This window comes from Hydra vulgaris, chromosome 15 (assembly GCF_038396675.1).
Source record: "Hydra vulgaris chromosome 15, alternate assembly HydraT2T_AEP".
In the NCBI taxonomy this organism is placed as follows: Eukaryota; Metazoa; Cnidaria; class Hydrozoa; order Anthoathecata; family Hydridae; genus Hydra; species Hydra vulgaris.
The window spans coordinates 39,261,376-39,333,464 of NC_088934.1; the positions used below are offsets into that span (position 1 = coordinate 39,261,376).

At 28.2% G+C, this 72,089-nt stretch overlaps 1 protein-coding gene across 1 annotated transcript; it reads right to left on the minus strand.

Annotated features, from left to right (window-relative positions):
• Window positions 1-4,544: 4,544 nt before the first annotated feature.
• Window positions 4,545-31,548, minus strand: LOC100212732 (NFX1-type zinc finger-containing protein 1). Its single transcript, XM_065819314.1, has 5 exons — window positions 31,466-31,548; window positions 30,615-30,723; window positions 15,650-18,696; window positions 9,622-11,886; window positions 4,545-4,994 (listed from the first exon to the last, which is right to left on the minus strand). Exons 2-5 carry the CDS (start codon window positions 30,671-30,673, stop codon window positions 4,801-4,803), a joined length of 5,565 nt encoding a protein of 1,854 aa, XP_065675386.1. The 5' UTR covers window positions 30,674-30,723; window positions 31,466-31,548; the 3' UTR covers window positions 4,545-4,800.
• Window positions 31,549-72,089: the final 40,541 nt, after the last annotated feature.

Consider the following 72,089-nt stretch of genomic DNA (forward strand, 5'->3'; position numbering starts at 1 on the left):
TGTAACAGCATTCTTCGAATATCCTGTTTTGGATGTAGTTGTTATCACACATCATTTTAATAAATAAACAAACAAATCCCTGATGTTTCTCATCAATTTTGTTTATTTATTAAAAATAATATATTCTTTCAACTTTTCTTATATATTATTAAACTTAAGTACGCTTTAAAAAAATTACATAGGAAAAAAATTGTAAATACGTCTAATTATACAAGTGGCCTAATACTTATTCACAGTACTGTATATACATATATATACATATATATATATATATATATATATATATATATATATATATATATATATATATATATATATATATATATATATATATATATATTCTGATGTCAAATCCAGTTAATTTGGTCAAAGATACTTTCTCAATGTGTTCCTGCGCCAAAAAAAACGCTGTACTCAATAATTTAAAAAATATGTTGTGCCTTTCTTTTACTGATTACGATAGATAAATTAACACTTTGACTATTGTAAAGTGATTTTTTGTTGACCTTTGAGCTTTTTCTCAGTTATACGACAAATTATATGAATTTCACCTCATTTCGGTATGTAAATGATGTTTTTTTTAAAAGTACTATTACTGGAGCCTTAAATCCAACAAATCCAAATCCAAAATAGTTTCCTTAAAAGATTGGGTAAAGAATTTTTGATTTTTATTGTAAAAAAACTAAACCAAAACGAATCAATGTGATTCAAAAATATATATACACACTTTTTCTGTGGTTTATTTAGGTGCTCCAAGAAGACCTAATGGTTGCATCACAGAGAACCACAGAAGAGCATTTAACTTAAAAGTTTACGCTTGTTTCATGTCAAAAAAAAGCATAGAGTAGGCATCGATCAGTGAAGGATTCAGCATTTTTTGGTGTTTGAGATAGCTAACACACATGGCGCAAACTCCAAACATTTGTATGTTTATACTTATGTCAAATAACGTGGCTTTGCAAAATATTTCAATGATTGGAGGCTGGGAACAAAAAAGCCCTAAAATTTTATTCCCTTTGCTCTAAACGTGAGAGCAACATGTTGGTAAAATAATTTTTATTCATCAATAAATTTGAAGTTTCATAGTATTATCTCTCAGCGCTCATAAATTATGACCATATAAAGTTTAAACCCCCTCAATTTGAGGAGGTTACAAATTTTATATGGTCATAATTTTTGAACGCTTAAGGGTTGTAAAATAATACTTAATTTATCAATATATACAAATTTAGTTAAGAATAGCAAAAAAATTTCATCAACTTGCTGCTCCCACGGCAGGGGAATAATATTTTAGGGCTTTTTTGTTCACAGCCTCTAATCATTGCACCTTTTTAAGAAGCGTAATTATTTGACGTAAGTATAAACATACAAATGTTTGGATTTTGCTCCATGTTAGATATCTCAAACACCAAATAATGCTGGATCCGTTACTGCCACAGATCTCTTGTTTCTGAAGCAAATTTGCTTCAGAATCGTACAATATATTTATATACATATAAATTTTTAGCTTAAGACAAATATCTCAAGAAAAAGTGTAAAAAAAATAATTTTTAAATATACTTTTAAGGTTTGTGGTTAGGTATCGGATCAAAATTCAAATTATTAGAACCATTCAATCATGAGAAAGCGAGAAAGCAATCGTCGTAGGAAGCTTCTTGAATTCACTCTTCTTTAATATTTCTTTACAAGAACTTTTTATTTGAAGCTTCTCCATGCTCATCACACGCTCAACATTATCTTGAAAAATTTTTACTGTAAGCACAGCAAAATGAATTTTTTATTACGAAATATTTTTTTAAAACAAGAAATACGTTTCTTGTTTTAAGAAATAAACATCCTACCTGCAATTTAATTTTAAAAACAAGAAATATATTTCATGTTTTATGAAATAAATTTCTTAAACTATGATGAATAGATTTACGATTTCGCTGTGAGTTCTGATGAGTAGTAAGCGACTTTGAAAGATTTTAAAAGTTTTGGAATTCGATGTATCCGAAAATTCTGAGGGATCTCATCCGTAGGCATTTTTTCAAACTATGACCTAGAATATCAAAATTAACCAGTAGTCAGGTGAAATATACAACTCAAAACCTAGTGGCTGGTCTTTATTAATAAAAGCTGTTTTTAGATGGATTTTAGTTTTGATTCTATCCTTTTTTACATCTTTTTTGACCCCTGTTTGTTTTTGAATACAGAACTTTTTACCATTTTTATATTGTGATCTCGGTCAAAAGATCCTAACGCCAGCACCAAACACATCTATGGTTTTACCATTATTTGAATTTCACCTCTGCAGCAGGCTCATTATACATCTGCCAATAATCTTATTGATCTTAAAGGTTTAAATTAAAAATAATGCAATGTAGATAAAATAAGATTTAAAATGACACTACTCAAAACTTATTACATTTAATTTTGACAAGATAAAATCAAAGGGCTATTTTTATCGATATCATTTTTAGTATATTTCTACTGATAAACATTTTTTGCTTATTAGGTTTTGTTTCATGCAAAAGGCCTATTGTTTTAGAATTATGTTAAGTTATTAGAGAATAAAGAATCCCGCTGATTTACCCAGTGTTGTAAGAATGAGCTCATTGTATTGCCTTAACAATGCACAACAAATGTAAAAACAAAGACAACATTCATGCATAACATGGAACTGCTAATACTCGGATATTTTACAGCTGTTGAATTATTGTCTCTAAGAACTACCACAAACTGCATAGTAACTACCTTAAACTAACTGTTAACTACCTAAAACTAATTAGTAACTACTTAAATCTAGTTACTACCATAAATCTAAACAGCCGTTGTGCAGTGGTTAGAGCACTCGCTTGATAAGCAAGAGATCCGAGGTTAGGGGCAACTTTTGGGCATATTTCGCACCATCGGTAAGAAAAGAGGCCAAACTTCTTAGTTAAATGCTCTTCCGCGGTCCTATTTGACAAGACTATTGGGTTTTGTTTTGTTTTAGGGGCACCTAAAACAATTATATAAAAAAAACTGAGTTTTCAAGCAGTACTTTTAATATGTTGAGTTGTAGAGCCACTATCAAAGAGGCACAAGCAAAAACTCAAAAGTAGAATCAAGAAGATTCACTGTTCATCATCCTAGACAGAAAATAATGTAAAAAAGATTTACACTTACGCCAGGTTAATAGATGTAGAAACAATGTGAGGTTTGTCAACAGTACTTTTCTACTTAACCCTAAAGTTGTTGCCTAGGAGACCTTTACAAGGCAGTAGCCGGATGCAGCTAACATCTGCCCAAAATAAGTTTTTTTATTAATATAATAATCTCTTTTTTTTTTACTCAACCAATTACCCAAAGGCAGGGGTATTTTAAGTTACAGTTAAATTCGCCAGCCTTTTTCTTAAAAAAAAACAAATCGTAAAAGACGATTATGCGCTAACGATGAGATGAGTTTTTTAAAATCAAATGCTAGATTAAAATAGATATATCGGGATAAGCGGACAACCCTAAAAACAGTTTTATTTATTAACATGTTAATTTTCAAGTTTTCAATTGTTATACTTAATTTTTTTCTTTTTATAATCAGTAAATAAAGAAACTTTTAGTAAATTGAGTTTATAGAACCCTTAAAACAAGAAATTTCTTAGTATTAATTATAAACAAAAGCCGGTTTACTTGGTTTTTCAAAAAATAAGTCTAAAAAAGCCAAAAAACTTAAATAAATGAATTTCTTGTCAAAGAAAAAATTGATCGCTTAATTTGTCCTTTAACATATATTAACTGAAACTAAATCTTATTGAGGTACAAAAACAATATATATTCACTGACATTAAATTGAGGTACACCAAAATTTCTTAATTTATTTTACATAGTAAACCTCAAAGAAAAGATTTCAACAACTTGGGAAGCTTAAGTTTAATAAAGCCTTTTCGTGCAAAATTCTCATTGAAACTAAATCGTTTTTATTCAGATGTTTTTTTTTTTCCGATCTCACAAAAATGATTTTACAATCATTTTACAATTGCTTAAGTCATTCTTTCATGTTTTGAGAAATTAAAAAAAAAAATCGCTGGTTTTTATCTTACATAGCAATAAAAAAAAACAAATGAAAAAAACAAAAACAAATTCCTGATTGGTTGATAAGTGGTTGATAAAGATAAAGGAGATGTCATATAAGATTGTCTAAACTATACATTTCAACCATTAACTCAACCCCCCCCCCAAAAAAAAAAAAAAAAAAAAAAAATGACTGAGACGATTATGAAATGATCGTGACTAGTTTTGTTTTTAAAATTGATTTTTTTTTCATCAAGTAAAACTAGGATTAAAGAAACTGAAAAAAAAACATTTTAATTCAATTAAAAAATTTAATTAAAAAAAATTAAAATTGATTAAAATTAATTAAAAAATATATATCAAGTCATATATAGGAAAGAACATCCATTAAATAAACTCTATTAGGTAATAGTAGCTGAGTACAACACCTACAGTGATTAGAACATGCAACAGAATAATCACCTACAGTGATTAGAACATGCAAATGTAGCAAGCAAAAGAAGAAAAAAACATCAAAAAACTAACATTTTTCCATTTTTAAAAAAATCAAAAAATATAATTACACTAAAAAAAGTAAAATACTTAACCCAGTAAATAAGAGAACAAAGTATAACCTAGTAAATATAGGTAACAAAGTTCCTTATATTTACTGAGTTATATTTAATAATATTATTATTAAGTAGATCTATATTTAGATCCAGTAAATTAATTGGTTTTAATACCCGTACAATTACAATTATTGTTAACAACATTAATGTTAAAAATAATTCAATCATCAAAACGAAAGTTTGCCATCATATTGGCTTCTTCGGACCAAGCCGAAAACCGCGCGCCATCCATTTCTCCAGCTAACAAATTATCGTCTCTTAAATGATGACTAGTACCGCCAATGCCAGCCCCACATTCTGGACATTTAGCTTCTTCCATTGCTCCTCCACATTCTCCAATGCAATAAATATGTCCTTAAATAAACGAGTCACAATTAGATCACACTTACACCCGAATTTCAAAAAAACGACAATAACTTTGATTTTCTTAAAAAAAAACCTTGCTTTTCTTTCATGAAGTTTTAAATTCAAGGCACTTTTAAAACAGCATGAAAAGTTTTCACATGCTTGTTTGTTAACTTTTGAAAGCATATTTTAAAATCTTATTTGTACATAAAGATTGCAGTTAAATCTGTGCACAATTTTTTAAATAATTGCTTCGTGATAAAACAATTAAAAAGTCAAAAGTTTTAATTAAAATACAAAATTTATAAATGCAAAGGAGTGTTTCAAAAATAAAAATAAAAACTGCAGGGGCGGATGCAGAATTTTTTAATACAACCTGCCTCTAGTCATCAGCTAAGGGGAGAAAAAAGGCGATAGGGTGGGCGGGGGGACGGGGAATTAGGGAGTGGGGGAGGGGGTTAATGCAATTTCTTTCAGATAATGAGGCGAAAGAATCTACTTATCACTTATTCATTTTAGTTACGTACCTAAAATAAATTTATTTAAAATGATGCCTTAGCTTTTCTGTTCCTAAGTTAGACATTTAATACTCGTTTAACTCACTTAATGAAGTGCATCGATGAGAAGGTAAGCCATAGGACATAGCACTCCATGCTTTGATATTTGTCATGTTGCCTAAGATAAGATCTCCATTTCTGGATTCTTACCTTTGCTTGATAAGCAGTTTATGCACAGTATGTATTTAAATATATATATATATATATATATATATATATATATATATATATATATATATATATATATATATATATATATATAAATGTATATATAAAATTTATTCAAAGGGTCTATTTGTTCACTCTGCATACCATAAACTTTATTTAGTTGTTGGTAAATTATGCAACGTTTAAAGTGTTAGAAATGTGCAAGCTATCTCAAGTTCATTTTTTCTGATCAAACAAAATTAATTAATACATGTCAAACTAGATGGGTTCAAAAACATAGAGGTCTAGATGTTTTTCACTCATTGGAAGAAATCACATACAATTGAGGTAAGAATTTAAATTCATCAAAGGTTTACCCTCATTTTTTTATCACAGACTTTGTGCAAGACTATATTGATTTATATTCAATAAACTGCAAAAATTATGTATATATACTTCTCTCTCTCTCTCTCTCTCTCTCTCTCAATATATATATATATATATATATATATATATATATATATATATATATATATATATATATATATATATATATATATATATATATATATATATATATATATATATATATATATATATTGTAAATACAGGGCTCGTCCTAAACAAACGCAGTTTATTTAGTCTTAAATATATTTCTCCCTTATTCATTGTAATTTAAATTACGCAAATATTAATTGAGATTTGGCCAATAAATATTTTTATACACAGAATATTTTTGATCGTTTTATCAATTTTAAAGACTCATGCTAAACTTCTATTATTAGCTCAATATTTATGTGTTTTCTTGTTTTATGTACAAGTGTGAAATTAATAATTCATATACCTTTAAAGATAGAAATAAAATCATTTTAAGAAATGACAAATTAATTTAGCAACCATTTTTTCAAACAAATTTTGGAATATTAGGCATTTCATTTCATCGAACTATTTGTCGGAATAAAACAGTTTTAAAACAATTTGATTTTTATTGAATGGAGTTACCGAAAAAAAGCCTAACAATTTATTGGCTGTATTATTTTATTTATTGTTGAATACATATACGAATGTGCATTTTAATTCTATTTTCTACTTATACACTCAACCATGTATGACTGTGTACACTAGGACTAGATATTGCAATATTGAAACAAAAAACAGTCCATGGTTTTCTTCGAGTTTTTGGATTCTTTATCATTATTTTTTTCAACAAAACCTTAATTTGTAATGATTTATTTTTATTCATTTATATAAAGATTGTAATAAAAAACATAATAAAAGCAATGCATCGCTTTTAATGTATTAAAATGCATCGCTTTTAATGTATTAAAAACCAACGCTTTTAATGTATTAACTGGCCTGCTATAGTTAGCCAAAATCGTTGTAGAACTTCAATTTTCCCGCTTTTGGAGACTAGAAACATTTATCGTAACTTATTGTATACAAATTTTTAAGACTTTAAAGTAATTTTTCCTCAAGTAATTTCTTCAACTATCATTTTTACAATTTTGAATAACCTTACAAATTTGAGTAACGATAGCAACAGTAATCTAATAAGTTAATTCAACTTTCTTTTGTTCGCTAATTAACAATTGCTTAACATTGTTAATATTTTAAATAAGAAACTAATAAAATTCAATACATTTAACTGTATATTAGACATAAACATATCTCATCTAACCACAAACTTTTTTTGCAAAATAATATCAGCATTTTTTCGTATTCTTTTGCAATTTCCAACCGACGTTTTATTTGTTTAAAAGTTACAAAAGGTTTTTTTCAACTACTCTACCTCTATATGCTTGTTTTCTAATACGATTTCTGATTGTTTGAGGAGTCACTGTGATGTTATAATCTTCTTGAATTTTTAAAACTAATTACCAAAACAGATCTATTTTTCTTCATATTAATGATGATATTTTGATCAATTGCACAGGTGGTCTTGCGTATTTGTCCTCTACCAGCCACATTAGCAAAGATTCCAATCAGATTATGCTTCTTAACAATTGAGAAAAAGAAGTTATACTTTGATGCAAATAACATCAATGTTTTGGAATGGCCGTCTCAAAGTCCAGACTTGAGTCCAATAGAAAATTTGTGGTATATTTTGGACAGAAAAATTGGCGACCGAGCATTAGGACGCAAAGATGACTTCAAAGAAGGTATAATGAGCGCATGGGATAATATAAAAACAGAAGAGACATTGAGTTGACTAAAATTTGATCAACGCAATTCCAAAATGTCTAGCTGAGGCCATCAAGGCCAAAGGAGGCCCAATTCGATATTAATTTCCATGGAATTTGATCAATTTGACATTTTTTTGAACTGTACGATTATTTTTTTTGCAGTCAATTTTATACACCATTAGATCAATTGTGTAAAATTCAATAGGTTTGAAAAGCAAGAAGCTTTTAAGAAGATTTTAAGATCTGAAAAGCTTTTACCACACTTATTAGATTCTTACAGACTTATCTATTTTAAATAAAGTAAATGTTTTATATTTAATTACAGTTAGTTATTTCACTCTATTAATGTGTTGTGATGGCTCAATGGCTTCTTTAATAAACTTAATAAAAAAAAAAGCTCATCAATAAATTATCATTTTATTCTGAAAAAACTGAACTTTTATATTTAAATCTATTTAAACAAAAATAAATAACCAATAAAATTTCAGATTAAGTAGGCAAAAAATAAGTCTAGTTAACTCTATTAAATATCTTGGAATCAAAATAGACTCTAATTTATATTTTGCATTGCATCTTCAAAATTAATATTGAAATTTATCAGATCAAACAGCATGTTAGCTAAAATTTGTCATTATGTTAATCATGAAACTTTGCCTAATATATACAATGATATTTTTCACTTCCATCTCAGATATACTTGTCAAATTGGGGGACAATCTAGGCAGCTTGCTTAGATTTTTCCCCAGACTAACTCATCTTCGTAATAAAGCTCTAAATGAATTCATTTCCAACATACTAGTTCAGACTCTATTTTTTAGCATACTCTGTTTTTTATCTAAAGTCTTTAAATTATGACTTTATTTAAATATCAAGTTGCCTATTTGTTTGAAACCAAAATCATTAAAGTCTACCGCTTACATTCACTAACTTAATTAGAGAAAATTATAATTTTATTCTACGATCTGCTTGCAACTTGAAGTTATCTTTATTTAAATATCAAACTGCTAATTATGGCTATGAGTCCATACAACATAAAAGCATACAAACATGGAACAATCTCCCTTCTAAAATCTAAATTCCAACTAAATTCTCTTAACTCAAAACTTAAAACACTGCGATATTGTTTTCGTTCTTATTATTATTATGGTATATATTTTATAATTGCTACTATTGTATTATACTAATTGTATTATAATTACGAATATTATTAATATCACTTTTATTATTAGTGAATTTGACAGGGGTTTACTTCATATTAGTACTTAGTAATGTTTGTTAATATCCTTGTATTTTCATATATGTAACAACTTTATTCATATATTAGTATTTTCATATATGTAACAACAATTCAATATTTTGAATTGATTTTAATTGGATTTTAATAGCTTTTTTTTAATCTTTTGCATTCTATTTAGATTAAGTTTAAAAAAAGCATTAGCCTTCTGGTCATTATAGTATTTCAAATATCATAACAATAATTTTTACAAAACATTAAAAATTCTTTTGTTAAAAAATAATTTTTTTTAAATAAATGCTAATAAAGATTGGAATTGCTAATAAAAATCTTAATTGTGTTTCAGAATACCATTTATTCAATAAAAAATATAGCCATATAAGTACAACACAATAACACACAAACACAAGAACAAGAAGCCACACACAAGCGCGCGTTGTTGCTATATCTATTATAGTCATTTGTGATTAATATATTAAAGATACACATGATAATTAAAAGTATAAACGACTTACCATTTGGACATTTAAACCAGTGTCCTTGTTTCAAATCCATTGCACGAATAATCATACTTTTTTCTTCCTCAGAAACACCAAGACTTGACTTTGGAAACAATCTTTCGATTTCTTTCATAAGCTTTTTAACTTCTGCATATAAAACTTCAGCGTTTCTTAATGGTTTTTTTGAAAAAATATAATTTTCAACTTTTTGTATACATTGCAACAAGTTATTAGAAAGATTGTTTTTAATACTTTTCAATTTTTCATTTGTCTGAAGATACCTCTGCGTTAAAAAAATTTTTTTAATCTCTCTATCTGTCTCCACAATTTGTTGATGTGTAAGCTTTGGAAGATTTAACAGCCACTGACAAACTCTTTTTATTTTATCTTTCAACTCCATACAATCTTTCAAATCTTGTAAACTTTTATCCTTAGATAAACCTTTCCATATTTTGCATAGACGGCTTAAAAATGAAACTAAATAATTGTATCCATTAACTTCTGTTATAACTTTACATTCTTTTAAAATTAATTTAATTCTATCAACATTGGCTTCATTGACTCCTAGCAAACTGCATTCTGCCATGTCAGCATATAAATTTTCAATGTTTTCTAGTACAATATCTAAATTTTCTTTTATAGCTTTGGGTTCACCTACAAACCGTTTTTTAACAGTTTCAATGTCATTAAGTATTTTTTTAATGACTTTTCCATATCTTAAATTTCGCCGAATGACTACATTACATTTAGGACATTTTTTCATTGTTATTTCACTATCTTCTTGATCCATCCACTGATCTAAACCAGTAACTTCAAAAATGTGCCTGCAATCTTCCAATTGAACAAAACAAGCATCTGGATTATCTTCTGTTCCAAAAAATATTTCTTGCACATACTCTCTATCACAGTAGCGACACTTATCAGGACAAGACTCACCGCAAAGGCCAATACATGGATGACCACACTTTAATTGTTGCCTACATTTCCTATTGCAGCGAGGGCGGTCGCAAGGTTCATAACATAACCTAGAACATTTGTAATGAGGGCAGCTCCACCCACAAGGTTCTCTACATGGATTGCATGGTAATCCACACCTTAATTGGCAACGACTATGAACACATTGGTTTTGACACTTACGTTCACAGGGAGGACAATTCTTAGCACATGGACTTAAACATTCATGTCCACATACCAAAATTCGGCTGCATTTATTAGAACACGCTTCATGAATAAAACCATGAAAACAAGTGGAACAATTACCATTGCACTTATGTTCACAATCAAGTATATCAAGACACTTTGTTTTACAAGATGGATTGATTAATTTCTCATAACACTCCACCTTTCCAGTATGGTTACATTCTTTGAAATAATAAAAAACACTAGCTTTGCATTGTTTTGTGTGATTTTCACCACAAGCATTTAAGCAATCATGTCCACAATTCAGTTTATAATTACATGGGCGAGCCAAACATATGAAAGAACTGGGAGTTTGTGAACATGGAACATCTTGTGTATGTCCACATTTTGGTAGTTTTTTTGGCAGCAACACTGTACAATTGCCACATTCAAGATAACATGCTTTTTTACAAAAATGTCCAAGATCACATATTATTCTGTTGCATGTTTTTTGGCATTTGTATTTTTTGTGCTCCTTGTCATAGGCATGACAAGCAAGTGTGCAAACATGGCCACACACTAATCTGGCTTCACACGGTTTTTGACAACCACCCTCAGGAGCATTCAAAAAATCTTCAGATTTAGAAGCTTGTATACCTGGATCAGAACTATGATTTTGGCAGCAAAGCTGCAGAGCAGGACCAATACAGTTAACTTTCTCTAAACTTATTTTAATTTTTTTCCACAATGCACTGTATTTAGCAAGAAAATCTATGTTCCCAATTACGTAAAACCCCTTTTTAGCCCGTGATAAAGCAACACAAACTCTATTATCTTCACCAAGAAATCCGATTTTGCCTTCATTATTACTGCGCACAAGAGATAAAAGAATAATTTCATTTTCTTCACCCTGAAAGTTATCAACAGCTGTTACTCGAACACCGTCATATTTTTCTTTGGGCATGTATTTTTTTAGCTTTATCAGCTGGCCAGTATATGGAGTCAATATTGTAATCTGATCAGGTTTATAGCCTTGCAACATTAGATATTTACATAATGCAGCAACATATTTAGCTTCATGATCATTACTTTTGCTCTTTATTTCAATGTCGCTTTCTTCCGGAAAATTGTGTGTTATAAAAAAAATGTTAGATTGTACACCTAAAAAAGTGAAATAAAATAAACTAAAAATAAATATATAAAAAAACACTCCTACTGTGACACTCATCCATCCAATACAACCACAATATAACACCAATAAAACTATTCTAACAATCAAAACATTATATCTACAACTTATGCAGAGTTGTTCACAATAACTCTAACAAAATAACATTTTTAGTTTCTCATGATTTTAGAAGTTTAATGTAGATATATGTATATGTATATATATATGTATGTATGTATGTATGCATGTATGTATGTATGTATGTATGTATGTATGTATGTATGTATGTATGTATGTATGTATGTATGTATGTATGTATGTATGTATGTATGTATATACATATATACATATATATACATATATATATATATATATATATATATATATATATATACACACATATATATATATATATATATATATATATATATATATATATATATATATATATATATATATATATATATATATATATATATATGTAGTGATGCTACTTTAAAGTGCATATACTATCAAGAAAGTGAATGATTGCAGTTTTTTAAAAAACGATAAAACTTAATATACTTACTCATTTTTTTAATTGACTTAATGTCCAATCACCATTAAAATGTCGCGTAATTGTTGATGTTGCTTAAATGTTTAAAAATAAGCATTGAAAGAGACTTTTTTACCATTAAATTCTCTTTTGACTACTATACAAAGATATATATATATATATCAAGCCTTCTCAGGAAGCATGTGCAGTTTCATGCCTTGTTTGTCCACACTTAAAGAAATTTGTTAGACACACTGACCACTGCAGTTTGCATCTTTTAACTTTTAAAGTGTTTCAACAATTGGCGGCAAGAAGCTAAACTTATCTACTAAGTAAAAATAAAATCCTTTAAAAAGGAAACAAAATTGTAACGAAATATCAAGCTTTAATTAAATAAATTAGAAAAATTTAATAATTAAAAAAAAATTTTTTTTATAAAATTTTTATAAAACTTTTGTTTTCTTTTTTTTAGAATGGTTGTTGTTTTTAGCTACCAAATTTGATACAACTGGAGGAAAAAAACACATTATCTTTTATAACAATTTAATATTTTTGATATGCAATTTAATCACAATTTTTATCAGTCCATATAATCAAGAACACTAGAACTATGAGAACTGGTTTGTTAATTATTTTTCTTACATTTGTTTTAACGTCTTTTTCTTTTCCTAAATATACTGAATGAAAATAGTCACGAAAAAGTTTGATATCAAAAAATGTTTTTATTTTCGTTATATTTTTATCTTCTTTTTTTCTTGACTTGTATCAATTTTGATATTAGAAAATAAGAATTGCCTAAAACCAAACAAACAAAAACAAAAAAAACACTTAAGTATTTACTAATACAAATAGGTATATATTTTTGACAAAAATTTTTTTTCACTTTAATATTCAATTTTTTATAGTTTATTTTATTAAGATTTTCTATTTCGTATAGTCTTTGAATTATTTCTTCAAGTATTGCTGTTTTATTCTCTCTAGTTTCTTATAAATTTATTTTGCTGCAAAATCTAAAAATGCTTACTAAATAAAAATGTGGTAAAGTGGTCTAAAAAAATTACTTTAAGAATGGACAAACAAGACAGGCAACTGCACGCACTTTCCAAGAAAGGCAACTATATATATATATATATATATATATATATATATATATATATATATATATATATATATATATATATATATATATATATATATATATATATATATATATATATATATATATATATATATATATATATATATATATATATATATATATATATAGTTATTCATGTGTGTAGATAAACATAACTCAGTTAGAAACTCTGCTACATGCAGACTCTCCATTCAATTACAAACTCGTGGTAGACTTAGTAAAATTACTTTATAAAATATGGTGGCAGACTGAAGTTGCAACAAAATAAAATCTAAAGTGCTACCATTCAAATTCGGCAAAAAGGTTAAATATTTTATTTATTAAAAAATTGAAATACCAGTGTTACCACAGTAAGCTACTATTTTAAGTTGCACAATCTGATTAAAAGAATTTGATACTAAGACATATTTGCATCATACCAAATTTCCACAATAAGATTTGATACAAAGATACTTAGGTTAAACTAAACTATTTTGTTATCTCTTTGAACCTAATCTGTATATAAAATAAAGCTAAATATGAACTTCACAATTACAATTATGAAAAGATTTTACCTCACTGAGTGAAATGTAAAACAAAAATTAGTTTATTTTTTTGTTGTTCATTGCATTAAAAAGTTTAAAACATACCAGTAAAGCGTTTTTAAAAAATACAACAAAATAATTTTTAAAAACAAAAACAAAATTTGTAATGTTTTAAGATAAAAATTGCATTAAGTCTTTCTTTTCAATAATTTATAGGTTAAAAAAAAATTTAGCTTATAAATTAAGGTTTAAACTTAAAAAATAAAGCTATTTTTACTTCCTTTAAATTTTAATTTAACAAGCCTGCAAGCAACCGTATTTAAGTTAACAGAAAACAAAGAAGAGTGTTGAAGACAAAGTAAGCAGTTTCTTCTAAAAGAACGACAAATTGTAAAGAAAACATAAAGGCAATAGAAAATTCCAAAACTCTGATACTCAAGGGAAAAAAGCTAAATGAATAATAAGGTTGTTAAGCATGTTTAATAAGGTTGGTTTATATCTTAAACAATAGCAATTCACTCAATACGTATTGTGTGTTCAAAAACAAGAGCATTTAACAGCTTGTTTTTCAAAGTTGATTCATTCAGTATAAAGTATGGTAGGTGAAAAACAAACTAATAAATAGGTTTTTTAATTTTATCTTAAAATTTATAGTTTGTAGCAACCACATGTTGTACATTATGATTGTAGCTTGTGTATAGTATTGCAACCACATTTTGCATGTTATGTTTATAGTTTGGGTCAAGTATTGCAACCACATGAAAATATGTTTAGCTTGTTTAAATATTTAACATAAAAATTTAGCATTAAAAAAAAGTTACATTTTATGATAGTAGTTTGTGTATAGTATTGCAAATACAAGTTGCGTGTTATGATTGCAGTTTGTGTTTAGTAAACATGTTTATGCAACATGTTGCATGTTTTTTATTGTATGTTACTTTTTTATTGTCATTGTTTTAGTACCATGTTTTATAAGTGTTGTTACTTAGGAACATGTAGAGCTAGGTTTTAATCTTAGTCAGCTAAACAGTGTTAGAATGTAGTGGCTTAGAAGTATGATTAGATTTCCTTTTTCACTATCTGGAAATATAGAAATTTCTTTATAACTTTATTGATAAATTTTTAGGTTAGACAGACTATAATTGGTTAATCTTTTTAAGGTGTCTGCTGTTATAACTGATATTTGAAAATAAATTTCTTATTTGTGAGATTCTTTTTGACTGTAACTATATAGTCTTTAAATAAAAGAGAGTACAAGTAAAAATATTATATATTATAAGTTTATATTGTATTATGTAATCCTATTGCATTTTATACTATTATATATATTTAAATTTTAGTTATTGTAAAGTATTATAAACTGTATACCCTAACCCTTAATTATTCTAAATCTCACTGTCATGGCAGTGAAAAAACACCTTACAGATGTTAATTTTGCTGTTCTTTCATTTAATCAATATACATGTACTTTACATCAAATAACACAGCTATACCCACCATAAACTTAAATGTTTATACCCAAAACTTCACAGTAAAACACTTTAAAAACTCAAAATTACCTTTAATGCTTTCGTACATCAAAACAGAACTGTGATCTTTCAGTTCAGGATATATATTAAGCATAAGATTTGATATTTGAGGGCGCATGCGATGTTGTTCTTGCAGTGTTTCACAAGGTACATTGTTATTAACCATTCTCTCAAACAATGAAATTTCAAGATTATACTTCTTTGCAAGCTTGTATACATTTGGACTTGGTCGCAACTGTTTGTGATCACCTATTAGTATAATATGATCACAAGAGTTCGGTATTGTAGTAACAATGTGTGATTCTAGTACTTCAGCAGCTTCTTCAACAACCAGGATTTTTGATCTTAATTCTCGCAAAACACTCCTATATTTTGCAGCAGCAGTAGTTGTCATGCCAATAACTTTTGCTTTACGCATAATATTAAGATCCTCTAATTGCAGCATTTCTTCAACAATATTGGATGTTTTTTGATACTGAACTTCTAAATTACTGACATTAAGCTTAAGATAATTTTGATACAAATTTACCCAATAACGATATAACTTCCAACGGTCTTCAGTTGCTAAAGCCCAAACATCATTTACAGCATTAGCTTCATTTGAAGTCATTGCAGCACCACCATGCAGTAAAAGTTTCAACCTTTGCTTAAGTTTTCTTTTAGAACTTTTAACTGGTATAAAACTGTTTATTGTATCAACATCTTTATCAAGATTTTCAATATTCATTGCCAAATATTTGTTTATATTCAACTCTTTTTTGAAATTTTTAGCTCTTTCCTTTAAGTCATTAAAATCTTCTAAATCTAATTGTCGATTTTCAATCTCATTCTGCACTTCATCATCAATTGTTAAACCATCTTCATCTTCCAATTTAAGTTGACCAATTCCACGTTCAATTTTGTTATGGTCTTCTTCCATCATATTTTCTAAGCCAAGCCATTCAATAATCATAGAATGCTTTGAGTTGACAGTTGACCACCCATTAACATCTTTCTGAGCCTGATAAATAAAGTACCCAAATTGAAGACTTTCAATATGATTGTTATCAATGAAAACTGATAAAGTGTCTTCATGTATGACCCCTCTTTGAGTAGCTTCCAACTGTTCTCTTATGTCATTAATTTTAGTCTCTAAACCATCTAATTCAGATCTAGCTTGTATTCGACTTCGAAAAATTTCAATAGGAACTTTTCTTGAGCTTCGACTGTTATTTCGTAAATTTTTAAGTAAAAATGGTTCCAGTGCTTTACATTGACTTCTCCCTCCAACACGCACAATCCCATTATTTAAAAATTTTGACACACCCTCTAAAAATTGATCCAAAGCATGATTTGTATAACAAACTAACAAAATAGGTCGTGGTTCAACATCTGTAGTCACAGGATCTCTGCACCAAGAATTAGAATTGTGTAATAAAGCTTTTACTACTTTTAGACCAATATATGTTTTACCAGTACCAGGAGGACCTTGGATAATTGAAAACTCCCTAGAAAGAGCTGCTTTTAGTGCTCTATACTGAGATGGATCCAGATTTAATGTAGCAGCATCAGGCCAAGATGGGCTATTCAAAATTTGAACAGCTTTAGCTACATTTTCAGCTGTATCACTGTATTTAGATTTATCTTTTGTTATATATGCACCCAGCAAAATATTGTCATCGCTACTTCCTAGATCTTCATCACTATCACTTGAATCTTGATTTGTTAACACTGATTTTACATCAACAACAGGTCTTAAATCAAAAATACCATTTTCAACTACATTTCGCAGTAAGTATCTTGGAGGTAAGATGTTGTTATTTGCAAGCACAATATAACGTTCAAATGGAAAGTTTTCATTTTGCATCTCTTGTAAACCTACTAAAACATGGCGATAAGCCTCAAAATATGCACTTGTTTCAGCCATCAAAAAAATCTGGTCAGCAGATATTTCTGACACTTTATTTTGGTCAACACCCTGCTCAAATTTAAGTTCCAATTCTCCTTTTTTAATAAACTTTGTATTTCTGTCGGAAACTGTAGCAAAAAGGATTGTCTTAAAGTTATCTTGTGATAGACATACTAGAGATCCAAAAATTAATCGACGCGACACCTCCCAGCGAACATGTTTTAGTTTTTTATTATCAAATCTGATTCTGTATGTTAATCCTTTATTAGCAGTACAAACGGGAAAAAGAATATTTACATTAGTGTAAACTTGTAAATTATTTAAATGGCCAGGTTTTCTTAAATAAAGTTGCTCATGGAACTTTTTAATTCCTTCTCGAAGCGGGGCAACAAAATCCTCTCGCATAAGGCGAAATTGAACATCTAAATAATGATCAACATTCTCATATCCACCTTTTATCTTATTTTGTCGCAAATAAATATCATTTTCAGGATTAATGTCTAGAGCTGTTGGAAATATTGAAATCGTCCGAAAGTCATTAGGGGCTGGACCCATATCATAAATATTATCACTACTACTTTTATCATATTCTTGTTTCAAGTTGACATGAAGCTCATCTTTAATTTCGTTTAACTCCATTAACAAGCATCTTGATTCATCACACATCAGTAACTCTCCTTTTCTTTCTTTGGAAAGATAGTCTATGTTTATAATGATTGGCAAAATATTGTCACATGCATTAGGCACTGTTTTTAACATAGTTCTAAAAATGACTAGCAAATTTGTGATGCACAGTTTACTATCTGCAATGCTGATAAAATTACTGCTGGTTAATAACTTTACTATGAATGAACCAACAATAGCTCGAAAAAATAAGGACTGGCTAAGGGTTTTCAGAAAATTTTGTAATAGTTGACGCGATAATTTACTATCAACAGCAATGGATAAAATTTTTATAACAGTTGGTATCCATTCTTCTTTTACTTCCTTGCTATCTAACATAGCTTGAAAAGCCCTTTCTGCATTTAATGTATGGAGTAATTTTTCTGCATCAAATGTTAACCATTCCTGAAAAATTTTTAAACCAAGCCTATATTTATTTAATTCTTGTTGACCAGGTTCTGACAATTTTTGATGTTCATTATTTTGTAAATTGCCATGCTGGGGACCAATATTTTGCGCACCATTTCTGGAAACAAATTAAAAAAGTATTATTAATTGACTTTTTAAAGTAAAAATAATCTACCTTAGTAGTATACTTGAATATTATATTAGTATTTTACTTATATACTAGAATAAAATGAATAACCTTATTAATTATTTTTTGGTTATTTATTAACTTTAATTAACTTTATTTTCTACTACTAATATTTTCTACTACTAATATTGTTACTGTTCAGTGAAATTTCGTTATGTAGTAATAAGTGAAAAAAAATTGTAATTTTGTGTTTACCTGTTTAAGTTGTGGTAACTGTTGCGTTTACCTGTTTAAGTTGTGGTAACTTGAAAATTATTTATTAATTGTATATATTTAAAATCATTTTGAAAAAAACAACTCAGATTACATGAAAAATTGAATTTTAATGTGAGTTTCTTTTTTACATTTTTTAACTTAAAAATGTTTTGGTTTGCATAACTAATGGTTTAATTTTAAAATAAAATATGTTGGACTTAAAAAAAAAAAATTCGGAATTGATTTAGTAAGTTTTATAAGTACTAGCTATAATGAAATCCAAAAATTTTTGCATATTTGCTTATATGCTTACATGCTTTTAAGAACATTAAAAAGCATATCAAAATTTTTTCTTCTCTAAACTTACAATAGCTGTATTAGTCTCCAGTTAGTATACATAGTGTGATATTCTTCACATTGTTAAGGAGTGTTTTAAGAGCTTTAAGGTATTTGATAGAAACTTAAGTTTAAAACACATTATGATAGAAAACTAAAGGATTTTAAACAAAATTGTTTAAAGTTTTGATTAAAATCCAACATATTTCTAAAAAAGAGCAATTGTTTTCTCTAAACATAATTACATTTGACTCTTTTTTCAAATCATGCCTGATAATAAATTTCAAACAAGTGTAAAACAGCAGACTTTAATCGACAGAATATATACTTTTTTTTAATCACTTTTTTAATATTTTTTATTTTTTTATATTTTTATTTATACATATTTAAATTTAATATTTTGTTATAAAAATGTACTTTTTATAATTATTTTCCTTTTTTTTAAAATAATTATTATACATCATATTTCATATTTATATTAATTATTTATATGCCAAGGCAACCAAACTTGTTATAATCTGCGCTTATGAAACATTCTTCAATAACAAACTTTCTGACGCTAGTTTGTGTTCAAAAGATTACTCAATTTATTGCAAGGATCGTATTAAAATTGGCAGAAGAGTAGCAATTTACTGTAGAAACAACATTAATGCAGAACAAGTACAGATTACACAAACAGATATTGATATTGATATAATCTGTGTTTATCTAATTTTTGGATCTCAAAAACTCCATCTAATAACTTGCTATTATCCACCTTTTTATGCAATAAAAGATGTTGCATATCTTGAATCTATGATTTCAACTATTTATAATTTGTGCTACTCTGTGTCTAAGATTTTTATTGGTGACTTCAACTTACCTAAAATGGCAAAACTATGTTTCACCAAACAAAAAGTGTCATAGTATTTTCTTAAATTTGGTAAACAAACTTGGTTTACATCAATTTGCTAAAATCAATTTTGTTGGCTTTGTATTTCCTAATAACATTTCTCTTCTAAGTGATGCATCTGTAGAGTGTCCTTTTAGCACTTGCAACCATAACACAGTTCAATTTTGTATAAATATAAATGAGTCTAACTAGTGTAAACATAAATCAGAACATTATTACGAATTTCTTAATGCTGATGTTAAGAGACTTGAAATATATTTATCAAATATAAATTGGTATTTTAAGTTTTCTTGTGTCTGAACAATTGAGAACTACTGGAGCATTTTTCTAAGGCATTTTTGAACTGATATTTATGAATTTGTACCTATCAGGAAAAAGCAAAGAAATCATAAGAAATTTGAAATACATTAACAAAATTTTAAGCGGCAAAGTATTCTTATGGAGATTAAATTTTATTTTTTATGGAGATTAAATTTTATTGATTAAAAAAGCCATTAAGAACAAATCAGCTCACAAACATTGCACCAAACAAGTCTAATAATCTAACCATCTAATAAACAAAAGTAACAATAACAAGCTTATTATTATTTTGTTTATTACTTTTGTTTATCTTACAGTAATAAAGAAATTGCTAACGTTTTTAATAATCATTTCGGAAGTGTTTTTACAGAAGATGATAGTTACTCTCCTAATATGACCAGTTATGTTAATGTTTCAATAGGTATTGACACTGATTATTTTCCCATAGGGTCAGTTTATAAAACCTTAGTGGGAATTTCGTACCTGATGGTATACCTAATGCAATTCTTAAAAAGTTAGCTTGTGTTTTATGTTTTCCTCTTTCATATATTTTTGAGGCTAGTTTTACATTAAACACTTTACCTAATCAACAGCACCAAGCTTTCCACTCTCCAATTTTTAAAAAGAAATTACATCAGATCCTAACAACTATAGACCAATCACTTTAACTTGTACTTGTTGTCGAATCATGGAAAGAATTATCAACTCACATATTGTTGAGTATCTAAATCATTATAACATAATATCTTCTAATCAGCATGGTTTTCTCTATAAATATTCCATCTGCACAAATCTTTTAGAATCCACTAACGATTGAAATATTGCACTTGACAATCACCTGATAACAGATGTTATATTTATTGACTTCCAAAAAGAAATTTGATTTCGTATCTCATTCATAACTATTATTTAAACTTTCATTATACAATATAAGTGGTAACCTTTTAAAGTTGATCTCTGCATTTCTCACAAAGAAATGCAGAGATCAACTTTGAAAGGTTGATTATACTTTTGATTATATTTTAGATTGGTCATCTAACCCAAATGATCTTGGAGTCCTATAGACTATAGACTCCTACCTAAACTACAAAAACTACATAGATAGAATCATTTATGTAGCAAACACTAGAGCATACTAAATCTTAAAATGCTTTAAAACTTGTAATCCAAGAATCTTAATACATGCATTTACCACTTATGTAAGACCAATGATCGAATTTTGCTCTCCAGTATGGTTGGCTCACCAAACTATGTTAATAAAGTCTATTAAAAATATTCAAAAAAGATTCACTAAAAAAAATAGCTAATCTTAGTTGTTTGAGCTATTACAACTGTTTACAGACGCTTGGTTCAGATTTTCTTGAGCTCAGACGTGTAAAACATGATTTTGTTATATTTTAAAATTGGGTTTGCATATATAAAATTCATAAATGGCTTTGTTTAGATAACATTTATAGTTGGGTTTGTATAGATAAAAGAATGTTTTTTGAGGTTAACAATAATAAATATACCTGCAGTCATACTTATAAGATTCGCAAGCAACAATGTCAACTCAATATTCGCAAATATTGTTTTTTTCAATGAGTTATTAATACCTGGAATAATCTGACATCAGATGCTGTAAACACAGAAAACATATGTATGTTTAAAAACAAAATAAAATCCTCCGATTTCAAAAAACACTGCTTCTATAAAGTAAATGAATGAATAAAATCTTGAATGTGTATTTCATTAACTTCTATTTGTTTATTATGTACATTGTTTTTATACTTTATAGGATAGTTGATGTATGAATTTTTCACTTTTCTAAAACTTGCTTACGGTTATCATTTTTTACAAAAAAAACATGGAAACAAAAAGTGAACATTTTATACTTGAAATTTAGAAAAAAAAAACTTTTTATGGTATACCATAAAAAGTCGTTTTTTCTAAACTTTAAGTGTGTGAATATATATATATATATATATATATATATATATATATATATATATATATATATATATATATATATATATACATATATATATTTACACACACTGTACTCAATCCATAGGTTAAGTCCCAATTTGCTAATATCATTTTTGTGCTCTAAACGTAAAAAAGTGCGCTTTAATCTTTCAGCCAAAAAAAAAAGAGAAAAACTATGAATAATGAAAGAAAAGATTGCTGCCTCATTCCCAAACCCTCAGTCGATGTAGCAGTATTCTACTGCGAGTCAGGCTATTTGTCAGTCGATATATATTCACTGAAGCCCTCGCAACTTCCTGTTCTTTTATAACATCATTCACATGCATCTATTGCTGAATTTATATATGTACATGTATACAAATATATATATATATATATATATATATATATATATATATATATATATATATATATATATATATATATATATATATATATATATATATATATATATATATATAATATCAAGTTAATTAAATAAACTAGAAAATTTAATAATTAAACAAAAGTAAATAAAATTTTTATACAACTTTTGTATTCTTTTTTTTAGAGTCGTTGTTGAACATTTTCTTTTATAACGATTTAACCACAATTGAAAGTTTTGATATGCAATTTATTCACAATTTTTATCAGTCCATATAACTAAGAAACTAAAATGTTATGTACACTAGAACTATAAAAAATTTTGTTAATTTTTTTTCTTATGTTTATTCATTTATTACATTTATTTGCTTTTATGTCTTTTCGCTTTTAAAAATGTTTTTGCTATATTTGACGTTTTTTCTCAATACTTATATAATAGGAAAATAAGAATATAAATTGTTTTTTATTTGTAAAAAATATTAGTTGATTAACAAATTTTGTAATGATGGAATAAGTTAAATAAAAGAATAACATAGTTTCTTTAATAATTGTAATTACCACAAAAGATGCATTTCTGAAAATGTTTCTTTTATATTGCCCTATTTCTTATATTAAAACAAATCACTAGAGATAATGAACATAACAATTGCTCTGTTTAAAATGTCTTTAAAAACTTAAAAAAAAGTTTTAAATAGGCTCCTAGAAAGTTCGTTAAAAAAGTTCAGTAAATTACCAATACACTAGCTCACAAGATTTTGGAGCATCGTTTCATTTTTTTGCATAAAAAACTAGTTAAAAACATTTTTTTTTTTTACAAATAAATAGCAATTAGTTTACTCGCTTTCCTGTGCATTAATAAAAACAGTAAAATTTAGTAAAGACATTTGAAAACAAATTTAAAAATTGTCTGTGTTTCTAGCACTAATTATAAAGTATTTCCTTAATATACTGACTGAAAAAAATTGCAAAAAAATTAAATATATAAAAAAAAAATCTTTTTTTCATTATATTCTTATCTACTTTTTTCCTATATCAATTTTGTTAGTGAAAGAAAAAATAACAAACGCTCAAAAAATAAAAAAGCAAAAAGAGTAAAATATTTAGGTATTTTTTTGACAACAATTTTCTTTTTTTAATATTAAATTTTTTAAGCTTGTTTTATTTAGATTTTCTATTTTGTATAGTCTTTGGTTCTTTTCTTTGAGTATTGCTATTTTTTTCTCTAGTTTCTTATAGCTTTAATTTGCTGCGAATTCTTAAAACGCTTACGGTATAAAAACGTGGTCAAGTTGACTAAAAAAATTACTTTAGACATGGACAAACAAGGCGTGCAGCCATACATGCTTCCCAGGAAGGTTTGATATATATATGTATGTATATATATATATATATATATATATATATATATATATATATATATATATATATATATATATATATATTATAGGAATATATATATATATATATATATATATATATATATATATATATATATATATATATATATATATATATATATATATATATATATATATATATATATATATATATATATATATATATATATATATATATATATATAGGAAAATACTAATTTAATGTTTAGATCATTTGTATACAATTACATTTATTTAAATACAATTACATGCATGTTTGTAGCAGGTCCTTAAATTTTAAGACCTACACTATGTATTAATTCAAACTTTTTTTAGTGATTTAGAAATCTGTTTCAAATAAATATTGAAAAATAATTTAAATGATTACTAACTCAAATTTAATTTTTTTTATGGTTTAGAAAAGATGATCTACAATTTTTTAAAAGATTTAAATATTCATAACCTTTATAATTTGTTTTGTGAAAAAATTTTTATCAACAAATCATAACTTATGTCTTTCAATTTGTTTAAAATGAAGTTAAATTTTCTTTGACTTAATATAAATTTATTTTATATATACGTATATATATATATATATATATATATATATATATATATATATATATATATATATATATATATATATATATATATATATATATATATATATTCTTTATACTTTATTAACTTCTTATATTTTTCTAATTATATTTTTAACGTTTACATGCACAGAATAACCGCAGCTGATTTGAATTTAATTTTCTTGTTACAACTTTTTCAAAAACTATTTTTGGATAACCATTAAATATTAGTTAAACCTAATTAATTAATTAAAATTAACTAATTAAATTTAAACATTAGTTTACATTTAAACAAACAGAATATTCTCAGTTACAGAGTTTATCATTTTTCATCTTTCCATTACTTTAACAGACAATATTTTGTTCTGGTCACTTAACAGACAATATTTTGCTTTTGTTACCATCAATTGATGTTGTATTTCATAGTAATAATGGTGATTAGTTTTTATTTAACCATCTTTATTAAGTAGATAATTTTGGTCATCTTTCCACAATTCTAAGTTGTTTCTTCATTTATTAGGGAATTTTATTTAAAGAATAACCATCCCAATCACATTTTACAATTAATTTTTATACTTTTTTATATTGTATTTTCAATGTTTACATACATAGAATAACTGTAGCTGATTTGAATTTAATTTTCTTATTACAACTTTTTCAAAAACTGTTTCTTTGTTAAAATCTGTTGAAGTAAAACAAACAATTTTAGAATACTGCTTTATTTTAAGTATAAAGAATAGTAAGGGGTTATCAATATTTACATTATACTTTATTTTATAAACAGATGCAGTCCTCTCTGTAAATTTTTTAAGAAGTTTTTTTGTATGAGTTTTATTTTAAATTTATGCAAATTTTGAAACAACTCTATTTCTGTAACTTAGCTGGATTAATAGAAGTATATCTTTTAAATTTTGAATTTATTTTACTTTTAAAAATTTGCAGAATATTTTTTTATACACACAAAATAAAGTTATTATGTATTTGTAAAAATATTGATTTTAAAATAAAACAATTCTAATAAAAAGAAACTTACTATGTAATTTCTTATAAATTTTTGAACTTTAAATTTCTTTTAAATTTATATAACATGGAGAAGAACAAACAGATGTTATTGTATTTAATTTTGCTTATTTTTATCTGTTTTAGCGTAAATATTTTGCCTACCATTTTGCAACCCATCTATATCTTTTGTTAGCCATAAGATATGAGGGACATTTATGATTTGCAAGTTTAGAAGTTTCAAATAATAAAATTACAGTTTACAGCTAAGACATGTACATACTTAATTTTTAACAAGAGCTAGATAACATCCAGTCGCCTATCAAGTTAAACTTATTTTTTTGCTTTTAGATGAAGTTTTACATGTCAGTTTTACATGCTGAAATCAGTATTTTGGCTCTTTTCTTTCATCAATTAAATAATGGAAAGAAAAACTAAAAATGCAATTCCAATTAAATCTTCTTTATTACATTTATTGGCTTCAATAATTGTATATTCTTTTATTTCTTTTAAATTTTGTTTAAGTCTGCAACATATCAAGAGAAAAGTAACCTAGAAGTATACTTTATTATACTAGTGATTATAGCTGATGTACTAAGATTATACATTTTATCCTTTATTAAAACTGATGCTACATGTCATTTAGTTATTACACTTTGCTTAAGACTCAGTTTTTCCAAAAATTGTTGTCGGCAGCAGTGGTAAGTTGATGATTGCATTTATCTTCATTGTCTTTCATTAGAAAGTGCCAGATTTTACAAGAAACCTTCCTAATTGATACTTTTATCTTTAACTGTAGTTTTCTAAGTTTTCAAAAGTTATATTTTTTTCTACGAAAACAAACTTTTGAGATATTTTTTTAATTTACATTATGAAGAAAAATTGTAAAAACTCCAGTCACAATTAATTTACTATTTCCAGTATGTTTTTTTTTTTAATACCTGTTGTTTTTTAGGCTGTTTATTGAAAAAAAGGTTTTTAGCAAAACGAGATGCTAGGTAAATTAGCAAAATCTTCACAAGACTAGTTAGCTCATAGTATTTAAAAATTTTTTTGTTCAAATTAAGTTTTTTTTAATTTGCAACAATATTGATAACATTTATTAGAAATATTAAATAAAAAATTTCAGAAGACTTTTTTATCTACAAAAATATCAGGCTGTTTCTGTTGTTCTGGCTTATTAAACAGACTATCACTTAACTATTACCACCTTAAAGTAATATTAAATTTTGGGCATAAAATTGTTGCATAAACAAATTGTAAAAAGATTCTATAAATTTTGCACTTAAATTCCATATATTGTGTACTTAAAAATACATTAACAATCATTTTTAAGTTGCAAAACATTTTTTTCCAAGGATTTGCATAGTGGCCTGAAAAACTTGATTTTTGGCCAAAGCAAAATTAAAAAATGTGTAATTTTTGTTATTATCATTATTTTTTAACACAACATTACCCATGCTATTAAAAAATTATAGATGTCATTTTTCTTGAGAGAAAAGTCAATAACCGTATCATCGTAAAATCAATGAATAATTTTTTGCAAAAATACAACATTTTTTCATTTGTATATAAATTGAAAACTATATCCACATATGTATAGATTTTTTTTTTAAACAAATGTTATAGTATAGATTTTAATTTGAAATAATGATAATTTTTTATTATTGTATATTTGCATAAGTTATTTATGTTTCGAACTAGCATAAAATAAAAGTTTTTTTTTCAATTTCAACTTCTTCCTTAAACTAAAGTCCGCATGCATGGACTTGATCGATATGATTTTATTAAATCTTAATATATATATATATATATATATATATATATATATATATATATATATATATATATATATATATATACATATATATATATATATATATATATATATATATATATATATATATATATATATATATATTATTCAAAAAAAATCAGCTGCAGATATAATTATTTAAACCAACTATAAGGCTCCCAAAATATACCTATTTTATGTTATCAAAAATACTAGTGTCTCTATTTTTGTTTTATTTCTATAAATACATGTTAAAAAACATTTTTTTTTTCTTTATACCATCGTACTTGCTACTTAAACTGTTAAAAATAGTTCAAATATTCATTTTTATTTTATTTCTATAAAATACTCCATATATTTAACTAGATAAAAATGCTTTAAAAAATACATATTGTAGTAAATTCAAAATCCATGTAAAATGCAAAGTCCGCTATTAAAACATTATGTTTATAGTATATTTTGAACATCTATTATGGCTTAATAATTCCTAAAAAAATTAGCTGCATATAATTAAAGTAAAGGTACTTATATTCATTGCAAACTATACCGTATTGACACTATATTTGTGTTGTTTTTATACCATATTTTTTTCATATCTTTGTTATCCCGTATGGTAAGTATACTTTTTATATTATGGTTTTTAATTTAATGGATTGACTTGTATATCTTTAGATTGATTATTAAATTGAAAATTGGAATAGTAGCTTTTCATGAAAAAATAAATACCCAATTTATGACTAATTTTAGGAACTTTCGCTGGTGATTTTTATGGTGTGTCATGCTAGACAAGAATAAAATGAGGATAGAAAACTAGGAAAGAATAATTTCAGAATAGAATGTTTTATGATAGAAATAAAGAAACCTTACTAGAAAAGAATTTTTACAAAAGAATATTTTTTGGCAGAAATTTTGAAAAGAAACTTGAAATACTTTCTAAGAAAGAATATTTTTTAATAAACGTAAACAACTTGCTTGGAAAGAATTTTATTTAATAAATGCGAAAAACTTGCTAGGAAAGAATTTTATTTAATAAATCTAAAAAACTTGCTATGACAGAATTTTATTTCATTAATCCAAAAAAATTTATTTTTATTTTTTTTATTAAAATGTTTTTATTTTTGTTTTTTTTAATAAAATGTTTTTATTTTACTGTAAATCATGCACGGAGTGCTGCTACATCGACTATCTTATAGCCTGACTCGCTAGGGAGTGCTGCTACATCAACTGACAAAAAGCCTGATTCGCAAGGGAGTGCTGCTACATCGACTGAGGGTTTGGTTGGGGCAGGCAGTCTATCAATTAATAAAAAAAAAAAATCCGGTCTTGCATTTTAACTTTTACTTTTTGTCAACAAAATATGGAAGAAAACTTTTAGACAACATATAAGTGTATATATACATATATATATATATATATATATATATATATATATATATATATATATATATATATATATATATATATATATATATATATTGTATTTATATACATATATCGTATTTATATATATATATATCGTATTTTTATATATATATATATATATATATATATATATAAATACGATATATATATATATAAATACAATATATATATATAAATACAATATATATATATATAAATATGATATATTATGAAACTGCAAGCAAAAAAAAGAAAACTTTTTCTGAAATTCTTGACTGGGCTGCTTATCTGCGATATCTGAACAACAAAAACTTTAAATCAAAAACTGTTTTAGATATGGATTCAGCATTATCAATTAAGCATAAAAAAATTAAAACATTAATTTTGGCCAAAAATAAAGTTTTTCAGACCACTGTGCTTTGGAAAGAAAGCCTAAGAAAGTTTTAATAATGAGAGTTTCACTTAACCTAAGTAATAATGAACGCAACTTAAAATTGTTATCTGATACTCTCAGCATACTATAAGTATACAAGTGCAGTCTTTAAGACTGCACTTGAATATTTACAAAAACAGTATGGGTTACAGAGTTCAACGAAATTAATTCCAAAAAAATTTTAAAATAACCTCGCATAATAATTGTTTTGGTTATGCATTTTTTTTAATGTATTAAAATGGTTTACCGTATGTTTAAGCATTGTATCACATATTATTTGCTTGTGGCTTAACAAAAACTCAAAAAAGCGTATAAACATATGATACAGTGATTTAGCCATTATTTTACCTTTTAAAGTATCAGGGCCAAAATCAGTAAAATAATTTTGTAATAATATCATATACAAATATGATTCATAAAAAAAAGATCATAATATACAATCATGATCTTTTTTATTTGGTGAAAAGTGGGTATTGTGAAAAATTAGAATCATGGGGATCCAGCAATTTTTTAAAAATTATTTTTTATGTTATTCATCTCCACAAGGCCGAGACTGCCACTACACTAGATGAGGCTACTTTATTGTGGTTACAACCACCTCCTAACTTTTAAACTTCAAAAAACAAACCTTGAAAAAAAGGTTACTACATGGAGAAATAAGTTAAGGACGATACTACCAGGAAAATTATTAAGTACAAACTGGTAAATTCTTACTTATGAAGCTAGTGTTCCACCACTTCACCACTACTGGATTTTAACATGAAGGTTTTATATATGCGTATTTCTATTGAGATATTAGGAACTGGAACACCAGCTTCAAAAGTTTTAGACCATTTTTTATTATTTTTTCAAACCACTTTTAACTATATTACTCTGTATTTCAACTATATGTATATAGTACTATACGTACAGAGTATACTCTGTTTAAATAAATATATACTTTATATAGAACTCTGTAACAGAAATCTTGAAAAACAAAGCCATAGCGAAGAGAAATATTAACTTATTTATATATAACTTAATTATATTTGAAAAGCATGAAAATTTATTTGTCAAAATTTTAAAATCTTTTTATGACTTATTTAATTTTTAGTTAAATAAAGATAAAATTCTGAACATTGAAAAATTTTGTAAATGTATCAAAATACATTTTTTATAGTAATCTGAATTTATATACAACTCAATTAAAATTTATAAAGAATCTACAAACCTTCCTCTTCTTCTTCTATCATTATTTCTACTTCCACGGTTGTTATTATTGTTATTCATTAAAACTTTAATAGAAGTTAATTAATCTTGAACTATTTTTTATTGACTTCCTAAAAAAAATACAATAACTATAACAAAAAAGCAGTATTAAAAAATGCAAGTAACTTCATTTGAAAAAAAAAGTTACTTGAAATTGATTCAATAAAAGAAACATTTAACAATATTAACAAAAACAGTAATTATTTTTATGTTTATATTTGTCACCTTTTAAAGAAAAGTATTAAACAAAATCAGCATAGCATATTTGGAGTGATATCTTAGATACCACTCCAATATGCTAAGGCGATTTTCCAATATGCTATGCCGATTTTACTCTTACCAAAACCAAGCTTGGTTTTGGTAAGAGTAAAATCTTACCAAAACTAAGCTTAGGTTTTGGTAAGATTTTACTGACTCTCCATGTTCTTACAGTAAAAAATAAAACAAACTGTTTGCTTAATATTATTTTGAAAATTTATTTTGCATTATAATATGATGCAAATAATTTGTACCATGCAAATTGTTTGAATGATATTTGCATGATGTGTGCGTATTTAAACGTAAAATTTTAAAAACCTCTTAATATGTAAGACTGAATATTAAAACGCACACTGTGTGTTGGTGCTTTGATATTCAAATAAAATAATAACAACCATTATCGTAACAATCATGCTAATATTAATCCATGTATATTTACTTTGGTATACTTTTTACTTGTATACAGTATAGCATCTTTTTAACATTACCTGTAATATAAAAAAAAAAAAAATAATGATAAAACTTCGCAATTGACTTTGTTTTTAAAATACTTACTGCAAGATACTTTCAAGTTTCAGTCGTCACTGCGCCGAAAAAAATAATTTTATAGTATTATAATAAGGCCAAAATAAAAGTATGCGCACGCATGCATTTCTCGGAATTCGTTGTGGGGAATATACTTTTAGGGTTGTCTACATTACGCAATGCTAAAACTTAAAAAAACAGAAGTAGGTCATATGCACTTTCGCAATTTTGATTTTTAGTTTAAGTAAAAACTGTGCGAGCAAAACTTTTAATATTTTTTGTTTTTTTTTATTAGTTTAACTTGTTTATTAGTTATAACATTGCGTAATTTTAGGACGATCCAATTTTACTTAAATTTCTAAGAAAAATGTGCGTTTGCATAAAAAATAATTTTGCCAAAAGAAACTTAATGTTTCTTTATAAGTGTAATGCACACTTAAGAAAATACACGAATTTAGAAATTTATAATACAAAATGTGTTATATTGAATCTGTTTAGCGCATACAGTTTACCAATTCAGAACTAAAAACAACAACTACTTCAAAAAATACCGATGATAGTTCAACGACCGCTTGAAATATCATTGGTATTTTTTATAATTTTTCAAAAATTATTTTTGTTTTATGTAATTAAACATATGGATGTAAATGAAGCTTAAAATTGTACATTTTAAAACAACTCTTTATTTACACAAAATTAAAATTTTCTTGCAATTTCCTTTTTATTTTTTTAATAGGATTTATTTTAAATAATATCCTGCAGTTCTAATTCTAAGTTGATAAAAACGCTGTACATAAGCTCTGAGCAACAAAAACATTCTACATAAGTTTTGAGCAACAAAAATGAAACAAAATGAGTGTGGCGGAAAAGTGACGCAAGGTTTTGATTGTCGCAAACTTGATTGTCGAATAACAGAATAATAAGGAATAACGTCGCAAATGAATTTAATGAATAGTGTCGAAAATAGAAAAAAAGAAATAATGTCCTAAAGGAGTTTAATAAATAGTAACAAAAATAAAAAAATAATGATAACTATAAAATGTGTTTAGATAACATGTCTGATCTCATATTGAAATAGCCTGCTGCGGGGAGCTTCAGTACATACACTAACTATCTTATAGCCTGCTGCTGCAAAGGTGTGCCGCTACATCGACTGAGGGTTTGGGATTTAGTAGCAATCTTTTCCTTCATTAGTCTTTGTTTTTTTCTTGTTTTTTCTGTAAAAGTCTTATGCTATAAAGATAAGTAAAACGAGTAAGCAATTGCTGAAATTAACTATTTCCGACACTAATCCGTATTTACTTTTTTTTTTTTTTTTTTTTTTTGTAAGCATCTTCGCTTTCAACAAGGCTGCAAGCAGCCACTAATTAAAGTTGGAAGTTACAGAAAGAGAAAAGATGAAGATTGTAGAGCAAGATAACAATTGACAGACGACTTAAAGGATTGCAAATTATATGAATCAGGAAAACAAGATGAAGGAAGTGAATTCCAAAGAGAAGATGTTCAAGGAAAAAAACTAGACGAATAAGCATTTTTGGAGCACTTAGGAACAGTCACAGAAAAAGGATGAGACTTAATTGAATGACGAGTAACACGAGAATGAATTTTAGTAGATGGCACAAGAGACACTAGCTCTTTAGAGCAGTGTCCATTATAGTATTTGTAAACAAGAGAAAGAGAAGCAAACCTACGACGATGTGATAATGGTTGAAAGTTAGCTGCAAGAGCAGGTCCAACTATGTTTACAATGCGTTTTTGCACCTTGTCTAAAAGAGAAAGAACATCATTAGAAGATCCGCCCAAGATAAGGCAACATAAGTCCATACAAGGTTGGATTTGGGATTTATAGAGATAGAGAAAAAAATCCGAAATAAGAAAGTGACGAGCTCGATAAAGAGATGCAACCTTAGCAGATGCTAATTTTGCAACTGATTTGATATATGGTTTCCACGAAAGATTGGAAGTAAAAGTTAATCCTAGAAGATGAAGAGTAGATGACTCATCGAGTACATCACCATTCATAAATATAGGAAGATCTAAATTATTGCGATAACGATTAGTTGAAAAAAATTGAGTTTTATCTGTATTGAAGTTCACCAGCCACTGCGAACCTCCCCCCCATGCTTTAGCAGAAGTGAGATCCTTTTCAAGCTTAAATGCCGCCTCCAAGCAATCAGAGAGTGTTGGTTTCTAATCACGACAAGAATAAATGGTAGTATCATCAGCAAACAATGCCACCTTAGATCTGAGAATATCTGGAAGATCGTTAATGTAAATTAAAAAGAGTATTGGGCCAAGGATAGAACCTTAAAGAAACCCTGAAGTTACAGAATAAGAAGAAGAGTGCTGTCCATCGAGGACAACTTTTATACTACAATTGGAAATGAAGGATTCAATAATCTTAAAGATGTTGCTAGATACACCATAAGAAGAAAGCTTATGGAGAAGACCAGCATGCCAAACTTAATCAAAAGCTTTAGAAATGTCAAGAGCAATGTCCTTAACCTCTCCGCCTTTATCTAATGCACAATAAAACCTATCAGTTATTACTGTTAGCAAACCAGCTGTAGAACGAGAAGATCGAAATCCACATTGATAGTCAGAAAGTAAGTTATTAGATTCAAGATGAGAGATTAAGTGTTTGTTAATTAAAGATTCAAAAACCTTGCTTATTATAGGAAGAAGACTAATGGGACGGTAGTTAGACAAAACAGATCGCTCTCCAGTATTTTTTGAAGATAGGGATAACAGATGCCGCTTTCCAGCAGGTTGGAAAACAAGACTCTGATAAGCATTTGTTAAATAGTTTTGAGAGTATAGACGACAGCTCCGGAGAACACTTCTGCAAGACAATAATAGGTATGTTGTCCGTGCCACAAGCTGTAGAAGAGTCTAGGCAAGAAATCACTTTAGATACAGAAGCTGGAGTGATACGAATGTCAAGCAATGGATCAACCTGTTTATTGGCAATATCAGGTAGAACGCAACTAGTGGAATTAAGAGATGATATTGATGAAAAGTTTTTAGCAAACAATTCAGCTTTGTCTTTAGGTGAGGTGACAAAGTCTGAACCATACAAGAGAGGTGGAATTAAAGATTTGCCCTTATTATTGATACTATTAAAGATTCTCCAGAAGTCACAAGAGCCTAATTTTTGAGATGAAATACGAGATTTCAAAACCTGACAATAGCGGGTTTTGGCGTTAGACAAAACCTTTTTACAATTGTTTCTAGCAGTAATAAACAAATGTCTGTTTTCTGGAGAATTGTTTAGCTGATAAATATGGAAGTAACGGTTTTGATTGGCAATTGCAGCAGCACAGTGTAAGGAAAACCATGGAGGAGAGTGAGGCTTGACCTGGAATCGTTTAGAGGGAACAAAAGATTCCATGCCAGCCTGAATCCACAAAATTAATGTAAGAAGCACATTTGTCAACAGGAAGATGAAAGATTTCTACCCAAGGGCCATCACGAAGAAAATCACAGAAAGAATCCCAGTCAGCTTTAGTTTAGTTGTAAGAGGTTCGATAATAGGGAGATTCAGGCGATGAAGAAGAATGAGATATTAGTTTTAGAGAGATCAAACTGTGATCAGAAGCACCTAAGGGTGAATGTGGAGAAACTGAGCACTGACTAGGATTAGAAACAAGACATAAGTCGAGTAGAGAAGGTAAATGATTTGGGTTGTCTCGAAAGCGAGTTAGAAAGTTGACTATTTGAGTTAGGGATTGAGAAAGGCAAAAGTTGTGGGCTTTAATGCCTGCACAATCACTGACACTAGAGCCAATCCATTAATAGTGGTGAGGATTAAAGTCACCTACAACAACTATATTACCTGATGGATAAAGAGAGGGGGCTTGGTCAATATGATCAGAAATAACATCAAAAAGAGTGCAGTCTTGAGATGAAGGAGAGCGATATAGAACAAATAGAAAGGCAATAGAGTGAAGTAGTGCTAAACGAAAGCACATGAAAGAATAGTCTGTGGATTCAAATCTAGTTTCACGACAAATGGGTGAATTCTTACGAATGTAAATGCTCAGGCTAAGCATGTGGCTATTGGAGTCTTTACGAATTAAAGGAAGATAACCAGCAACACTAAGATCACAAGATGAGACAGCTGAACTCAAATTAGTCTCACAAAGAGCAAGTAGGTCTGGTGAACTTTGCAAGAGATAATACTCAACAGAAGAAAAGTTACTTCAAAGACCACGAATATTAGTGAATGATAGGTTTAGAGAACTTGGTGATGATGATGGTTTTTTGTGTTTTATAGTTTTTGGTACTTTATTCATTTTAAAATTAGATTGAAGAACTTGACTCAAAGCATAGATAGTACTCAGAACACTGTTTAATAGCCCAAGTAATTGCTACATTACTATTATTAAACCCTAAGCCGTAACAAAGGGCTCCAAATGTGGCCTCGGCAATGCATACCAAAAGTACAAACAGAGACACCATCCATGCGCAACATGGCACTGTTAATACTTTGATATTTTTCAGCTGTTGATGGAATCAGCCTCTCTGAGAGCTACCACAGAGTTCGGGAAACCTGACTACTAGCCGGCCTCAGAACCATAAAACTGAGATTTAGAGCTGTACCGTCATTAGAAGATAATGGAATGAGTTTCCTAGTCATAAAAACAGAGACACAAGCAAAACCCATGCATTGAGTCAAGAAGATCTAGCATTCAACATCCTAAATTGGTAACAATGTATTAAAAATACGTCTGCGCCAGCCTAATAGATGAAGAAGGGGTGCGAGGCTGGTCGACAGATAGAATCTGTTTACCCCCTAAGTCTTCGCCTAGGAGGCCTTCTACAAGACAGTAGCCGGGTGCATTTAACATCTGCCCAAGCTGAGTATTTTTATTGAGGCACTATCTCTAGCCTTTACTCAACCAAGAGCCCCAAAAGCATTTTAAGTCGGAGTTGGCATCTCCTAGCCTTTGCCTAAAAAGGCGTATCCTACAAGGCAGCAGGACATGAAGCAGATTGTACTTGCGACACTATTCCTTTTTGTTTTGTTTTCGACAATATTCATTAAATTCATTTGCGACACTATTTCTTTTTTTTGCGACATTCGGCCTTTTAATATATTCAACACTATTCTGAAGTTCATTTTTCGACACTATTCCTGTCACTCACAAAATACACTATGAGTGCAGAAAATTTATCTGTACAGTACAGCTTGTGCGATGAAATTTAATAATAAGGTTTTGACATATTTTTCCTAATCCCCTGTGTTAAGGCCGACGTTGGGCCTAGCTCGGGCCGAGCTAGTAACATCGGTTCAACATCGGCTACACTGTTTTCAACAAAACAATATCGGCTGAACGTCGGTTATATGTCTGTTCGCCGACGAATAGGCTAACAGACATTCAGCCGACGTTCAGCCAATTTGGTTCTGTTTTTAATTTCAATAATACAAAAAAATTCAAATAAAAAACCGAAAATGTTTCTATTAAATTTTAAAAATGGTAGCATCTAAATATTAATGCGCTAATTTATTAGTAGTAGTTATCTACTGCTTTTTTACACGCGTATTAGTACTCCGCGCGGTCTTTCAAGCAAGGTCTGCAAGCGAATTAGAGCTGATAAATTTTTAGTTTCAACAGGAATTGATGTTGTTCATTGTTTAACTTTACTATAAAATTAAAAATAAATGTTTTTTTGTTGTTGGTTGTTTGTATTTTTCTAATTTTTATAGCCTATTTCGTTTTTTTTTAAATAAAATAAGACTGTTATTTGTGGACATGTAAGTGTATTTACATAAATTTGCGTATATTTCAGTTTATTTTATATTTCTCTGTATCTATGTATATTTTCTTTTAAATAAAAAAATAAGGTATAGAAAATAGAAAATAGAGAAAAGCAGTAGAAAATAAAAAAAAAATTATGTTGGAAGTTATTAAAAGAATGTTGTGTTATCCTTCTTTTTAAGGTATCTGAATATATATTTAGATTTTTAAATTTGTTTTTAAATGGTGTTATCTTTTTTTTTTTACTTGAGATAAAAATATACTAACTGAAATTGCCAAAAAAATATGGATATTAATAAATCCTAAATTAAATTGTTAGGTTTTTATTTTGAATAATAATTGTAATAAATTGTTTTAATTTATGTTTATTAATTTTTGATCCAATCGTTAAGCTAATGAGTTAAATTGTAGAGGTTTATATATCATACATATTCTGAAGTAATTGCATTAGATTCTTTTTTTTAAATACATTGCTTAACATTAGACATTTTGATTTTTTTTCTTTTAAATAGTTAAATAAAATTGTTTTATAGATGAGAAACCAAGTAAGGTTCAGCATTGTGTTTTTGTTTTTATTACCAAATAATATCTTTTTGTAGATATTATCTATCTTTTTTATATTATTTATCTTTTTGTAGATATGTTTACCACTTTGTAGACATGTTTACCACTTTAGACTACTAATATTTTGATATTTTTATTTAATTTCATTTCTCTTTTTTTTTTGGATGGTTGATATTAGGCTTGAATAAGTTATTAGAAGAAATACTATCAACTTAAAATTAATTGATAATTTAGTGAAAAGATTAGAACTAGGCAAGCTGATATTAATTATCATCAAAATATAAGAAATGCTGCTTGGTAAGAAGAAATTAATTTATACCTAAATTCAAACATCGTGGTTAGATGAGTTGAAAGTAATTATCTCATAAATGAAAGAGATAGCCTAGGCAAGATTAATCATTCTCAAAATGTACGAAATGCTGCTAGACAATCAGAATATATTGTATAGCAAGAAGTGATATTATTCTAGATTATAATTATTAAGGAGAAATGAGCCAGATCTGTCAGCATTACTGTGCTTAGAATTTTCTTGATGAAACACATTTTTTATGTTGCCATAATGGAAAGGTAGTTTTGCTTCTATTTTCACTATTTCTGCAAGATTTACAGGAAGTTATATATAATTCCAATATCAATTTTTTAAAATATATTAGAATTTATTATGCCTGTCTTTATTTTCTTTATTTACTGATAATGTGGTTTAACTTATAAATCATAGGCCACCATGTTTTAAAATGTGTGTCAAGTTTTTCATTGTGTAGGTAATCTTAGACCAGATCAAGATATTCCGCCAACATTATCAACTGTATATCTCTGACCCGCTTTTGCAGCATTTAATTTTAGAAAGCAATGACATTGCAATCAACTTTGCTTACATGATTTAATGTTTCAGTTGCAAGCTATAGTTAGTGAAGTTGCTGTTGTACTCATTGGAGATGGTTCACCTGCTTCCAGGGAAGTTATTTACCTAAAAGGCCATTTAAAAGTTTTATTGAGAATGTCAGCTTACTTAGATCCTATGGTTTATAATAAATTTTAAGTTGAAAAATAGTCTTTGATTAGAAAAGATCGCAATTTTTATGATTATTTTATGTTTATTTATTATTCAGTTGTAACAATAGTAATATTATTGGTAATATGTTTAATGATAGTAGTGAAATTGAAATGGATAATATTAGGCTTGACGTTATTAGTGTAAATGGTAATAGGCAACATAAAAATAGTTGTTGTAAAATAAGAGATAGATCTAGGTAGGATAAAATTAATCGTTGTTGAAATGCAAGAAATGCTGCTCAGCGAGCAGATAACTTACTTGCGAGAATTCAGTGTCGAGCAGTGTTAATGTCTGTTAATTCTATTTTACTTTAGACATTTGAGAACAAAGTAAAGTATGAATTTTTCTATTTATAGTAATATTATTTATATATTTATAGTAATATATTGAGTGATTTATAGTATATATATTTATAATAATATTTAGATTAATAACAGTTTATAACAACAAATTATAACAAACAGTTGATAGAATAAATGATTTTAATTTTTTTTTATAATTTCAAACATAATTGTTCTTTTTTTTTTTATAGTTTTTTATTATAGTTTTTTTTTAAACATCTTCGCTTCCAACAAGGCTGCAAGCAACCACTAATCAGAGTTGGAAGTTGCCTTTGTCATTACTTGATTAGTTTGCTTACTGTTGAAACATGGTTTTAATTTTGTAAATTTAATGTGATGTTAAGTTTACTCTATTAATCATTAGTCAACAGTCAGAGAGAAGCCGGAACTTAATTAAGAAATGCTGGGAGTTTATCTTTTTATCAAGGTAAAAATATTTTTGTTTACTGGTAACATAATAAACCAGTTACTATTATCTATTATGTGTTTTTTTACTTTTTTTAACATTTTGCTTTAAAAACATTTTCTTTCTCTCCCTCTTTCTCTTAGATTAGAGGGAGAATTGGTAAAACTTATTACATGTTTCTTAATATCACAATTGATAATGACCATTTATAATAAATATCTTACAAGTTGGTTGCTATTTTCTGATATAATTGATAACAAATTAATAACTATAATTGTCCCTTGATTGTTTGAATATTGTAACAAATGAAATCCTTTTAGTTCAAGTATTTTAGTTAATAAATTATCTTATTAAGTTGTGGTGTTATTACGTTGTATAGTCTATCCTTTACATAATATTTTCTTTTTTAATTATTCTGAAGACACAATAATGTGTGCTTACAAATATCTTATGCTATGGGCTATTTTTACTGTGTTTTGTGTTGATAGAACTAGGCTGTTATAGCTATTTTTTTAGTTCTTTATATTTTCTGTTATATTATACTAATGCTACTAACAATAAAATGAATACTTTTGTAATTAAAAATTGTAATTTTTTTTTCATTTCTTTTTTTAGGTATTTGCAGGCTTTACTTGACTTTCCTTCACTGGTACCTGCTGTGTTGTGACATATTTTAAAAAGAACTTAACTGATGTTAATGCAGTTTTTATGTCGTTAACTATAAGCGATGACATTGCTGATTGGGAGTCAAACTTAAGATGTTATTTATAGATAAATTTGTATTTAATTTTTCATATCATGTTATTAATGTGTTTTTATTGTTATAAATGATTTGATTTCTAATAACCCGTATGTATTACGGGTTGCTTACTGCTAGTACCTCAATGAATGGCAAAGTTCTGAATGGCAAAATTCTGAAAAACAATATCTTTTAATGCATAGAAAAGTTGATACTTTTACTTTGTAAAATAATTTTATTTGATAATATCAGTTAGTATATATATGTAATAATATTTTTTTTCTTTATTTATAAATAGATATTTAAATCAAAGTTTATATACCATTAATTTGATGGTATATAAATCAAGATTATTTATAACACTTAAATTTTAATGATTAAAATTAAAGAGTGTTAATAATAGGGTTCATTATCCAAATTGCAAATTTCGAAAATTTTCGATTAAACGGTACCGAAATATTTTTTTTTTTTTCGAAATCTATAAAAACTTATGAAAATAATCGAACTAGCCAAATTAATTTCGGAAATAAAAAAGGAATTTCGAAATGTTAAATTAATTTCGAAATAAAAAATTGAACTTCGAAAAGTGAAATTAGTTTCGAAAGAAAAAAAAGAATTTCGAAATGTGAAATTAACTTCGAAAAAAAAAAGTGGTTTTCGAAAAGTGAAATTAATTTCGAAAGAAAAATAATAATTTCGAAATGTGCAATAAATTTCGAAAAAAACAAAACAATATTTGATAACCTAAATAAATTTCGAAGATAAAATTAGATTTAGAAAAGTTTATTTACTATCAGGAAGGAAAAAAAAAAGAATTTTAGAAAGTTAAACTTATTCCAAAAAGTAATTTTAATACATTTTATTTTTTTTACATAATAATATTAAAATAACCGGGCGCCTAAATAATTTACCACGGGATGTTTCAGCAGGTAGATCTTTAATTATATATATATATATATATATATATATATATATATATATATATATATATATATATAAATGTATCTATATAGATCTATATATATATATGTATATATATATTTATATATATATATATATATATATATATATATATAAATATGTATATATATATAGAGAGAGAGCCGGAACCAGCTTTTTTTGGCCTTTGAGATAGCTAACTTCCAGACATGGAGCAAACTCCAAACATTTATATATTTATACTTATGTCAAATAAGGATGTTTTGCAAAAAATTGCGATGATTGGAGGCTGGGAACTAAAAAGCCCCAAAACTTGTGCCCCCCCCCCCAACCTGCCCCAAACGTGAGAGCAACAAATTGATGAAATATTTTTTGTACTATTATTAACTAGACTTTTATTCATCGATAAATTCTAAATTTCATAGTAAAATATTTTAGCTTTCAAAAATTATGACCATATAAAGTTAGAACCCCCCCTCAATTTGAGGGGATTGTAAAGTTTATATAGTCATTATTTTTGAACGCTGAAAGATAATACTATGAAACTTAAAATTTGTCAATAAATATAAGTCTAGTTGAGAATAGTACAAAAAATTATTTCATCAACTTGTTGCTCTCACGTTTGGGGTAGGTGGGGCCACAAATTTTAGGGCTTATTTGTTCCCTAATAATCGCAATTTTTTGCAAAGCATCCTTATTTAATATAAGTATAAATATATAAATGTTTGGTGTTTGCTTCATGTTTGGAAGTTAGCAATCTCAAAGACCAAAAAAGCTGGTTCCGGCTCTGTATATATATATATATATATATATATATATATATATATATATATATATATATATATATATATATATATATATATATATATATATATATATATATATACAGTATTAGATAAAACATTTGCAACCAACATCGAACAATGCTAAAAAGTGTTCCTAATTATACATGTCTTAAAAACGAAACTAACTATACTACCACAGCAAACAGTTCAGGAGTCTGGAGTCATAGCATGCCATGACATGAGCAATCAGCTGACAGGTGACAGCACACAGGCAGAATTTCGTTGACAAGTGCTATTTTGCAGCGGACAAAACAAGTGCAACTTTTTTGGTTTGTTTCATTTTCTTAAGTCTGGTCCGTGTCAACGTCACGGAAGTTTTTTAATAATTAAAGGAAGTATCCAGAAGTTTCCAGAAGAAGCATCTGGAGGCATCCAGTAGCATCCAGAAGTATCCAGAAACATTCAGAAGCATCCAGACGCATCCAGAAGCTTCCAAAAGCATCGAAAAAAAGCATCTAGAATCTTCCAGAACAGGTTCACACAGGTTCATTTTAATATATTAGAGACATGTAAATCGACATATAATTCAGTCAGTATATGGAAGTCAATCAGTCAGTATTATCGAGACAGTTTATCGAAGTGAGTTTTATCAAAGTGTTTTATCAAAGAACATCAATACAAGAAGTGAAATACAACAAGTGTTTCATTACATCAATACAGTCTACATCCAACCAAGACGTTGTGTTCCACAGAGCATTATTGTATCATCACAAGGTAAATGTAACACGGTAAGCCTTGAGAAGCGTGATTATTTATTTTTATTATTTATATGACTTCAAGTGCAAAAATGGCTCCCGACAGTCTTGGATTGGAACTAAGAAAGAAAATTATTGGCGATTACGTATGTGGAATGTCACAAAAAAGTATTTGTGATAAATATCGCGTAAAAAAATGGACCGTATAAAGACTATGTTCCAAATAATGTTCTACGGGGAAGTTGGCAGCAGATAACAAAGGTGGAAGACCACGTTCCACCACTTCTAGAGAGGATTCTATGATCGTCAGATCCGTCAAGAAGGATCCCTGGATATCATCAGTCGAGATACAAAAGCAATTAGAGCTGCCTGTATCGGACCGAACAATTAGACGACGTGCTGTCGAAGCCGGATTGTTTTCTCGACACCCTGCAAAGAAACCGCTGATTTCACTAAAAAACCAGAAGAAAAGACTCCTGTTTGCTACATCTCATATTGACTGGAATATGCAGAAATGGCGAACTGTCCTGTTTAGTGATGAATCGAAGTTCAACATCATTGGGAGCGATGGCATTTGCCGTGTACGTCGACCGGTCGGAAAACGCCTCGATTTACGTTACTGCCATAAGACCGTGAAGCATGGTGGAGGTAATGTAATGGTCTGGGGGTGTTTTTCTGCTAACGGTCTAGGTCCAATACATCGAAACAATGGAATAATGGACCGTTTCATGTATAAAAATATCCTAAAAAATGTTATGTTACCTCATGCTGAATGGAATATGCCAATAAAATGGCTTTGTCAGCAAGACAACGATCCGAAACACACTGCAAAAGTAGTCAAGCAGTGGTTTCAAAACAACCACCTATCGGTGATGGATTGGCCGCCTCAATCTCCGGATCCCAACCCTATCGAAAACCTGAGGGAGATTGTCAACCGCAGAATTAATCGTGAAGGTGTTAGTAATAAGGATCAACTGTTTGAACAAATCCAAAAGGCCTGGGAAGCGATTCCACAAAGCTTCATTGATCACCTGATCGAATCTATGCCTTGAAGATGCAAGGCTGTGATCGACAACAAAGGATTCGCCACGAAATATTGATAGCGAAATACAGCTTGGTCAACATTTTGTCGAGTTGCACTTGTTTTGTCGAGAAGGAAATCAACTTTTTTTAATACTTTTGATTAATTTAATAATTTTCGTGTGCAAATAATGAACTTTGTGATGAATAAAACTTGAAGAACTTTGTCTCTAAACAGTTACATAGTTATTTCTCTAAATTGAAAAAATGCAGCACTTTTATATAAAGAAACTAAATTAGCATTATTTGGTTGCACTCGTTTTGTCCGATACTGTATATATATAATATATATATATATATATATATATATATATATATATATATATATATATATATATATATATATATATATATGTATACATATATATATGTTATATATAGAGATATATGTATATATAGCAAAATAATACCATTTTGGTAAATTTAATTTGGTGCCAGTATGTAATGAATCTGTTTTAGTGTGCAAAGAATATAATTAAAGAGGCACCATGATTAAAAAAATCTAAAAAACTTAACCAGTTTCTTAACGAATTAGGGTAAAAAACAAAAAAACAAATTTATAATTAGTTCGATGGACAACAAGATTTGTTAAAAAGACGCACTATCTTAACAGTAAATGCTACTGTTGCAAGCTATGAAATTAGTCCCTTTAGTTACAAATTCTAAACCATTCAGTGACGGGGAAAGATTACTTAAATTTAAAATTGTTCACACCCCTTCCCTCCTCAATGCATTTTTTGTGCATTTAGTGGGAAAAATTTACCTATTTAAATGAGCCGGCAAATGTAGACCTTTTAGACCAGTCAGTCGTCGAATTTCAAAAAACAAGGACCTTTTTTTTTACGTAGCAAAAATTTTAATTGCACCCCACCACGTGACACCTACTAGCACTGCCCTGGTGGCAGCTCAATGATTGAGTAATGATGTTTTTTCCAGACAGGAAAAGAAAATAAAGACTGGAAAGAAAACAACTTGTCATTAATTAAGCTGTTTGTAAAAAAGCTCATCAGATAAACAAAAAAGAATACAAGTGTTTTAAGTTACTAAGAATTATAAGTGAAAACAAATTTCAGTTCAATTCAAACTCTTTTAACATTATTTGATAAAGAAATGTTTTTCATTATTTGTTTTCTTTAATAAAAACTAACTACTTGAATAAGCTCGGCGCCAGCCGGTTCCGTAGCTCCGTATCTATTAAACCGGTTGAACTAAATAAACATTCTGATGGTACCGATGTCGCTGGAACTGAAAATATTACCCGTGCAATTTGTGTCAAAACCGGGAACAATTTTTGATTAGCTTGGAAAAATTCGATGGCACTATTTTTGTAGCTCTGAAAGTATTGCAGACTGTAATCGTTTATTTCTTTTTCCAGTTTATCATTGTTTTCAATTAAATGACAACATGATTTATCTGTTACAAGTTGAATTAAGTTGATTGGCTTTCGTCTTTTGTTGTTAACGAAAGTAGTAGTATTTGCAAACGGTTGCGTTGACGATTGCTGAAATGCTTTTATGGTATTTTCAGTTGAGCTGTTTGATGAGTTTAAAGTGTTATTTAAACAATTTGTTTCAATTGTTATATCGATTTCTTCGGATTCTTTTAGATGCATTTCATAAAATGTTTTTATAAACATTTTTGCCTTTGTAATGCATTCATATCTATCGATATCATTTTTGATAAACTCAAATTTACGAAATTTGAAATCAAGAAAAGTAGCTGCTAAGAAAAAATCATTAGCAAAAATGTATTTAAAACGCCCTTTTAGAGACCTTAATAATTCCTTTTCGGAAAGTCTTAACTAGTTCTGTAAAAATGGGTTGCGATTCAAGTATTCCATTTAGTAGAGAATACAATGTTGGAAACAGAAATGTTACTGTAACATATTTCTTTCCGCTAAAAAGTTTTGTTAGCTCTTTAATTAGGTGTAACAAATCACATAAATCCTCCAGCACCTTAAATTCATTAGCGGTGGGAAGATAGTCTTTTATATTTTGGTATTCGATGCTTATCATATCCAACGCAGTTTTATTAGTTAATATAGATTTAATCATATCGAATTGGCTATTCCAGCGAATAGCTATATCCTGTACTAACTTTATTTTAGTTTCATATCGAAGCGTTTCTTGAACTTCTCTTAACTTTTTTTTGTAACATCTCCGAATGCTTAAATGAACCAACAGGATGAAATTACCTTGGCGATTTCCAATTTGCCTTCGTTAATTCTTTCAATTTCTTTAACTTCACTTTCTGTAATTTCTTTATTAATTAATTTTCCATTACCGTCGTAACCCTTTACTTCGTAACACTTTGAACCATTTTTTTTACTTTTATATCTCTCGTCTTTAAAAGATCGTTAACCACAAGATTCAAACGATGACCAGCACATGGAATCTTAAGAACATTATCATCAAATTTATTTACTGCAGAGAAAATGTTTGCACCTGAGTCAGTAACTAGTTCAAAAATCTTATTACTGATTGACCATTCACTGAAGATTTCGTTTAACGTATTAAATAAATATTCAGCTGTTTTCACTTCAGGCATAACCTAAGATCCAGGTTTCGGTCAACCAGAATCATATTTTTGTCAATAAACTGACAAGTCACACCGAGGTAGCTGTTTTTACTCAATGATGACCAAACATCACAAGTAATTGTAATGAAATGACATCCATTTCAATTCTAGCATTAAAATTGATCTTAGATTGTCCGTAATTGATGGAATTAATTTTTTGCTCACCGTATTTATGCATGGCATTTTGTAGCTTTTGTTTAACTCACTAACTAAATTACAAAATCTGGATGACGTACTATCGAAATCGGCTGATCAGTACCAACAATAAAGTTTATCAACAACTTGTTTAATTTTTTATGACCAGTCTCTTCAAAACTATTTTCATTACCGCTCTCAATATCGGATATATCGTCATCGTTGAGTAAAATTGTTGATTTTTTAGATATTTTTGAATTAATGCAATGATCAATTGATAAATGGGATTGCGTTGAACTGGTCGAACTGTTGTATGGTAGAATCTTATAACATACACTGCATTTTGTTTGATTCTTTTGGTCTTTTTCAAAATATGTCCAAACGAAGCTTCGTTTTCTTATTCCTTTCTTAATAACGGATTTATTTGTTTTTGACATGTTTATTCAAACTAAAAAGCAAGTAGTTTTTTTACTCGTACGCATACAACAAATATTAATAAATTAGTATCTTATGTTATTAGTGAATGTGTAACAAATGTTATTTCACTTAGGTTACCGAGCGATTAAGGAGATTATTATAACTTTAGTTACGTTTTAGAGTTATGTAACAAAAAGATTGCTTAGGTATAAGTATAATTGTTTGAAATCGTTGTAAATCTTATCTAAATAACCACTAGAGAGTAATTAGCCGTTTACGTTGCAACAATGATTTCATAACTTGCGTTAGAGGCCCTTAGGGAATTGCACTTTTAAACGTCATAATTACATCATTTAGGAAAAGTGCACGAACTTTTATGTAAATTCTAAATCTAAAGTTTAAACTTACGTTATGCAAATTTAAAATTAAAAAGTGTTTAAACTAGTGTTGCTATCGACTTAGACTAAATCGATTAAAAGTCTACTAGTCGAAATTTGTCGACTTTGAAAAATCTAATAGCGGATCTAATCGACTTGGGATTATCGACTAAAAGTCAATTTAGTCGAATAATAGTACTTATACATGCATTTCTAATATCTTTTTATTTGATTGAACATTATAAATCTTTTTAATTTCATTTTGTTTATCAAAAGCAAATATGACTGTTAAATAGAATGTAGTTTTTTCAGAGCCGGAATATAATATTTGCCCCCCTTCCTTTCATATTAAATTAAAAAATTAAAATATAGTATCTCCCTCCATCCCAACGACTTCTCTCCTAATCCAGCACTAAGTTTTTTGTTTACTCTGTTGAAGTTCTATTAAGGGTTTGAGGATTTCAACAACTTCCAAAAAAATTACTTTAAGTTACCGGTACCGGTATCTGCGGTCACTTGAGAACAACTAAAAGTACTCAAGAGTACCTTATAATACACTGAAAGTAGCTTCCCAACGTCTTCAGGTAATTATGTATGGTAACTAGAATTAAATTCCGCCTAAGTTAACAATTCGTAATGTTAACAGTAAGTAACTTGCCGAATCTTAGTTCTAACATAGTATCTAAAAAATAATATACAAACAATCAGGCCTGAAAAGAGGTTGGGAAAGATTCATTGGGTGTGTGATTGTAAAAATAATATTATTTTCATCTTACACTATTTTTGTATACTTTTTCTCTATTTTTACTATATTAACATTTTATTTATATTATTTTTCATTTCTTCAGTATTTTTATAAATAATAAATAATCAAAATTACAAATTTCTTTTTTCGATATCCCAATTAATTTAAATCCAAAATATTGTTAGTTAGCTTCTATATTTCTGGGTTTACGACTGATCACTTAACGAGGGCTCGCCAAAAAATGGTTTTTCCGCATGCTTTTTGGCATCTGCCTTTTTATAGTCCAAAGATTTTTCCTGACGGCCCTGCATTATTAAACAACTTCATAACATATGACAATAATTATTATATTAAAAAACTTTATAGTTATGTGTTGTTTTTTTTTTTTTTTTTTTTAGTAGTCTTTGCATGTGATTATTAAAAAGATTTTCATACAATATTGATACGATATACAGTGCTGATCCGTTCCATTCTTTAACTAGGGCTCTAAAGATAATTAAATTGTGAGACCCTTCATATCTAAATAGTTTATTTTAAAACTTATATTTACTTTTATTTTACTAATTTAGGCTTATATTTGTTTTATATTTATCAAGAAATCAAAAGGCCTTTTTCACAATATTAAATCATTTGGATCTAGCAAAATTTATCTTGCGTGGCGTTCATATTGTTTTGTTTAAAAATATATAAAACAGACGTAAATTACTTGATTTCTTTTATTACTTCCACCCCCCCCCCCCCTTCACATTTCGACTAAATCGGGTTTTATTCGACTTAGTCGATTTCAAAAAAGTGTTAGTCGTTCAAACTATAATTTCAAAATATAATTTCAAAAATTTTAATATAAGTTCAAAAGTCGACTTTGGTTGACTTTTGAAAATATATTAGTCGACAGTCGAACTTTTTAGTAACATCACTATAGTGATGTTATTAGTGCTAGTTGTTATTAGTGCTGTTATTAGTGCAACTAGTGCACTAGTTTAAATATAGTTTAATCAAATATAGTTTTGAATTTTATTTTGAAATAGAAGTTCAAATTTTTTTTATTCAATATTGAATGAAGATGCTTTAAAGCATCTTTATTCAATAATTAATAAGTAAAAACATGAATAAGTGAATAAGTAAAAATTTAAAAAATTATACGTTCAAAATTTACAATTTAAATTGTAAACAAAAACACTTAAGTAGCTTTTGCTATAGGTAGGTTTTATTCATTTTGAGAGAGCTAATATTTTATATAAAACATTTCACCGTGTAGATGTAAGGGGTCATTTACAAATTATGTCACGCAAAAAACTTTTCAGATTTCAAAAAACTTTTCCCCCTCCTCCCTTTTCCACAAAATGTCACAAAATATCAACCCCCTATCTTATCCTGAGGTTTCTAATCCCTGCAAAAGAACCGTTGGAGTTCTAATCCCTGCAAAAATATTTCGAAGCATATTTTAGAATTTCGAAAGTGAAAAATTGTTTCGATATTATTTTTAGAATTTCGAAATCTCAAACATATTTTGAAGCAAATTTTAGAATGCTGAAAGTGAAAAATTGTTTCGGTGTTATTTTTAGAATTTCGAAATCGCAAAATTATTTCAAAGCAAGTTTTAGTATTTCGAAGGTGAAAAATTGTTTCGGTAATATTTTCAGAGTTTCGAAATCGCAAAAATATTTCAAAACAAATTTTACAATTTCGAAAGTCAAAAATTGTCTCGGTAATATTTTCAGAATTTCAAAATCAAAATAATATTTCGAAGCAAATTTGACAAATTCGAAATGAAAAAATTGTTTCGATACAATATTAATTAGTTTGAAACTATTTCGAACTTACCGAAACAAAAATAGAGTTACGAAAACTTTTTTTTTATCGAAAATTTAACTTTTGCTTTCGTGAACAACCTTAAATAATAATCTTGATTTTATTAATACTATTAATATATAGAATTGTTGTCAAAATAAATCTAAGTATATTGATATTATTATTTAATACTGTTAAATTTTAATGGTATTTAATAGTATTAAATACCATTAAAATTTAACAGTATTAAATACTAATCATGCCTAATACTCTTAAAGAACAGAGCAGTAATAAATTAGTAAAACCACTTTTTTTTCTTTGTCAGTCTGTTTTATAGCAAATAATTAAATTATTATATAATATATTATAATAATATTTAATTATTATATATATAATTAAAATATTTCAATTATAGCATAAGTTTTTTTGTTTTTGTTTTTTTGTTATTCACCTCCTCAAGGCCGAGAAGGCCACTACAGATGAGGAGGCTACTTAATAGTGGTTTATAACCCTCTCTCAACTCTAAAACTCTGAAACACGAACCTTGACGAACAAGGCCGCTGCGCGGAGAAACAAGTTGAGCGCGGTACTACCAGGGACATGGTGGGGATCGAACTCGGAACCTTTCGCTTATGAAGCGAGCGCTTTACCACTACACCACTACCGTATAGACTCATTTTATTTATCTCAGTCTCCTTAAGCATTTGAAACGTCTTCCAATAAAAGTATAATGATCTAACTAAACCTAAGCAAACACTATGCATATAGTCTATTGGTGCACCTGTTGGAATTGTCATTAATTTATGCAAGACAGATAAACCAGTTACACCATTAGTTTTACTTAATATATCTTGTTGATGACTGTCATCTGTTCTCAGTTCATATTCCTTGTCACTGATACACAGATGTTTGTGATTTTTATGAACACCTGGAATTCGACACACAGTACAGCCAAAATAACCATTATATTACACCATATGCAAAATATTAGCTTTAGCAGGTAAATCAGCAATTAAATACAAAAAATTTACTTTCATTATTACTCCTCGAAATTCTATTTCGGTAGGAAATTTGTTCACAAAAGTTATTATATTTCTTAATTTGTACTTTTTATATTTATATAAACTAGCTCTATATTTTATTGATGGCATCAAATCGTTCTGATAGGCGAAGGGCAAATTCGGAATTGTCATCCTTTTTTACAACAATTCTCGGTAAATAATATTAAATAATTATTTAATAATATCAATAAAAATAATAATAAAAATACAAATCATTTATATATAAATAATATGAAACTTTAGTATAAATATACAAAAAATTAAAGTTTTATATCATTATAACAAAGTTTGATATCATTTAAGGTTGATGATATAAAAATATAATGTTGTAGTTTATCTGTATAGTTTACTTTGTACTGTATATCTATAGTGTAATTTAACTTTTTTTTAAGACAAAAATCGTAGTACACAAGTTGACAGTGATAACCTGTTCCCTATCGATTTTTCTATATCTGATGTTTGTTTTGATAACAATGAAAATAATTTAAATTATTCAGATAGTGATTTATTTAAATGAAGAAGATTGCATGCATTCAGAATCAGAAGATTTTGAGCAAAATATGTATAAAGACTCCAGTGATAATCAGGCTTCAGAGCCCAAAAAAGACTTTTTATTTTTCAATTATTGAAAATTTGATGTACTGAATTGACAAAGGTATTTCTAATGTTTCATCAACTATAGATTTCATTTTCAATGTAGATGGTTTGCCACTTTTTAAAAGCTCTGGGCTTTGTACATGGCCAATACTCTTGTATATTCCACAGTTTAAAAGCAAATTTCCATTACCAGTATCCGTTTATTGTAGTACAGTAAAACCTGATTTGTCTACTCTGATAACAGATTTGTGTGGTAAGTTGTCAATATTAAAGTCTCAAGGTTTTGTATATAAAAATATAACGTTTGTTATCAATAGTATAATTTTTGCTTGTGATGCACCTGCAAGAGCAATGCTCCAAAGTATCAAGTACCATACTGCAAAACTTGGATGTTCATATTGTAAAGTTGAGGGTGAAACTGTTGAACATCGAACTTTATATTTAAAAAATAATTGTGATATGCGTAATGATGTTAGTTATCGTGATATGAAAGAAAATAATCAAATTATTTTATCACCTTTAGCTGCCATATCAGGTATTGGTTTACATTTTTTATTTCCTCCTGAATACCAGCATCTGGTGTGCCTTGGCGTTTGTAAAAAGTTATTTTTTCTATTTTACATCAGTTTCTCAGTATCCACGTCTTCCTTGTAAATTAAGCTTAAACCAAATGTTGCGAGTATTAGAAATGACGAACTTTTCTAAATTTATTCCTATTGAATTTCATCGTAAAATCAGACCTTTATCAGAACTGTGTCATTACAAAGCTACAGAATATTGTTTTTTTTTATTATATTTAGGGCCATTTTTGTTGAAAAAGATTTTGCTGCCAGATTATTATGAACATTTTTTGTTGTTACATTATGCTGTGTATTGTCTTTGTTCCAACAGATTTAATGATTATATGGATTTTGCAAAATGGTGTATCACTCATTTTGTTGCAAATGTCCAGAATTGTTTACACCAAAGTGTATGTCATATAATTTTCATGTTTTGTTACATTTAACATATTTTGTTAATTTATATCAACAGCCTCTTGACTACTTTTCTACATTTCGTTTTGAAAATTGTTTATCAATTTTAAACGTAAAACTAAAGCTACGTCTAGCATATTTCCTCATCTTTTAAGTAATATGAGAAATATCCGTAGTCATTCTATAACTGAAAGAGTAATGCCTCTTTTTTTTAATTATAAACCACCGGACAATTATTGTATTACATCACAAGGAATTATTTTGATTACAAATGTTTTGAGTGGCCCAACTATTTTAGTTTCTGGTTATATTTTAAAGCTACATAAAAATCTGTATACATTTGGACCTTATGAATCTTCTTCTCTTGGTATCGGTATTTATTTTAAATCTCCGACACATGTGAACAATTTGGCTCCTGTAAACAAGTGTATTTTTTATCAGTATAAGCAAAAATTTATCATTATTCCATATTGTAATTCAAACTATGTCTTAATATGTAACAATTATATTATTATATATTTCTTATTATGTATTTTCCTCTATTATTTATTAATAATAAATTTATTTTTTCTGTTTTTGACAATAACTATTTTTTGTTGTTGTTGTTGCAACAACATATTTGAGAATAATTGTATTAACAAATATAATCTGGGTGTTAACAAGCCCGTCAGGGTGTTAACCAGGATGTTAAACACCCCTTATACCATTGAATTTCTAATTGGTTTAAAATTAATTAGTAATTAGTAATGGGCCAATATCAATGAAAAATTTCAATATTTTGTGAGCAATGACAATAAATATTCCCAAAATACAGGTATAAAATATATTCCTGACTAACACCCTGTATATATGTGTGTGTGTGTGTATATATATATATATATATATATATATATATATATATATATATATATATATATATTATATATATATATATATATATATATATAAATGTTAAGATGAAATACATAGTATACTTTGATGATACGCACGTGGATATAGTAAATGAACAAGACACCATACTCTTAGACTATGAAGACTACTCAATTGATGATTGGAATTTATTGCCAATTGATCATGTTGTGCGTATTCAAGCTGTGTAGAAAGACGAACCGTTTGATGCATGTCTTCTGCAAGTTGTTCCAAATGAAGACAGCTGTCACCAAACTATAAACAGTTTAAGACATGCAGTTAAAGTTAAAAAGTTTGGTGCACAGAGATTAATGAAGTACATAAAGTTCAGATATTTATAAAATCTGATTTTTTAAATTTCTTATAAAAAAATTTAATAATGAATTCTGTTAATAATTTATTTAGAGTTCGTCCTAATAAACGCACACCTTTGCAGCCGTTGGAAAACCTAACCAGTGGAACTTTGATGCCTTTACAGCACTGTTTCTTAAACCGCTGAATGTTAAAATTAGTGAGCCACTATCGCCACTTTGTTCTCCACCATTAGTTCCAATGCATATATCTACCCCAATTTCTTCTAAACAACATGTTGATAAAAACCAATCACAAATTTCACCTTCTAACATTTCAAATTTTTGTAAACCTTTGAAAGTCCGCATCAGCTTCAGTTGGTTCAAAAAAAGTACGAGCAAACAGTACTCATGCAGTGCTCAATGAGCTTAATGTTCTTTGCAATGATGCAGGCATTGATTCTGACACAGTACAAGTTGTTTGATATGGTCAAGCTGTCATTTTGCAAAAATTAGCTTTAATTTCACAACGGCTGGAAGGTTTGACAAACTTAACTCTGAAAGCAATACCTTCATATGAAAGTGTACAAAGAAAAGTTCCTTTATTTTGTACACCTGATGATCTAGCCAATGTAAATATTGTTTTATCTGAAGAAATATTTTAGTGGCTACTTCAAGAAGGTGGCTGTGATGCCAATGATCTTTGTGAGCGTTTGCTAAATCTTCTTTTATCAATTGATTTGGCAAAGCAAATTAATCGAAGTGGGAAAAATCGAAAAATAAAACTTCCAGTGAAGTTGAAGAAATTTCTAAAGGACTGTATTTTGGCTCAATTTCCAAATGAAACTTGAAATGCTGTTGAGTTGCGCATCATACGATTTTTGTATAATGCTAAGGATAAGAATGGTGGCAGGGCTGCTCGGCGAAATCCTAAGAATCCCAAAAGTATAAGTATTTATGATATATTGTTTTTACAATTGTTAATTTAAAACCATTACTTTAAAAAAAAAGAAGCTGTATGTAACAAAGAGGGTCTCTAAAAACAGCCCCGGGCCGTGAAAACTCTTTATCTGCAACTGTCTTTGTATTTATGTATGTTTGTATGAATTCTTGGTTAGAGTTTTTCCAATGAATTTAAAGATATATAAAAACAATTTATTTAGGTACTTTTAAATGTGGTGGATCAAAACACACAACCATGGATAAAAAAGAGGCTATGCAACCTGATCCAAAACGTTTAAAAAGTAAGTCTTTTTTAGATAAATAATATTTTTGATTTATATATATATATATATATATATATATATATATATATATATATATATATATATATATATATATATAATTTTTATAGGGTCTGTTAAATGCAAGGTGTTAAGCAATGCCAAGGATGCAAATGCTTATGACAGTGCACATTCTGATCCAAAATGCCGAAGTAACTTTTTATTTAATTTGTGATACATCTCTCTCTCTCTCTCTCTCTCTCTCTCTCTCTCTCTCTCTCTCTCTCTCTCTCTCTCTCTCTATATATATATATATATATATATATATATATATATATATATATATATATATATATATATATATATATATATATGTATATATAGGGTTCCCATTCTCCTCTTTTTTGCGTAGGAGAGCGCGGCGCTAAACTAATTAAAATTGAAGTTTTCACAGTGTTCTCCTACGGAAAAAAGAGGAGAATGGGAACCCTATATATATATATATATATATATATATATATATATATATATATATATATATATATATATATATATATATATATATATATATATATATATATATATATATAAATTTTTATAGGGGCTGTTGAATACAAGAAATTTAATAATGCTATGGATACAAATGATTGTGACAGTGCACATCCTGATCCAAAATGCCAAAGTAACTTTTTATTTAATTAGTAAAAATATAATAAGGTATACTCTTTCGGCTGGAAATCTATATCGGCTGGAGGTGCATACGCTTCATTAGTTGCAACATCAATAACAATGTCACCTTTAATAAAAGTTGTTCATCAGTAACCTAACTACGCTATGACTCATATGTCAAAATTTAACTTTATGCTATTTTTTAGATGCTGCACATGAATTACGAAGACCAATGCCTAGAAAACATCGGATGTTTAGCCAATCTTATGTATTTGATGATTCAACAGATTCAAATTAATTTATTTTAAAAATATATTTAATTTTGATTTATATGTGTATATTTTAATTGCCTAATCCTTTTTTCGTATCTTACATCGTAACGTTTATACATCGAAGTTTAACTTAAGTTTAACTTTCAAATTACATAAAACTGATTTCAGTTGCTTACATATGTCACTATTTATAAATAAAAAATTAACATATTACCTATTATAAAAAACAATTTCAAAATGTTATTACTTAAGTAATAAGTTTTAAAATTGATTTTTATAACAATTTTTGTTAATGAAGTAATAATGTTTTTAAACTATTTTTTATAATAGGTTATATGCTAATTTTTTATTTATAAATAGTTATTAATTTAAATGTAAAAAAACTTAAGGATTTGAATAAAAGAGAAGAGGCAGGGCTGCAAGGTGAATTTCTAAAGATCCTAAAAGTATAATTATTTTGTGAAATGTTTTTTCAATTGTTTATTTGAAATCATTCTTATTTTTTAAAATGCTATATATAACAATATCCCTATGTATTTATATATTTGTATTTAAGAATCCTTGGTAATAATATTTCCAATATTTTCTATAAATTCTTCATGGGTGCATTTAGCCATTAAAGCTGCATAAAGTCAACTTATTTAAGTGTTTTGAATGTGATAATTCAAAACACAAATCCATGGAAAAAAAGGATGCAACCTGATCCAAAACATTTTAAAAGCTTGTATTTTTTCCATAAGTAATAAAATTGGTAATGCATATATATATATATATATATATATATATATATATATATATATATATATATATATATATATATATATATATATATATATATATATATATATATATATATATATATATATATATATATATATATATATATATATATATGGATATATACTTAATTTTTATAGGGGCTATTGAATGCAATAAATTAAATTATGCCAAAGATAAATTTTGAACGATTCTCATCCTGATCCAAAAATCCCAAGTAACTTTTTATTTAATTAGAAATGTATTAATTTTTATATCAGAAATATAAAATAATTGCTTTGTTCTCTGAAATCGAAAGTAGAGACTACGTTGATTTCTACGTTTCTAAGTTGAAATCTACTTTGTGAATTATATTATTTTACTATAACACATATCAACAATACATTTACATATATTATTGATATGTGAAAATTTAATTTTATACCATTTTTTAGATGCACACAGTGAATTGTCAGTAAACAAAAAATGTTGGAAGTTCACCCGATCAAATTTGGATGAATCAACTGGTCCAGATTTATTTATTTAAATAGAATATATAATTTTATTTATATTCATGCTTTAAATATACTTCAGTTGGTTTATCCTTTTTTCCGTAGTTATCTTACATGATTTCCTTACAGAATCGCGTTGGGGCGAGATCGGCCAGCCGATGATATAAGCGGTATCGCGTCAGCTTAATATCGGCCAGCCTATGGATCCCGATAGTTTGGGGGGCTATCCGATGTTGGACCGACATCGATCCGTACGGACAAAAACGATGGCGGTCCGATGTCGGCAGCCGAGCTCGGCCCGGCATCGGTTTTAACACAGGGTCTGCAGTTATTTGACCTGTAACCTTTACATACTGTAAACAAAATTGACGGAAAAAAAAAATTAAGTTCTGCTTTTCCCAGAAAAATATCGATAAAACCTCCATAGAACATTTCTTTTCTGTGCTTATAAGGTGCTTTAAGCAAACCTATTGATAGTGTAACATTCCATTTGAGTATAACATGTTTGGTCGAATGTTAATGTTTATCTAATTTTTTAAGGTTCATAAAAAGTAAAGTATTTTACGGTTGCTGTAAGTATGCTACAGAGCTACATACTTCAGGCAATCAGAAGAGATACTTGCATTTAATCACTAGGATTTTAGGCTGGTAGCTTGCTGTCTCCTGCGGTGTCAAAAAAAAACCATTTAAATAATAATGCAAAACGCTCTACCAAGTTACACGAGGTCTCCTTATGGTTAAAGAGTCTTCTAATAGTAAATATCGATAATAATAACAATACTATTGCTAAAATATAGAGTTTAGTGTGGTGAATTATTCCTATAGGGTTTGTACAAAGGCTATTCTGAGTGCATTGTACAACACCGCGCTGAACTTGAGTGATATTCCCTGAAACTTATTTTTTGCTATTTATATCAGAAGTATTTAAAAACCTGCTTCTGCAATGTGCAATCATCTAATCAATGTTGTGATCATGTTTTGTGAGAGATACTGTTATCGGGTGTTATTGAGTGTTATCGTACTGCTATCGGGTGAACACAGTTTTTTTTAAACCATAAAAGATTTTTTTCTCAAATCTTTTTTAAAATGTGAGCACAATAGTTAGAGTTTGAATTTAAATAAATAAAATTTGATAGATTGGTTTGCTAAAGAAATGGGTTGATGTCATTATTTCAAGAAATTTTCTTCTGCCGCCTTATTTCATCGAATACTTAAAAACGAGCATTGTGGTGAGCGGACACGTTTTTCAATAAAAAGTTTTTATTGAGTAAAATTATTATCTTCATACATTACTTGCGTAAAAAGTTAAAATAGATATGAAGATGGTTTCTGAAATGCTAGAATAACAAAAAAACGATATTTTAGTCGAAAAAAAAATCATTTAAAGGATAATGAGAAAGTTTTTTCTTCTATCGAAGCTGCAAATATGAAATTTTTGGCAAAAGAACTTCATAAGAACGAAAGAAGAAAATTCTATATCTTGAAGCCAGAAATGGCCTAAAGTGACCAAAAAGTAGCCAAAGTCTCCACGATCGCATTGGTTTAATTTTGAAAATGCAAATCTTATTGGCTTAAATAACACAATCGGATAAAATTGTACAAATGATTTCTTATATCATGTCAACGTACCGTAAAAACTGTCCTAGTTATAAAAATAAAAGGAAATGTAAAAACAAGTTAACTAGTTAAATAAATAAAAACTTCTTTTTATGCATTCTTTAATAGTAAATTATTAACTATTATTATTAACTTAAAATTTTTATTTGTTAACAATATTATTGACTTTTTTGTTTATTAAAAAAAAGGTGTGAGGTATTTCAAGAGTATATGTACTTTTTAGGAGGAGGGGGGCAACAGAGAACAGTGGCAACAAGGGGAGGGGGAATCAAATCTTTTTTTGACCCCTCTACAATTTTTGGCGTACGTACTTTATGGACAACCCCTTCTAAAAATATAACTTCCAATGGTAATGACATAATAATGGTTTAACTTCTCTTAATAAATAATAGTTTACTTTCAAGAAATCACTCTAATTCAGATATAAATAAAGATGCGGAAGTGTGGCGAAGGAATGGAAAATGTAGGTTAGATAAAAAAAGAATTTTTATCTAGCGCCAAACTAGATTTTCAATTTATGTCTTACGGAAACATAGTGCAGAGATAATTCTGTAAATAATTGCTGCTTTCAACTTATTAAGTTTTTCATTAAATTAGAGGTTCTGAAAAACCAGGCGGAGGAGTATGCGTTTTTATCCACGATTTTACATTTTAAATAACGTAAAGAAATGTACTCAATAACGAACGATTATGAGTTATTAACAATTGAAGTGATAACACCTGCAAAAACTTAATTTTGCTCGTCATACATAGACCGCCTTTAGGTAACTTAAAATCATTTATCAAGTTCATTGAATATTTAATAGCCGAAAATAATGTATTTGGCTCGTTTATTTTGTGGGCAATAATAATTTGGACTTGATTAAGAACAAAACTTTATACTTTATAATATTTATTCCAACATTATATTTTAAATCGGTATCATTGCAAAAATAAACAAAACAACTCATATTGCAAAAAATAATTCTATTTCAATTGATCAAGTCTTAGTTATTGATTATTTCAATAGCATAAAAATTAATACTTGAATAATTATTACTGCTATCTCAGACCATTTTCAGTTTTTATAACTTCTCGTAAAAGGCATCAAAAAAGTATTGGAAAATGTAAAAATTATTAAATGTATATTTAATAATACTTCTTTGTTGAACTTTAACAGTCTCTTATTCACCAAAAATTGAGAAAATTATACGTACGGATCGTACGAAAAATTATTCGTAAGGTACGTACGCTCAGATGGGAAGAGGGGATCTCAAAGTAGCGTATATAAAATAGGGGGCGGGAGGTCAATTATAAAATTGAGGAGACATTAAATTAAAAAAATATATCATAAAATGTTAAGTACGTAGGTTAAAAGCGTAGTCACTTTTAGGAAGGTGAGGGTACTCAAAAAAGCGTTTAGCAAAATGCGAGGGGGTGGAGGAGAGGGTCGAAATAAAAGCATACTAACTTTATGGACGACCCTTTATGTAATTTTTTAGCTTCAAGATTGAAAGTGAAAGTCTGCACCTCAGCATCGTGGCTACATAATATATATATATATATATATATATATATATATATATATATATATATATATATATATATATATATATATATATATATATATATATATATATATATATATATAGGGTAGGGTTGGGCAAGATGCCCCCTGTAACAAACTTTAGCGTATATAACAAATACTTTTACATTTTCTAGTAATTTTTCTTTTTAATATCAAAGTTTACTTATAAGAGAAGACATTGGCAAGATAAAATAACTACTTTATTACTGGTGATAAACTTTAAAGTTAAAAAAACTAATAATTGTGCAAGGAGACACCTTACCCCAGCCGTGGGGCCAGATGCTCCAAGGAGTGCATCTTTTAAAACAAACTTTTAAAACAGTTGTTAAAAATAACTATCAGTTAAAATAAAAGCTATTAATAGTTCTTTATAAAAACTCTTTACATTTTATTAAAATAACTGAAATATAAACACTGCAATTATTCTATGCAATTGTCTTGAAGATAAATAATTTTTTTAAATTTATATCACTAACATAAATGTTCAAATAACATATACATGATTATGATTCACAGTAGTAGCATAAGTCTGAATCATCTGGACCACATGAAAAGTGGTACCAAGATGTACATTTAGTACATTGTGTCCAATCATCAAATGGTGGCACATTGTATGGACAAGAGCATATGGTGCAAAGAGTTGTATCAGTGATAAAATTTTCAGAGGAAAAAACCATATCTTTCTTCCTTTTCATTTGTTTCTTTATTCCATTAGGTCTTTCTGCTTTTTGCTTTTCAGGCTTCTTCACCTTTTTTGTTTTCAAATTTATTGATTTCATTTTTTGCTTGATCACCTTATTAAGTGCAGCTTTTTCTTTATGCAATATGACTGCTTTGTTGCTTTTTTTTACATTGTTTTCATGCTCTTCTAGTCGCTGCTTGAAAGGTGAAGAAGTAAGGTTTTCAGCTGACTCTGTCTTTCTCTTTTGTTGTCTTAAAACAGGAATTTTGGGGCGCGGAGAAATCTTTTCCAAAATTTAAAAGGGAGACTTAAGGCCAAGATACTCATCAACAATTGGCAAAACTGCATCATCAACAGCCTTCAATTTTGCAGCAGTAGTTGTTGTGCTCATGACATTTGCCAACTGTATAGGTGCAACAAGAGGCAAATTAGGCAATCCACTAGATTGCTGACAGATTTTCAATGGCTCAGCTTCATTAGTGAGCAAAGCTGCGTCAAAGGCTTCATCATTAAAAATAAGGTCATTTATTGGGTATAAACCAGAGCATCTAAACCCATTGATTGCTTTGTCAATGTTTGCAGTAAAGTTGTAGGCAGTTGCAAAAATACCTGCAATGTCAAAAAAATTCTACGCTCCTGATGTGATAACATCCAGTTGCTTGCTGCTGTAGCCAACTTTCAATGGTTTAAAAAATGTACGATCTAAAGGTTGCATCTTGAGTGTACAATGAGGTGGAAGAGTTATGGGATGGATCCCATTGTCATGAAAAAAGTTAATGGCCTCAAGTGTTTTGTGACTGTGATGACCATCAAGTACAATTAATTGCTCATTAGTTTTAGACGCATGAGTCACAGCAACAAAATGTGTTAACCATTCAATGAGTAAAGATGAATCAGTCCATCCACTGGAGCTAACTCTAATAATTGAGCCTGAAGGTGCACCAACACCCAACCTATCAGTCATTCGCTTACGGGGAAATGTAAATAAGGGTGGGACATAAGTGCAACTTGCACTCATTGCACACACAACTGTCACAGTAGCACCTCTTTTCCACTAGTTATTTTTGAAACTTGTCGTTTGCCTTTCGTTGCAATTATTTTTCATTGCAATTATTTTTTAATTTTTAATTGGCTTATGGACATTTATGATTCCAGTTTCATCCATATTCCAAAGCTGTTTGGCTGAAAACTTATGTTCCTCAAATAATGACTTGTATACTGAAAAAAACTGATTTACTTTTGGTTTATTGAAGCCAATGGCTCTGCTTATGCTGGTGGTTTGTGGAGTTCGAATAGAAAGTTGTGGATTGCGAGACATGAATCCTCGCAGCCAATCCACTACTGCCATTTTTGAATCTTTATTAAAAGGATTATTGATTCCCATTTGTTTAGAAAAATCATATGCTAGGCGACGCACATCTATTGTTGTTAAGCCAAATAATGCTGTTTCCATAATCTGAACTTGTGTAACAATCTTTAATTCAAATTCTTTACTAAAAACAGGAAATTTTCCACCCAGAGACAAACCACCAGCTACTTTTACTTTTCCATCTCAATGACATTGTAATGTTTTTTTATTAATACTAAATTCTGATGCAACATTCTTTAGACTGCAGCCCATCTTTATTATATCTAACTTTGACTTTATTCTATCATTTGTTGCATCTCTCTGTGTTTTTCGCACATAATTTCTCACCATTATTTGTAATATTTAAATATGTATCTAAAGAAATATTAAAACCTTAAAATTTTAATTATATAAACATACAAACACATACACAGTATTATATAATTATTTAATACATTATTTTATACATTACATAACATCTATAAATTAACTCTCTTTGAGTTAAATAAGAACCTACTAAAGTTACATGTACATACAAAATTACTCAAGATTATTAACAATAACACGATGTTGCAATTATTAATATGATGTTCATGCTAAACACAGCTCCTTTTAGTAAAAATTGTATTACGCGCATGTAATAATATATGAAGTTGTATTAATACAACTTCAATCAGCTGAATGCGATGCATATTTGTAAAAGTTTTACAAATATGCATTGAATTGCAGCAATAGCATGTGATAGAGCTTCATTTTACTTAGCATATACATTATAACATTTACTTAATATATAAAATTATTTTAAAAAGCTATTTATAAATATGTATAACAGTTATCAACATATAAACCAACATATAAACATTGTCAATAACTAAATTAGTAAACATTTTTATGTTCTAAACACACTTTAAAAATGGTAGAAATTCTGTAAAACCACAACGCAAAAAGCCCTTTGAGGGCATCTTACCCCACGTAACCGAGGACATCTTGTCTCATCTGTAGTGAGTGCAAGTTACAAATACAAATAAAATTAATTTTATTGCTCAGTTATAGAATTTCTTTACTATATATTATTGTGGGATAAATTCTCTATAAAACAACACATTTCTTACCTTAATCGCATAAGTATTGCCAATCCAATAAACATTCAAAATAAGAAGCAACTTACTAACAAAATACTCCAAATAGTTATAAACCGATTTAAACCTCACCTACCAGCAATATTAAAAACATTTTTTATTCCACGATTTTGTTTTAACTTTATGACTTTATGAATAGTATTATAGAGGGATAAAACATTACCGTTCTATGATACTCTCACATAAGAAAAAAGACTTCTTGCCCCACGGGTCATCTTGCCCCACCCTATCCTATATATGTATATATATATATATATATATATATATATATATATATATATATATATATATATATATATATATATATATATATATATATATATATATATATATATATATATATATTAGGGATGGCACTTTTACTTATTCTGATGTAAAAACGCGAATTTCTTTTTAACGTAAATTACTTTACATAACTCATAAAGTACATAATTTACTTACATTTAAAAGTAACTACTTTAATTTAGTTTTTTTTCAGTCACTTTTTTAAATGAGTAATTGTTACTTAAAAAAGTAATTTATTTTTACAAGTAAAAGTTATTTGCATTTTTACTTTTACTTGCAAATGTAACTTACTTCTATGGTAAGGCGTATAAAGTAAATTACTTTGAAAAGTAAATTTGGTTATAATTATGTAAAAGTTTTCCATCAAAATGTAATTTATTTTTTATATGTAAAAAAAGCCATTCATGAAGTAAACTTACATCATTATAATATTTAAAAAACATAACACTTACTTTACAAAGTAAAATAAAACTACATCATAAAACCAAATTACTTTTACGTGTAAAAATTAGCAAAACAGCTACGTGTAAAAATTAGCAAAACGTAAAAGTAATTTGAAAAAAATTTTGTTATTTAATAAAAGCAAATTTTTTTGTTGAAATTTTATACTTTACTTTGTAAGTAAATATAATGTAAGTTATATTATTTACTTTCTCAAAGAGCATTTTTTCATCAAGTTGATTATTTTTTCAGTTAATTTTTATTACTTTTTTTACTTAAAATTTTTAAAAACCTAAAGTAAAAAAATTTATTTAAATGCAAATCCTAATATTTAAACAACCAGATTCCAATCATATATTTAAAATCAGGCCTTTAGCAAGCTTTTTGTTTTTGTTTGAGAATTTAACTTTATATAACAACACGGAGCAAAACGAACCATACAATTATTTGCTCATGTTTATGTAAAATAAAAGCTTTACAAATATATTGCGATAATCGGAGTTTGTTAACAATAAACCTTTAAAATGTTTACCTCCCTTTCATGCTACTAGCGTGAGAACAATGAGTTTATAACATTTATATGTATGTATATATATGTATATTATATATATATATATATATATATATATATATATATATATATATATATATATATATATATATATATATATATATATATATATATATATATATATATATATATATATATATATATATATATATATATATATATATATATGTTTTAATATTTTAGCTAAATTTAAGTTCATTAACAAGTCTCTAATGTCATGCAATAATTTCTTAGTGTTCAAAAATTATGACCATATAAATGTTGAACAACCTCCCCAATTATTTAGGGGATTTAAAATATTATCTTTAATTAAGTTTTAAGTTCGTCTGACAATCAAATTATGTTCCTCATTCAAAAGTCCGGAACGAATGTTAATTTAACTGTTTTTTTTCGTGAATAAATCAAATGACGCGGACTTCATCTTTAAAATTTGTCGAAAATTACGAAGAAAGGTAAGTTTTTATAAGTGACTTAGTCTTCAAGATCATTCGTATTTTTCAAACATTATTATCAGATTAATTATTTTTTTAAGTTAATTTCGTTATTGATTGTTTTTTTTTATAACATTTTTGAATGCAGTGGCTGAATTTTAACTTTTATAGTTTTTTTTTTCTAAACTTGATGTCACTAAGGGTCTGCGTCTCGGAATCGTTTTCTCGAAATGAACCGGGAAAAGCGTAATGAGACGAGAAATTTTCAAGAACAAAATAACGAGACAAAAGACACGACTATCCCGGAATAAAGTTATAAATTGGGACATACATTTTTTCTCGGAATTGAGACATAGATATTTATATCTATCTGTCTCAATGATATATATTAATGCCATAACCATGCCATAACGATTCGATACGTGGTATAACGATACGAGACATTCTATTAAGATACATGACAAAACAAGACATGTCACAACGATTCGAGACAAACGAGACATTCCGAACTCGTGGATTAAGGATTAACAAGTTGAATCCTTGATTATTAATGGGCAGTTGGGCAGATTTGGTTACCTTTGGCTGCCAAGACAACTTGGCAGTAACATTAAGGGCCAGACTTGGCGATGTTTGACTGGCAGAATAAATTTGCTGTTAAAAGAATGCAAATCATTCACAACAAAAACAATAGCAATTACAAAGGTTTTTCAATAACCAAAAAGTTTAAACTTATATATTATAACTTTTTTTATATATAAGTGAAATTTAATGCTTAAAGCATTAAAATGTCTTTCTTGGACCATCCATGGCCTACTGTTATTATACGGCCTGATTTGTTGCATTTTCCGTAAAAAATTAAGAGGCCAGTTTTTTTACGGCAAATGTTTATTTTATTAAAATGGTCGAGGAATACCTGAGATTATCATTATGTAATTACATTGTGCTATACAATATTTTTCGCTAACTGATTCCCTGTTTCAGTATATTCCAATAACATATGAAATACTGAAATAGGCTTTCAAATAGCTATGTATCAAAATGCTACTAAAACAAACTTACATATTGCAAAGACTACTTACAACTTTTATCAGGAAATAAAAACAAAGGTTTGTAATTTTATATGTATTAAGGATTTGAGAAAAAATCTTTTATTAGCACTAGCTGTCAGTTCTTTATCTTTTTTTTAACTCTTTACCTGATCTTTTCTTACAGAATCTGTAGTTTCTTTTTGTAAATTATTATAAAAATTATTAATGACAATTCGAGATCCATATTCCCATTCTTGGTGATTCTCGCATGTAAAATCAACATTGCTATGATAAATCTTAAAAATTAGTTCTGGAAAACTTTTAGTTGATAAAGAATAACTGAAATGTTTGATTAGAAATTTTGAGGAGAAATAATATCTAAAATACTAAAAAGATGACAAATAAAATCAGACAAGGATTGACTTGGACATATAAGTCCACCTCTGGATAATATTTTCAGATATTCGTTATTAAGAACATCTTGGTCTGTAGAAACCATTTTTTAACCACAAGATAGACATTTAAATCTTTTTTTCAATTTTTTAGCAATGTAGTAATGTTGTGATAAGAGCATGAGAAGTTAGTTTGGTTAAAGTAAAATTTTCACATGTCGACCAAATTTCAATCCAATTAGCAATTTCTCTATAAAATGTGGGGTTTTTTTTATCTCTTTTTACTGCAGCATTGCTGAGCTGATTGGATGTATTAAACATCTGCTTTGAATTAAGTGTGATAAATAACTTATGAAACAATGATAAAAATTGTGCTGCATCATTTCTTTCAGGAAAATAACTTAGTATCACAGCTGTAGCTGTTTCATCAAGAATCGCTAATGCAAGGTCTTTTTCATAAACTTTATGAAATAAATCCCAAGTACAAAAACCAGCTGGAGCTTCAACTTTGTCTCTGAAGATATCAAACAAAAAAGAAGGAAAAACAAATTTTTTTCCATTCATCAATTTATTTCTAACATTTTTTATTAAATGGATTATATCATACAATAGATATGTTTTTAAAACTCCAATATATATTTTCTTCACCAATATAATAATTCCCACTTTGATATTGGGCTGCTTTTTGCAGATACATTCCATCCACAAGAAGCACACAATCACTTGATACACAATGTTTTTGTAACAAAACTGTTATAGCTTTATACGCATTCATATCATTTATATTTTAAGGTAGTTGTTCTAACAATAACTTATAAGACTGTGCTGAAGTGTGACGTAAAATTAGTGCATAACGTATAATGGATGCAGAATATGGAGGTCTTCCTTGAGGAGAATAGTATCTAATTTCATTTAACTCTGTCAAAATTGAATTCATACCATTGGCTTTATTTCTAATATAGACAGGAAAATTTTCTAACATACTACAGTTTGTTAATTTGCAATTATGACTACTACAAAACCATTCAGGTAAAGAAATATGATAGCCTTTATATGACAATGAAACATAAAGATCTTTATTTACAGTTATTGACTCAAAAACTGTTGGTATGCCTGATTTTTCATCAAAGCATAGTTTATAATAAACAACACTATCATGAATTTTTTAAATGTAAAGCCTAGCGGAGAATGTTGTTCTGTCAAAGAATCAAGATTAATTATTTTATCAACACTTTGAAAATCTTCAAACTCATCTTTTCCTAAATATCTCAAAGTTGGTTCTTTTCGGGGCAACTTTGGAACCCTTAAAGTTGACGATCCACTTATTTCATCGGTTTGATTAGTTGGAACTGGAAGAAGATTCCATTTCAAGGTGCATTTTTTTCTCAATCATTTTGATGAAAAATTAATAAATTTTTCATCAAAATGATTTGAAAAAATAGCTGAATATTTTGATGGAACCCAATCTTTTCTATTAACAAAGTATATCCATTGTTCTCGCAAATCAAATTCTTCAGGAAAATGAAATGTTGACTTTTTTGGACCATTAGAGTAACCAGTTTTACAGTTTGTAACAACACATTTATTAACCATTTTATTACTAGAACGAATCAAAAAAATGTAACAGTTATTTTTAAATATAAAGTTCACTTACATTTATTATTGGAATTATCTCCACTTAAATAACATTGCATAAAAAAGCAGTTCGACTATATACAGTAATAAAAATAGACAGTCTATGTGTCTTTTTCATTATTCCACTCTCTTATGGAATATAATGAAACAGTCAATTAGTCAGAATACATTCACATATTAATCAGTTCAGAATACATTACATATTAAATGACTATAAAAGCATGAGCCGATGCATGCAAACAAATATTTATATAGTAATTGTTACAATATTATCATTCAATATTTTATTCAACACCTTAGTATAATATTCTCTGGTAAATATATTGTTATTGTTGTTGTTGTTAATAACACCTTTCATACATAATTTAAAATTTAAAAACAAGCCGTAAAAAAACTAGCCTCTTAATTTTTTTACGGAAAATGCAACAAATCAGGCCGTATAATAACAGCAGGCCATGGACCATCTGTGCACTAAAGCAGGTAAAATGTTTTGATATTTTTTGATATAACATAGTTTCAATTTTCGGGAAATGGCAAGGCTATACCAGTACTCTCTGGAGAGTGGGCACATCAAGATATAGCTCCTGGATTTTTATTTATTCGTTAAATTTTTTTAGACTTTTACATCCGGCGCTGTCTAAGTAAAGTCAAAGTCAAATTGTCAATCAGTCTGCAAGATGCCACGAAGCAAAGGTCATATCTGAAAATTTTATGAGGAGCAAAAAACAAACGAAACCCATGATGACCGTGGTATAAGCCAGGCCAATGGTCGGTGAAAAAAAAAAAAAAAAAAAAAAAAAAAAAAAACTTTGAGGCAATATTTACAAGGTCAATGATGGTAACACATCTGGCATGCGTAAGCACCTACTTCGTACCCATCCTCGTGAGTTCAAAGAGCAGGAGAAACATAAAGTCGTCCACAAGAGAGATTCTGATTTGACTTTGGACGAACTTGAAAGTATCTATAATGAAGATGAGACTAATGAGCCACAAAGAGGTGAGTTAAAAGTGTAAAATGAAGTTGCTTATAGCAACTTTATTTTAAAAAGATATTGTAATGATTTTTTTAAACTCTTTATTGAAATAAACGTTTTTGTGTATTGTCTTTTTAATCCCTAATGAAAAAAGCTCTTTTTATGACTTATTTTAATAAGTTAATACTCAATTTATACCCCAAATTAATAAATTAGCAATCAGTCTCGCACAAATTTTTTTTTACCTCAGCATAACGAGACTTAGCAATACTAAACTATTTTAATATTTTTTCCAGGCGAAAAATCTACTCAAGTTCTCAACCGCTCCATTAAGAAAAGACAACTTTCCATGCCAGTTTGTCTTATTGAACACAAGTAAAGCCAGGCAAGACTGAGTCAGTGTCTGAAGTTCAAATCCAGAGATCCAAAGCAACTTCGAGGTGACTTGGAAATTATGAAACTTCTGGCAAGGATGAATTTTCTATTCAGCTTTGTTGAGGCAAGACCTTTCAAGGAGTTTATGCACTACTTAGATCCAAAGCTGAATATCAAGGCTGCCACAACTTGTTCAAGGTACAAGCTGCCTTTGTTGTATGACAATGTCAAGACGGCTGTGGATAAAATTTCGGAACCTGATCTACTGGAATGTCCGGGAATGACTCTGAGCACGGACATTTGGACTTCAAAGAACTTTGATCCATACCAATCATTGTCTGTTCATTACATTGACATATGGACCCTGAATAAGTTTGTCGTTTATGCCAGTCCGTTCAGTGAGAGGCACACAGCAGACAAGATTGCCAAAAAGATTGACAAGTAAGTTAAATTATAAAATGTACTTTTTTACATGCGTTAAGTAAATTGTGTTCAACAGTTAAAGTGATATGCCTGATCTCGCCATTATGCACGTTTATAATCACTGCAAAGGAAAGTTAGTTATTTTAGTTGTCGTAACTCATGACAATGCTGCCAATGTAAAAGCTGCAACTCCAAAGTGCACCTTCATTGACGAGTCTTTGCTTTGTGTGGACCATACCTTAAATTCGGCCATCAAGGACATTATTGATACCACCACAACAGCAAACCATGCAATCACTCGTGCTCAAAGGCTAACAGAAAAGACGCACAAGAGTCATTTGGCGAATGAAAGAATCAACGCCGGAATTGCAGCTATGAACAGGGACATTTGTCTTGCCATGAAAATCGATTCAAAGGAAAATGTTACAGAGTTGGTCTACAAAAAGTTCATCACTGCCAACAACACTCGCTAGAATTCTACATACATGTGTGTGCAGAGTGACATGAAAGAACCTCTTTTGGCAATTAAAGAAAGGCCAGGCATTGACCCAGCAGATGTTGGATCTCTTGAGCAGTCTGAATTGGAGTTAAAAATCTTTGAGGAACTGTTGCCTACTCTCAAACTGTTGGCAAAGACATCTGAGAGACTTAGTGCAGATAAAAAGCCGACTCTACACATCGTTGTTGGTGGTCTCCACATCTTGCAGCACCGCATCATCAGGGTTGAATTGGTCAAGGACGATTTGTCAGACACAAGCAAATCTTTTTTAAAAACTTTTTCAGCCAAACTTGATAAAAGGTTTCCCAATGCTGGCGCTCATACCATGTTTCTTGGTGTTGGTCATCTTCTTAATCCTTACTACAAGGGTGTGGCATCCAAAAAATTTGGAATCTATGATAAAACCTACAAGTACTTGGTTGAAAACCACACCAATCATCATGAATGGGTCATGTAAACTTGGAGAAGGAAACAGATTCGTTGGCTCAAGACGTGATTGAATTTCATTCTCAACACACAGCAATTTTGGACAAGTCCGACATTGCCAAGGAATGGGATGTCTACAAGAATATGTATCCCTGGCCAAGTAAAGAAGCCTAGGAAAATGTTCTTGGGTTTTGGAAAAAACATGAAATGACTTTACCTCTTTTGGCTGAAGCAGCACGGCGTTACCTGGCAATTCCAGCATCTTCGGCCACTTCCGAGAGGGCCTTTTCTGCAGGAGGAAACATAGTCACACACAAAAGGGCCAAGCTTCAGCCGGAAAATGTTGAAAAGTTGCTCTATATCCAACAAAACTATGACTTTGTTCAAATCAAGTCCTGGAAACTGACCTCAGAAGATGACAAAGATCCTGGTATGGCATTCACAAAAATTCTAAAGAGAGATCTTAACTTTATCTTTGCCTTTAATAAAATCTTAAATTTTGCCACTTCCATTTATTGTTTTTATGTTTTTTGTTTTAACTTTAAACTTTTAAATTTTTTTCAAACTGAAATTTTGCTCAGTTTAAAAAAACTTTTGTAAATTTCTTTCCAGGTTTGTTGTCTCAAGATCAGGGGCGTGCAGAGCGTGAGTCACCCGAGCAAATTGCTCGGGGCCCCGGACCCTATGGGGGACCCCAACAGCGGCAATAACATTCCAGGTTTTTTTTTCCTTCTCTTTTTCCCCATCAAGAGCTTTAACTTACATAAAAAATAAAAATAGCTCATTAAGTTTAATGAAAGTTGCCTCAAAAATGAGCTTGAGATCTAATAATTTTTTTAAAAATAAATTTAGCGTTGCGTAATTTATAGAAGATCCCTGCGGAAGAGCTTTTGTTTAAATCTTATCTACATGCTTATCTTGAATTTAGCGGGAAAAGTTATGTGTTTAAATCTTATTTTAAAAATGGCGTATTTGGATTAGTTTTTTTACAGGCGATTTGCTTGATTGTACAATTTAATTTATAGATTAATAAAAATAAATTTAATTTTTTCATTTTTGTGATTAATTATATATATAAATTTTGTATTAAT

Excerpts from the sequence above, each read along its gene's own strand:
- LOC100212732 (XM_065819314.1), bottom strand. The coding sequence starts at position 30,673 with ATGAATAACAATAATAACAACCGTGGAAGTAGAAATAATGATAGAAGA. Across the intron at positions 18,697-30,614 it reads GATAGAAGAAGAAGAGGAAG|AAATGGTGCGCAAAATATTG; the intron begins GTTTGTAGATTC and ends ATTTGTTTCCAG. Across the intron at positions 4,995-9,621 it reads CTGGTTTAAATGTCCAAATG|GACATATTTATTGCATTGGA; the intron begins GTAAGTCGTTTA and ends CGTTTATTTAAG.